At 45.3% G+C, this 72,089-nt stretch overlaps 2 protein-coding genes across 2 annotated transcripts in view; one reads left to right on the forward strand and one right to left on the reverse strand.

Annotated features, from left to right (window-relative positions):
- Window positions 1–4,316, reverse strand: part of TMEM185A (transmembrane protein 185A) — a 13,369-nt gene extending 9,053 nt beyond the window's left edge. The window contains exons 1-3 of the mRNA XM_040442748.1: window positions 4,055–4,316; window positions 1,390–1,566; window positions 804–1,014 (exon numbers count right to left, since the gene is read on the reverse strand). Coding sequence (XP_040298682.1) covers window positions 804–1,014; window positions 1,390–1,566; window positions 4,055–4,092 — 426 coding nt within the window. The 5' untranslated portion in view covers window positions 4,093–4,316. The remainder of the gene's footprint in view (window positions 1–803; window positions 1,015–1,389; window positions 1,567–4,054) is intronic.
- A 13,515-nt stretch (window positions 4,317–17,831) lies between these two features.
- Window positions 17,832–32,724, forward strand: IDS (iduronate 2-sulfatase). Its single transcript, XM_040405832.1, has 9 exons — window positions 17,832–17,953; window positions 21,931–22,076; window positions 23,754–23,931; window positions 26,033–26,121; window positions 26,675–26,875; window positions 27,108–27,278; window positions 31,017–31,143; window positions 31,228–31,398; window positions 32,136–32,724. Exons 1-9 carry the CDS (start codon window positions 17,848–17,850, stop codon window positions 32,594–32,596), a joined length of 1,650 nt encoding a protein of 549 aa, XP_040261766.1. The 5' UTR covers window positions 17,832–17,847; the 3' UTR covers window positions 32,597–32,724.
- Window positions 32,725–72,089: the final 39,365 nt, after the last annotated feature.

Genomic DNA, 72,089 nt, shown 5'->3' on the forward strand with positions numbered 1-72,089 from the left:
AGCAGCCTGTCAGATTAGTAGCGCTAGTATGAAACTAGCCTTAGGAAACCCAAATTTCACACACTGTACTGGGCAGTTATTAGAGGGGATCTTCTGTTCAGGACCCTCCTCTCCAGAGTGGAGAGTGGTTACAAAGAGCGTCTCCCGCGTCTCCCACCTGTCCTGTTACAGATACACCACTGACTGGTGGCATCGCAGAGACTATGAACGCTTATTTTCAGGTTTCTTCACAGCTGATCAGTTTGCTGCCCATACATGATGCTTTCTGGCATCAGGATCCGCATGCGGATCTCCACTGACCGAATGCTATACTTTCAGGGTTTGTGAAGGCAAAAATCAGGAATGGATCTAAAAAGAAAAGCAAACATTACGGACAGATATTACTTCTCATGATCTACTCCTGGTTTTGGCTTCATAAACTGCATCAAAAAAACCTGTACATGTAGCCGTACCCCAACAAGTAGACATCATCCTAAGACCTCTTTCACACGACCGTATGGCTTTTTCAGTGTTTTGCGATCCGTTTTTCACGGATCCGTTATGTTTCCGTTTCAGTAATCCGCATACAGTAATTACAGAGAAAAAAATTGGACTGGGCATAAAATAATACATACATTCAGGTTTTTTTGCGGAACCATTAAAATGAAGGGTACCGTATACGGAACGCAAAAAACGGACCGTAAACGAAAAAAATAAAACGGTCATGTGAAAGAGGCCTAAGTGGAGAACCTCTTGAAAAAACAGGAAATGGGACTCCCATCACTTTCCAGATCTTGTATGAAGCCTAAAAAATCAGGACTTACCTCAAGAGAACGGTCATGTCGGAAGCCCCAGACACAAGCAGCCACCGAAACTGGAGACACAAAGAACAGCGGCATGAAGACCAAGAGCCAGAAGTAGTGGTTTCCTCTCTCGATTCGATCACAGACAAGAACTTCAAACATCAGGAGCAGCAAGTGAATTCCCACAGCGATGAGCATGGCTTTAAACTCCACACAGGTTTCACCTTCTGCCCTACGGTATCAGACAGGGAATGTGGTAATGAGAACACATACCAGTACAGCAGGACATTTACAGGACCCTGGCTACTGGGAGTGGGCATCTCTCTCCTAGGAGTCTATGGTTGTCCTATCAATACCACAAATGTATGTGGTGGGATAAGTCACTTAAAAACAGCAACCAACATTTATACATTTTTGGCTAAACCATAAAATAAAGGCTTCGATACAAGCACCAGATGTGCAGAAACATTTTGGAGGAAATCTGCCACCTTTCAAAAACAGCTAAAAATGTTCTACAACCTACGGGTGCAGGGAAATACCCCCGCCGATGCGTGACCCACAAAGTCTCTTGTGAACAAGGCTCCTCGGAGTCGTATTTGGTGCATACCTGTACTGAGGGTTCCGTGCCCAAACTCCGGTGCCCACCGATGCCCCAATGATGACCATTAGCTTCCAAAGCCATATTGGTGTAAAGACCGCCCAGTAACTCCACTGTATAATACCGTCCAGGCGAAGGGACAGGAGAACGGAGAACAGCAACAAGCAGGCGTAGATCAGAAATTTACTGCAAAACATAAAGCATTCGGGGGATCATTGTGGCTCCCAACACCGGCTCATCACCCAGCTTTCCTAGACTGCTGAACAACAGGTCCGGCCCAGGTATGAAAGAGCTGCAATGTAGGGCTGCAGTAAACTAATATGTTAGTAATAGAGTATTCTATCGAATATTTTTTACAATTAATCAAGTAATCTAATAAGAAAAAATAAATAAATAGACTGTTTTCCTTTATAAAAACTCATCAGACCCCCTGCCATCCGTCCCTAACACCCTTCCCCCCTGTCCGATAAGCCCAAGTGCACCAGCTACCCCCAAGTGCCACCAGCTTGCGTCCCCAACTGCCCCCCAGTGCCACCAACTTCCCCCCAGTGCCACCATCTTCCCCTCCTAGCCATGTCCCCAGCGACAGTACTTACCTTTCCTGTAGGGGCGCTGCTCCACAGCTCCTCCATCTTATTCTCTGCGCTGTCGTCCTGACGTCACACAGCGTCGGGTCATAGTGTGCGCTTATGTGCACTATGACCTGACGATGCGTCAGGAAGAAAGTGCAGCGCGGTGCGGGCCGGCAGGTGACCACGGAGCGGTAAGTAATAGCAAGCGCTTCACTCCCGCTCTGTGGTCACATGACACAAACGAATCCTTGATGCAAAAAATTTGCATTAAGGATTTTTGTGTGTCGAATTACTTGATTAAATCGATTAATCGTTTCAGCCCTACTGCAATGGTAACTTTGTTCCCCCTCCCCTATGGAGTGGCTCCTCTTTGTCCAGCCCAATACAGAGCCCTTTGCCTCTCCTCTCATAGATTAAAGGGGGTATTGATGACCTATCGTCAGGATGGTCAGTTATATCAGAATGGCGGGGGAACGACTCCCGGCACCCCGCTGATCAGCTGTTTGAAGAGAAAGCAGCGCTTGTACAAGCTCTGCCTTCTCAATGTTTACCTGAGCGGTGGGCAGGTGTAATTACAACTAAGCCGTCCCATTGACTTTAATGGGACGACTCCTTCATGTTCAAAAGAATAAGAAGGATCCGTTCCATTGAAGTGAATGGGACGGCTGAGGAGTAATTACACGGTTCATGGTGAGCGGGTAAATAATGAAGAGAAGGCAGCGCTCGTACAAGTGCTGGGGTCTCTTCAAACAGCTCTACTCCTCGCACCCCCACCAATCTGATATTGATGATCTAGCTTTAGTATAGGACAGTGATAGGCAAACTGCGGCTCTCCAGCTGTTGCAAAACTACAACTCCCACCATGCCCTGCTGTAGGCTGAAAGCTGTAGGCAGTCTTTGCATGCTAGGAGTTGTAGTTCTGCAACAGCTGGAGATCCGCAGTTTGCCTATCACTGGCATAGGACATCAATATCAGAGGACAACCACTTTAAGGCCTCATTCACACTTCCATATTTTCAGTATGCATCCGATAAGCAGATTTTGCGGATCCATTCATATCCACGTGCTGTCCGCCTCCATGGGGCCGTGCCACAAATGATAGCACCTGTCCTATTCTTTTCCATTTTGTCAGTGGGGCCTGCGGATAGCGCAGGATGCAACGGCTGATTCCTGTGCCGGTCAGACAGGTGCTGGGGCCTCCTCCTGGGCCGGTATCGTCACATCCACCAGTGGCTAGTCAATGGGACTGAGCTGCAACACCGAGCTCAGGGCCACGACCGAAAACTGCAGCCCCTTCAGTAGGGGCGCCAGGGGTTGGACCCCCACCGATCTGATCATCAATATGAAAGTCCTGGTCCCCCCTCTTCAGATGCCTGACGGGATCAGGTCTGGAGTCTAAACTAGAGATTTGACTGTGAATTCATTTTAAGGTCTGGGTGTCTACAAGTTGGGGCTCTGGATTAATTTGGGGGGTCAGGACTAATTCTGGGGTCTTGTGTTTGGATTACTTTTAGGTGGGATCCTTATATGACTGATGACCGGTGGTGGTCTGACCGAGAAGAATACCCCTTGGCACAATAGGGTCGGACTGAAGGGGGCGGTGAGCCGGTGACAACGCGGGACCCCCATGCTCTTGTGGAGACCTGACCTCGATCAGACTGGTTGTATGGTGGGTGGTAGACTGGAACCAGTGCTGTATGGTGAGCGGGCAGAACCGGACCTTGGGTCATGGCGAGGTTGCTTGGAGAAGTCCTTGAAGGGGTTGTCCCTGAATGACAACTTACCCTCAGGGTCCCTGTCCCGGTGATGGTTGGGGGTCTCCCCGATCAGGCTGTAGACAGGGGAAGTTGTCACTCTGAGAAAACCCCTTAAAATCCATTACAGATTTTTACCCAACAGTCGTCATGGCAACGTCCGACCGGGGACCTTCCAGCACGTCCAGTGCCTGCCCCCACTGGTGCCATCACCCCCGGTCTGGCCGTGGAGGCCTGCTCTCCCGGGTCCTCACTTCCCTCCTCCTCGTCCTCAGCCACTTCCTCCTGTTTAGGCCGCAGGTTCCCCGCAGTTTCCCCACCCCCGTCCCCCGGCACAGGCGCACTCACCTGGGGTTGAAGTCCTGGAAGAGACCCCGGAGATTCATGGTGTAACCCCCGCGCCGGGCTCTAAGGAGCGGACATTGCGATCTCCACTGCAGCAAGCCGCCGTAATCCTCCGACACACCACGCACTCCCTCCTTCTCAGACAGACAGGAGCGCCCCCTGCTGACCCTCTATAGCATTGACTACGGTACAAGAAGCCTAATAAGGAAAGCCAAAGCGTAAACGTTCCCGGTAGTGGCGGAAAGGATCCGGTAGTGATCTGAGAGACCGGCAGATTACACCAGTGCGATATGCCCCGCCCCCAAATACAGACCACGCCCCCTACAGGGTCAAGTTCCTACTACTACAAGAGATCCCCACTAAGGGCACTTTCACACTAGCGTTATTCTTTTCCGGGGCTCTATACCGGGAAAAAACTGATCCGTTTTATCCCAATGCATTCTGAATAGAGAGCAATCCGTTCAGTATGCATCAGGATGTCTTCAGTTCAGTCACTGTACGTTTGCTGCGGTATTTTCTCCGTCCAAAATTTCGGAATGCCGGATCCGGCATTATTTTAAAATTAAATGCATTAATGCTGGATCCGGCCCCAAGTGTTCTGAAAAAAACGAATCCGGTTTTGTGGTCTGCGCATGCGCAGACCTTTAAAAATATGAAAAAGATAAATACCGGATCAGTTTTTCCGGATGACAACCGGGGAGACGGATCCGGTATTGCAATAGATTTGTGAGACGAATTTGCATCCGGATCTGTCTACAAATGATATCCGTTTGCATCCGGAATTGCCTGCCGGAATCCAGCGACGCTAGTGTGAAAGTACCCTAACGGAGGCAGAGTTTCCCCATAACACAGGAGGAGTGCTTCGTATAAGGGGGACAAAGCTTCTTCCTTAAAGGGGTATTCCCATCTTAGACAATGGGGGCATATTGCTAGGATATGCCCCCATTGTCTGATAGGTGCGGGTCCCACTGCTGCTATATCGAGAATTGAGTGGGGAGCGCTGTGGCTGGAGGACCCCAGATTTCCCAGGGTCCGTCCACCACCAAGCGCTAATCCCTGCATCTCCTATAGAAGTGAAGGAGAGCGCACTGCGCATGCGCGGCCCATGCTCAGCTATTTTCGGCGGCCCCATAAAAATGAATGGAGGGCGGCTGCGTATGAGCAGTGCGCTCTCCTTCACTTTCAAGGCTCCGTTCTCGATATAGGTGCGGGTCCCAGCGGTGGTACCCGCACCTATAAGACAATGGGGGCATATCCTAGCGATATGCCCTCATTGTTTGAGATGAGAAAACCCCTTTAACCACCTCCGGACCGCTGTACGCACAGACGCGTCCTGGAGGTGGTTGATTCATTCCTCCTGGACGCGCCGGCGCGTCCTCTCGCGAGACGCGAGATTTCGGTCACAGCCGGCCCGCGCATGCGCATCGCGGGCCGGCAAAAGTTAGAGGAGTATTTCATCAGCAACCTGCCAGCCAATGATCGTCGCTGGCAGGTTGCTGATTTTTAAAAAAACTAATCACAAGCCGTATAACAGATCATATTAGTAAATATGATCTGTTATATGGCTTCTCTGCTCCTCTGCTGGTCCTTTTCGTCGGTTGGATCCAGCAGAGAAGCAGACATCACTGTGAGTACACACCAAACACTGCCCTTAGCCCCTGATCACCATCCATCACCCCCATCATCCAAATTAACCCCTTGATCGCCCCCTGTCAATCACTTAGTGAAAGACAAAAAGTGATCAGTGTAAACTGACACTTTTTTTTTTCACTAGTATTGGCTGTTAGGTTTTAGGGATAGTTTAGGCCCCTTGGTTAGGTAGTTAGCGTCAGTTAGCGCCCACCCCACCGCACCGCAGTCACTTTTATTCGCTGTTTAGCGTATCGCTAATCAGCATTTGTACTTTTATAGTATCTGTAAGTGATCAAAACTGATCACGGTCAGATCTATAATAGTATTAGTGTCACTTTAGTTCGCCCTCCACCCAAAACGCAGTGTTTGCCCGATCAGGCCTGATCGGTCGCCCACACGTGCGTTCACCCACGCCCGCCCCACCGCAGTGACAAAAAAATTTTTTTTTTTGATCACTGCACATTCACTTTACACGCTCTGCGGCGATAAAAAAATCAGTTTTGATATTTTTTATCAACCGCAGCGGCCTCCGGTACTTCGCTAGCCTCCCCTTTGTAAGACAGGCTTGCTTTTTTTCTTGGGTAGTCTCAGGGAATACCCCTAAATTTAGTAGTCCAAATGTCAAACAGGGGGTATTCTTCTGAAGAGGCCTACAGGATTCTGACCCAGTCGGATGAGGAGTGGGAACCCTCATCTGATGAATCTAGCGGGTCAGAATATGAACCTGTAGAAAGCAGTGGCTCTCTGACCCAAAGTTCGGACGAGGAGGTTGAGGTCCCTGGCAGCACCAGGCGTACCCGGCCCCGTGTCGCTAGACCACAGGTTATGCAGGATCCTCTTCAAGAGCAGCAGAGTGGGGCTGTCGCTGTCGGATCACGTGGTGAGGCATACACCAGCAGCGCAGCCCTTCCTGGACCTAGTACCAGCACTGCCGTACAACATGGTGAAGTAGCGAGCACCAGAAGGGCAGTTGAAGCTGGTACGGTGGCACGTGCACTAGTTACCCCGTCGCAGCCACCGCACAGACAGGCCCGTAGAGCCCCTAGAATCCCTGAGGTGCTGGCAAACCCTGATTGGCAGTCACCAACTTCAGCCACACCAGTAGTTCCCCCTTTCACCGCCCAGTCTGGAGTTCGGGTTGAGACGGCTCAAATCGGTTCGGCCCTGGGATTTTTTGAGCTGTTCTTGACTGCGGAGCTCTTGGACTTAGTCGTGGCAGAGACCAACCAATATGCCACACAATTTATAACCGCAAACCCGGGAAGCTTTTATGCCCAGCCTTTCCGGTGGAAACCAGTCCAAGTTTCCGAACTTAAAATTTTTCTGGGCCTTCTCCTCAACATGGGCCTGACAAAAAAGCATGAATTGCGGTCATATTGGTCAACGCACCCAATTCATCACATGCCCATGTTCTCTGCTGCTATGTCCAAGACACGATTTGAGGCCATCCTGCGTTTCCTGCACTTTAGCGACAACACCACCTCCCGTCCCAGAGGCCACCCAGCTTTTGACCGGCTCCACAAAATTCGGCCCCTCATAGACCATTTCAACCAGAAATTTGCAGATTTGTATACCCCTGAGCAAAACATCTGCGTAGACGAGTCCCTAATACATTTTACCGGGCGCCTTGGCTTCAAACAGTACATCCCAAGCAAGCGTGCCCGGTATGGGGTCAAATTGTATAAGCTCTGTGAAAGGGCCACAGGCTATACCCACAAATTTCGGATCTATGAGGGAAAAGATCAGACCCTGGAGCCGGTCGGTTGCCCTGACTACCTGGGGAGCAGTGGGAAGACAGTCTGGGACTTGGTGTCACCCTTATTCGGCAAGGGGTACCATCTTTATGTGGACAATTTTTACACAAGTGTGGCCCTCTTTAGGCATTTGTTTCTAGAACGGATTTGCGCCTGTGGCACCGCGCGAACTAGTCGCGTGGGCTTCCCCCAACGGCTTGTAACCACCCGTCTTGCAAGGGGGGAGAGGGCTGCCTTGTGTAACGAAGAACTGCTCGCGGTGAAATGGAGAGACAAGCGTGACGTTTACATGCTCTCCTCCATTCACGCAGACACGACAATACAAATTCAAAGGGCAACCCGTGTCATTGAAAAGCCCCTCTCAGTCCACGACTATAATGCGCTCATGGGAGGGGTGGACTTCAATGACCAGATGTTGGCTCCCTATTTAGTTTCCCGCAGAACCAGACGCTGGTATAAGAAGGTGTCTGTATATTTAATTCAATTGGCGCTCTACAATAGTTTTGTTCTCTACAGTAAGGCTGGGAGAACACGATCCTTCCTCAAATTCCAGGAAGAGATCATCGAGAACCTCCTTTACCCAGGAGGTTCCGTGGCCCCATCCACCAGTGTAGTTAGCCGTCTACACGAGCGACATTTCCCCAATGTCGTTGCTGGTACCTCAACCCAACCGCCACCCCGAAAAAAATGTTGTGTCTGTAGCAGGAGTGGAATAAGGCGTGACACCCGCTATTTCTGTCCTGACTGTCCGGACCACCCTGCCCTATGCTTAGGAGAGTGTTTCCGGAAGTACCACACACAGGTACACCTAGCATAGGGATCACATCTCACCAGGACAGGCACACAGGGCTATTAGGGCCCTTTCTCTCACAGCTGCTGCAAACCTCTCCTTTCACCTGGGATAAAGTGCATAACGTACTTCGCCACATCTTTGGGCGATTTGCGCTTTGCACATTGTCCCATGGGGAAGGAGAGGTTTGTTCTATAAAGGTAAAAAAAACAAAACAAAAAAAAAATTACCGGTAAGTAAAAAAGTTAAAAAAGTTTAAAAAAGTTAATATGTTCTGTTCTAAAGTTAATAAAGTTATTGCTTTGCGGCCTGGTTTTTTCTTTTTTGTTTTGTTTTTTTTACCTTCCAGGTGGACCAACCGATCGACCAGCTGCAGCACTGATGTGCATTCGGACAGAAGCATTGTGCTGCTGTCAGATTACACGCAAGTCGGTGTATGCGGCACTGCAAGACGAGATTTCTCCTCTGCAGTAAAAGATATGTTTGCCAAGGCATATGAGCTGAGGAGGTGGCGGTGTTCATATACTTTGGCAAACACTTTGTATATATAAAAAAAAAAATCCCGGCAATGATTTATTCATCCACATCGATTGATGTGAATGGAGAAATCTGGTTTGCCAGGGCATACGAGCTAAGTGGGTATGGATGTTGGGCGGAGCTCCTATGTCCTGGCAGACGCCTTTCCCCTCCTTTTTTCTTTTTTTGGCAGAGATTTTTTCATCCACATTGATCGATGTGAATGAAGAAATCTGTGCCGTTCATTTTTTTCTTTCAGCCCAGAGGCTGAACGGAAAAAAAAAATCTCATTACCCGTATGCTCAATATAAGGAGAATAGCAGAAACTCCTAATGCTGGGCATACATGTAATGATTGCGGAGACCCTCAAATGCCAGGGCAGTACAAACACCCCACAAATAACACCATTTTGGAAAGAAGACACCCCAAGGTATTCGCTGAGGGGCATATTGAGTCCATGAAAGATTGAAATTTTTGTCCCAAGTTAGCGGAAAGGGAGACTTTGTGAGAACAAAATCAAAAAAATCAATTTCCGCTAACTTGTGCCAAAATTTTTTTTTTTCAATGAACTCGCCATGCCCCTCATTGAATACCTTGGGGTGTCTTCTTTCCAAAATGGGGTCACATGTGGGGTATTTATACTGCCCTGGCATTTTAGGGGCCCCAAAGCGTGAGAAGAAGTCTGGTATCCAAATGTCTAAAAATGCCCTGCTAAAAGGAATTTGGGCCCCTTTGCCCACCTAGGCTGCAAAAAAGTGTCACACATCTGGTATCTCCGTACTCAGGAGAAGTTGAGGAATGTGTTTTGGGGTGTCTTTTTACATATACCCATGCTGGGTGAGATAAATATCTTGGTCAAATGCAAACTTTGTATAAAAAAAATGGGAAAAGTTGTCTTTGCCAAGATATTTCTCTCACCCAGCATGGGTATATGTAAAATGACACCCCAAAACACATTCCCCACCTTCTCCTGAGTACGGAGATACCAGATGTGTGACACTTTTTTGCAGCCTAGGTGGGCAAAGGGGCCCACATTCCAAAGAGCACCTTTCGGATTTCACAGGTCATTTACCTACTTACCACACATTAGGGCCCCTGTAAAATGCCAGGGCAGTATAACTACCCCACAAGTGACCCCATTTTGGAAAGAAGACACCCCAAGGTATTCCGTGAGGGGCATGGCAAGTTCCTAGAATTTTTAATTTTTAGTCACAAGTTAGTGGAAAATGATGATTTTTTTTTTTTTTTTTTTCATACAAAGTCTCATATTCCACTAACTTGTGACAAAAAATAAAAACTTCCATGAACTCACTATGCCCATCAGCGAATACCTTGGGGTCTCTTATTTCCAAAATGGGGTCACTTGTGGGGTAGTTATACTGCCCTGGCATTCTAGGGGCCCAAATGTGTGGTAAGGAGTTTGAAATCAAATTCAGTAAAAAATGACCTGTGAAATCCGAAAGGTGCTCTTTGGAATGTGGGCCCCTTTGCCCACCTAGGCTGCAAAAAAGTGTCACACATCTGGTATCTCCGTACTCAGGAGAAGTTGAGGAATGTGTTTTGGGGTGTCTTTTTACATATACCCATGCTGGGTGAGATAAATATCTTGGTCAAATGCCAACTTTGTATAAAAAAATGGGAAAAGTTGTCTTTTGCCAAGATATTTCTCTCACCCAGCATGGGTATATATAAAATGACACCCCAAAACACATTCCCCACCTTCTCCTGAGTACGGAGATACCAGATGTGTGACACTTTTTTGCAGCCTAGGTGGGCAAAGGGGCCCATATTCCAAAGAGCACCTTTCGGATTTCACAGGTCAATTTTTACAGAATTTGATTTTAAACTCCTTACCACACATTTGGGCCCCTAGAATGCCAGGGCAGTATAACTACCCCACAAGTGACCCCATTTTGGAAAGAAGACACCCCAAGGTATTCCGTGAGGGGCATGGCGAGTTCCTAGAATTTTTTATTTTTTGTCACAAGTTAGTGGAAAATGATGATTTTTTTTTTTTTTTTTTTTCATACAAAGTCTCATATTCCACTAACTTGTGACAAAAAATAAAAACTTCCATGAACTCACTATGCCCATCAGCGAATACCTTGGGGTCTCTTCTTTCCAAAATGGGGTCACTTGTGGGGTAGTTATACTGCCCTGGCATTCTAGGGGCCCAAATGTGTGGTAAGGAGTTTGAAATCAAATTCTGTAAAAATTGACCTGTGAAATCCGAAAGGTGCTCTTTGGAATATGGGCCCCTTTGCCCACCTAGGCTGCAAAAAAGTGTCACACATCTGGTATCTCCGTACTCAGGAGAAGGTGGGGAATGTGTTTTGGGGTGTCATTTTATATATACCCATGCTGGGTGAGAGAAATATCTTGGCAAAAGACAACTTTTCCCATTTTTTTATACAAAGTTGGCATTTGACCAAGATATTTATCTCACCCAGCATGGGTATATGTAAAAAGACACCCCAAAACACATTCCTCAACTTCTCCTGAGTACGGAGATACCAGATGTGTGACACTTTTTTGCAGCCTAGGTGGGCAAAGGGGCCCACATTCCAAAGAGCACCTTTCGGATTTCACAGGTCATTTTTTACTGAATTTGATTTCAAACTCCTTACCACACATTTGGGCCCCTAGAATGCCAGGGCAGTATAACTACCCCACAAGTGACCCCATTTTGGAAAGAAGACACCCCAAGGTATTCCGTGAGGGGCATGGCGAGTTCCTAGAATTTTTTATTTTTTGTCACAAGTTAGTGGAAAATGATGATTTTTTTTTTTTTTTTTTTTTTCATACAAAGTCTCATATTCCACTAACTTGTGACAAAAAATCAAAACTTCCATGAACTCACTATGCCCCTCACGGAATACCTTGGGGTGTCTTCTTTCCAAAATGGGGTCACTTGTGCGGTAGTTATACTGCCCTGGCATTCTAGGGGCCCAAATGTGTGGTAAGGAGTTTGAAATCAAATTCTGTAAAAATTGACCTGTGAAATCCGAAAGGTGCTCTTTGGAATATGGGCCCCTTTGCCCACCTAGGCTGCAAAAAAGTGTCACACATCTGGTATCTCCGTACTCAGGAGAAGTTGAGGAATGTGTTTTGGGGTGTCTTTTTACATATACTTATGCTGGGTGAGATAAATATCTTGGTCAAATGCCAACTTTGTATAAAAAAATGGGAAAAGTTGTCTTTTGCCAAGATATTTCTCTCACCCAGCATGGGTATATATAAAATGACACCCTAAAACACATTCCCCACCTTCTCCTGAGTACGGAGATACCAGATGTGTGACACTTTTTTGCAGCCTAGGTGGGCAAAGGGGCCCATATTCCAAAGAGCACCTTTCGGATTTCACAGGTCAATTTTTACAGAATTTGATTTCAAACTCCTTACCACACATTTGGGCCCCTAGAATGCCAGGGCAGTATAACTACCCCACAAGTGACCCCATTTTGGAAAGAAGAGACCCCAAGGTATTCGCTGATGGGCATAGTGAGTTCATAGAACTTTTTATTTTTTGTCACAAGTTAGTGGAATATGAGACTTTGTAAGAAAAAAAAAAAAAAAATCATCATTTACCGCTAACTTGTGACAAAAAATAAAAAGTTCTATGAACTCACTATGCCCATCAGTGAATACCTTAGGGTGTCTACTTTCAGAAATGGGGTCATTTGTGGGGTGTTTGTACTGTCTGGGCATTGTAGAACCTCAGGAAACATGACAGGTGCTCAGAAAGTCAGAGCTGCTTCAAAAAGCGGAAATTCACATTTTTGTACCATAGTTTGTAAACGCTATAACTTTTACCCAAACCATTTTTTTTTTTACCCAAACATTTTTTTTTTATCAAAGACATGTAGAACTATAAATTTAGAGCAAAATTTCTATATGGATGTCGTTTTTTTTGCAAAATTTTACACCTGAAAGTGAAAAATGTCATTTTTTTGCAAAAAAATCGTTAAATTTCGATTAATAACAAAAAAAGTAAAAATGTCAGCAGCAAAGAAATACCACCAAATGAAAGCTCTATTAGTGAGAAGAAAAGGAGGTAAAATTCATTTGGGTGGTAAGTTGCATGACCGAGCAATAAACGGTGAAAGTAGTGTAGGTCAGAAGTGTAAAAAGTGGCCTGGTCTTTCAGGGTGTTTAAGCACTGGGGGCTGAGGTGGTTAACAGTCAGAAGTCTTCCATGACAGTGTGAGATGGGGGAAAATAAATGATCTGGACTGACATTCTGCTGTTTGGCCACAAGATGCCGCTGTTTCCTAAACACAGCTACAGACTGCTTATACTTCCATATTCATGAGAGGTGGAGTTACACAGAGACTGGAGAGGAAGGGAGCAGCCATCTTAGAGGGAGCTGAGACTGAGGAACTGTGTCAGCAGAGGATCTGACGGGATCCAGGTGTGAGAGCATCCCTCAGTGACCACAGCTGCAGCTAAGGCTAGTTTCACACTAGCGGCAGGGGAGTCCGGCGGGTGAACAGCCTGTCGGATCCGTACTGTCGCTAGTGCACGCCTGCCCCTGGACTACCGCTCCGGCCCCATTGACTGTAATGGGGGCGGGCCGGAGTTTCGGCGGCAGCGCAAGGCCATAGGCAGCCGGACTAAAAGTACGACATGCAGTACTTTTAGGCTACTTTCACACTGGCGTTTTGGCTTTCCGTTTTTGAGATCCGTTGAGGGCTCTCACAAGCGTCCAAAACGGATCAGCTTTGCCCTAATGTATTCTGAATGGAAAAGGATCCGCTCAGAATGCATCAGTTTCCCTCCGTTCAGTCTCCATTCGTTCTGACACACAATGTAAGTCAATGGGGACGGATCCGTTTTCACTGACACAATCTGGCACAATAGAAAACGGATCCGTCCCCTATTGACTTTCAATGGTGTTCAAGTTGGATCCGTCTTGGCTATGTTACAGATAATACAAACGGATCCGTTCTGAACGGATGCAGACGGTTGTATTATCTGAATGGATCCGTCTGTGCAGATCCTTGACGGATCCGCACCAAATGCGAGTGTAAAAGTAGACTTAGTCCGGCTGCCTCTCGCCGTGCTGCCGCCGGAACTCTGCTCCCGCCCCATTATAGCCAATGTGGACGGAGCTGCAGTCCGGGGGCACACGTGAACTAGTGGCAGGACGGATCCGACAGGCTGTTCACCCACCGGAGTCTCCTGCCGCTAATGTGAAAGTACCCTAAGTGAAACTGATCGTGTCCAAGACCCTGGTCCTGTCCAGAGGAAGGAGGATTGCTGCCAAGAACGCTGAGGAGCAAAGCTACATACACTGCATGCTTGATGGAGAGGCATTTGTTCAGTTCCGAGTCACCAGCGGAGGCAGAGCAGACCCGGGTCGGTAAGATCGTGCACACACCTCATTACAGTGCTGGCACCTAGAGACTGAGACCAGGCCAATAGTTAGTTAGGGTCTCTGTTTGTGTCAGGCCACAAGTGTTGCTATTTTACATTGCAAGGACTCCATACAGGGAGTGCAGAATTATTAGGCAAGTTGTATTTTTGAGGATTAATTTTATTATTGAACAACAACCATGTTCTTAATGAACCCAAAAAACTCATTAATATCAAAGCTGAATATTTTTGGAAGTAGTTTTTAGTTTGTTTTTAGTTTTAGCTATTTTAGGGGGATATCTGTGTGTGCAGGTGACTATTACTGTGCATAATTATTAGGCAACTTAACAAAAAACAAATATATACCCATTTCAATTATTTATTTTTAACAGTGAAACCAATATAACATCTCAACATTCACAAATATACATTTCTGACATTCAAAAACAAAAACAAATCAGTGACCAATATAGCCACCTTTCTTTGCAAGGACACTCAATAGCCTGCCATCCATGGATTCTGTCAGTGTTTTGATCTGTTCACCATCAACATTGCGTGCAGCAGCAACCACAGCCTCCCAGACACTGTTCAGAGAGGTGTACTGTTTTCCCTCACATTTGATGATGGACCACAGGTTCTCAATGGGGTTCAGATCAGGTGAACAAGGAGGCCATGTCATTAGATTTTCTTCTTTTATACCCTTTCTTGCCAGCCACGCTGTGGAGTACTTGGACGCGTGTGATGGAGCATTGTCCTGCATGAAAATCATGTTTTTCTTGAAGGATGCAGACTTCTTCCTGTACCACTGCTTAAAGAAGGTGTCTTCCAGAAACTGGCAGTAGGACTGGGAGTTGAGCTTGACTCCATCCTCAACCCGAAAAGGCCCCACAAGCTCATCTTTAATGATACCAGCCCAAACCAGTACTCCACCTCCACCTTGCTGGCGTCTGAGTCGGACTGGAGCTCTCTGCCCTTTACCAATCCAGCCACGGCCCATCCATCTGGCCCATCAAGACTCACTCTCATTTCATCAGTCCATAAAACCTTAGAAAAATCAGTCTTGAGATATTTCTTGGCCCAGTCTTGACGTTTCAGCTTGTGTGTCTTGTTCAGTGGTGGTCGTCTTTCAGCCTTTTTTACCTTGGCCATGTCTCTGAGTATTGCACACCTTGTGCTTTTGGGCACTCCAGTGATGTTGCAGCTCTGAAATATGGCCAAACTGGTGGCAAGTGGCATCTTGGCAGCTGTACGCTTGACTTTTCTCAGTTCATGGGCAGTTATTTTGCGCCTTGGTTTTTCCACACGCTTCTTGCGACCCTGTTGACTATTTTGAATGAAACGCTTGATTGTTCGATGATCACGCTTCAGAAGCTTTGCAATTTTAAGAGTGCTGCATCCCTCTGCAAGATATCTCACTATTTTTGACTTTTCTGAGCCTGTCAAGTCCTTCTTTTGACCCATTTTGCCAAAGGAAAGGAAGTTGCCTAATAATTATGCACACCTAATATAGGGTGTTGATGTCATTAGACCACACCCCTTCTCATTACAGAAATGCACATCACCTAATATGCTTAATTGGTAGTAGGCTTTCGAGCCTATACAGCTTGGAGTAAGACAACATGCATAAAGAGGATGATGTGGTCAAAATACTCATTTGCCTAATAATTCTGCACGCAGTGTAATTTAAAGGGACATTTCACATTGGAGAGCTGAAAAACTTCCCACAAACTCAGGCCAGGCAGGCGTTTTGCTCAGGAGGAATACTCAGGCACGTGCTACAGGACCAGTTATGGGAGGGGGAATACTGTACAGCTTTGTAAGATTGTAAGCTGTCGTGCTGCACCGCAGGCTAGCCCGTAACACACACCCATACAGTGGTTCTTGTTTTTTTATGGTAATAACAGGTAAGGTGTGGCAGTTTAGTTGTGCCCACCAGTAGGTAATTTACCACGCTTTCCTCCTTCATCCATCGGAGGGCGCTGCGTTGTGCAGCACAAGGGTCTCAGCCTTCGGGCTAGGTGTATGTAAATTTATTGTATGTTCCCCGCATTTGTGGTTGTGTTCGTTACCATGTTTTTAAAATTCTGTTTTGACAAAAGCTGGTGGTGGAGTTGTTTTCCCGGTTCATGACTTCGCTGTATCCTGGGGAGCCCACCCCGGTACACGGCTTACAACATTGGCAGACTACCCCCATAACAGAGTCAATTTTTCCATAGCAGTGGCAGAGTACCCCATTGACAGGCAGACTGCCCCAATAATGGAGACAGAGTACCTCCAATAACAGGCAGAGTGCCTTCATGATATAGGTAGAGTGCCCCCATAAGGTAGGCAGTTTCCCTATAGCAGAGGCAGAATAACCCCATAACAGAGACACTTTCCCCATAGCATGGGCAGAGTACCCCCATAACAGGCAGAGCACCTCCATAACATTGGTATGTTACTGAACCAGCTATATCTGGATTTTTTTCTCTGCCACATTTGTATGACCTTGCCATTCAGTGATATCGGAGGAATGCTACTATCCTTTTTGTCAGGGACTGAAGTTTTAAACCTGTGGCCGACCGGCGACGAAACAGAGACATGTAGGACATGCAGCTGAATAAAGTGTGCCTCCGACTATATAGCACAGGAATAATCGTTTATGTAAATCACCAGCATTGCAGTTTCTGACTGTAAGGCCTCTTTCACACCAGCGAGTTTTCCGTATGGATGTGATATGGATGCATCCGCACTGAATCCTGACCCATTCATTTCACTGGGTCTGTGTACATGAGCGTCATCTATCGCTGATCATCTCTGCGTTCAGGAGAAACTGCAGCCTGTTCTATATTGTGCGTTTTTCAGCCCTGGCCCCATAGAAATTAATGGGTCTTCCGTGAAAAAACGGAAGGCTTCCGGGTGCAATGCATTTTTCGCTGATTGCTAAGAGATGTTGAGTGTTAGGCCTCTTTCTCACGATCGTATGGCTTTTTAAGTGTTTTGCGGTCCGTTTTTCACGGATCCGTTGTTCCGTTTTTTGTTTCCATTATGTTTCTGTTCCGTTTTTCCGTTATGTTTTTCCGTATGGCATATACAGTATACAGTAATTACATTTTCAATAGATGGTTTCGAAAAAACGTAACGGATACGGAAGACATACGGATGCATTTCCGTATATGTTCCTTTTTTTTTTTTTTTGCGGAACCATTGACTTGAATGGAGCCACGGAACGTGATTTGCGGGCAATAATAGGACATGTTCTATCTTTCAAGGAACGGAAATACGGAAACGGAATGCATACGGAGTACAATCCGTTTTTTTTGCGGAACCATTGAAATGAATGGTACCGTAAAGAGGGAAAAAAACAACTGGTTGTTTGAAAAAGTCCTTATTCTTCAGTTTTTCTTCACACACGTGAAAAACGCTCAAAAACTGAAACACTGAAAGAAATCAAACAAAACTTAGGAGCGAAACCATCAGTTATCCCCTGAACAGATCCGGACTCGTTCCCTGTCAGTATGAAATACGACAATATTTACATGTAGATAAAAGCAATATTTGTAAATAGAGTCTGGTGTATTTCAGTCGGCTTCTGTGGGTGACGCTGTCCTTCTCAGCGAGGTCTCCAGGCGTCCTGTATTCAGAGCTGAACTGCAGGGATGCCCAGCCAATCCTCCCGTCCTACACAATGTCCAATCCCCCCCAGCAGCACCTCCCCAATCACACCGCGCCTCTCAGCACACATCTAGGAAGTAGCAACAGAAAGCAGCATGAACTCTCCACATCACCAGGTCCCTGCTCTCCTGTGCCTTCTCCTTGTATCTTCTCAGGTCACTGGTGGACTGGCTACCAGAAGACAACAGAAGCCTGGCACAGGTATGTGATATTACACGGGTATTAGCTAGTGTGGACCGTTCTGACACAGAACGAGACATTAATACTGCTGCTGTCAGCAGTCCTGGGATTATTTCAGTGACATCTGAAACAATTTGCCTAAAAATGTCCTAAAAGTTGTGTCGTTAGACAGTTTTATGGGCTCATGGTAAAGCTGTATGCACTCACCCTGTATAGCGGTACAGTCATTGTATAGATGTGCAGCATTGAAACACCTCCTAGATCTTCCGTCACAGCAGCGGCTGCCAATCACAGCTAAACCGTGACATGTGACAATATCTACATACTTAGGCTTAGGTGACCATGTTTTTGTCTGCATCCGATCCGCATGCCGACCCATATGTCCGTTCCATGGTATCCTCAAAAAAGTAGAACATGTCCTATTTAGGATAGGACTGTTCTATAGAGGCTAGGATGTTCTGCAAAATGTAGAAGGTATATATGGCCGTTGTCCGTGTTTTGCGGACCTCAATGCAGGCTACGGTCGTGTTCATGAGCCGTTATTCTATGTTTACATACAACTGATACAATATGCAAAACCGTTGTGTAACATGCAGACTCGCATTACAATGAGTGAAAACTGTTGCAAATCTGGAAGAAATCTACAGCATGCCCTTTAAGGGGTTGTCCAGGATAAAAATAAAATAAAGCAGGGAATGTTATAAAACTAACCATTAATCTCCTGGTTAAGCATCTGTCGCTCCAGCGGTTCCCTCTAGTCTTTGTTTGCTTTGCTACAGCTGTACATGTACATGACCACTAATACCTGCATGTACATGACCCCTAATACCTGCACGTACATGACCACTAATACCTGCACGTATGACAGGAGACCTGTGGGGCCAATGACGTGCTGTACATCCACGTCACTACTGCAGTCAATCATCTCTACAGCAAAGTAAACAAAGACTACTGGGGACCACCACAGCAACAGTGCTTGGGGGGGGGGGGGGGGTGGCATTCAGCAGGTGAGTACTGGTTATTTTTTGTCTTTTATAACATTCCCTGATTTTCCCATCTTAACAGCGTACAGTATATGTGAATAGTCTATCTATGTAATTTGCTTTTAGGTTACTAATATCAGATTGGCAGGGGTCCGATTCCCAACACCAGCCCCGATCAGCTGTTTGAAGAGAAAGCAGCGCTCGTACGAGCGCTGCCTTCTCCTCACTGTTTACCTAATTACAACCAAAACATCCAATTCATTTCAATACACTTTATACATGGTGGCCTGGAACCTGTCATCATCTTTATGCTGACCTCACTGTTGGCAGCATAAAATAGTGACAGAAATGCTCATTTCAGCGCTGTGTCACTCATGAGCTAAGAGTAAGCGGTTGCTGAGAACCAGCATCATAATCATTGCAGCCCAGGCCTTGAAAAGAGTCAAATCTACCTGAGAAGAGTCCTGGTTATTCATGAGCTCCTCCTCTCCTCGCCCACCTGCTGATGACTGACAGTTCTCTCCTAGAGACAAAGGGAGAACACTAGGTAGAAGGTAGGTAGAAGGTGGGCAGGGAGAGCAGGACTTCATGAATAACCAGGACTTTTCTCAGGCCTAGTCTGCAATGATTGTGATGTTGGTTCTCGGCAACCACTTACTTTTTACTTATATAAATGACAGACCGCTGAAATCAACTCACCTGTCTCTACTTTGTTCTGCCGTTAGTAAGGGCAGCATAAAGTTGATGACAGGTTCCCTTTAATCTTATCCTGTATTTAATGTTTTCTTAAAATAATATAATAATTGACTAAAGAAACCATATTTCAAAATAACAACATTTTATTTATGTGGAATTTTATATGGCCGCGATGTTTCCTGGTACATGCTCGAACTGCCACATTATTTTTATGGGGACTGATATGGGACCTCTGTGCTTGTGATCTGTGGAGGTCTCAGTAGTCTGACCTCCACCTATCATATACCTATCCCCTACCGCTAGCAGATACATTTGTATTTTGGGAAAATATGTAACAAGAATTGCATAGGGGACGATCGCTAGTGGAGGAGACCGCTGCATTTATGCCATCGCTCTTCTGCCGACAGGAGATCGTGTTTATGGAGCACAATCTGCTGCCAGCAAACAGTAAATATTTGCACCGCCCGATCATCGCAAGCGAGCATTATTATGAACACTCGTTAGCGATAATCTGTGCGATTCTCGGCCCGTGTATAGGGCCCTTTGGCCAGAAAAAAACGATGTGATGTTGAATACTTTTGTGTTAATAAATAGATACATATTATGGGAGTGATACTGCAAGATCTTAGAGAGCAAAGGCTTCTTCTTCAGGCCAACTTACTAATGGCCCATAAAGGTATCACTCCCATTATACATTTGTATTTATTCACCATAACATATTTTGGGGGGGGGGGGACTGAAATTTTTTGAAATCCTGGAAACCACTTGAATTCTGCACTGCTTCTTTGCTGCTTGTGCACGAGGTCTTGTGAAGCACCATTCACATTTATTAGGGTGCATTACACAAACCTGTTTTGTGGTCCGCAAACCATAGATACTGGCCGTGTGCATGCCTCATCATGGTGCAGACCCATTGACTTCAATGGGTCCGTGGTCCACATGTTGTGGCGGAGTACAGGACATGTCCTGTGTTTTGTGGAATGGCTTCACGGATGCGGAAGCACGAGGAAACCCTTTCTAAAAAGCACAGGCGGTGTATGGGTGGGCGTTATCTTGTTGGAACACTACGTTTCCGGAGTCAAAAAAGGCAGTGGTACTGGTTCCCCGATGTCCTGGTCAATGTTCCCTCTATGAATACCAGATGGAAACAGGCATGATAACTGATGGCGCTCCACACCGTGACACCCGGTGCTGGTCCTGTGTGTATCTTCAGGATAGGTCATCAAACAAAATGTACCAACTATTATTATTCAAACAATGCAATGCTTTCCCAAGATGGGCTATTCAAAGGCACGCTGTCTGCGGATAACCACCCCCAAGATCATATGGTTAGATTTTCAGAACTCATCATGTATATGTAAGTGTTGGTATTGCAGCTCAGCCCCATTCACTTGAATGGGACTGAGTTGTGCCTAGGCCATGTGACATCACAGAGCGCTGCGGCCTCTTTGTACAGCTGAGGCGTAGGACCCCGCCGATCTTATATTGATGACCTATCCTGAGGATAGATCATCAATATATAAATCCCTGAGAACCCCTTTAATTTGACAAACGTTGCATTCCTTCGTCTATCAGGCTTAGTAAACACTTCACTGACATCAAATCATCAGTCCTTTAAGACCAAAAAAACAAAAAAAAAACAATAACGGTGATGCCCGAATTTTTTTTTGTACAACATCTCAATGTAAAGCAGGCATCCTAAAACTGTGGCCCTCCAGCTGTTGTAAAACTACAACTCCCACAATGCCCTGCTGTAGGCTGATACCTTTAGGTTGTTTGGGCATGCTGGGAGTTGTAGTTTTGCAACAGCTGGAGGGCCGCAGTTTGAGGATGCCTGATGTACTGCCATATACACTGCCATATACAGGCTGGATATGTTACACTATCTGACAAAGGGTGGCCAGACACATTAGATACTTGTTGTCCGGACTAGATGATTTCGATAGAACTGGCCGACCATCTAATGTGTCCTAACCCTCCCCCCAACGATGCTGCGGGTAAGAAGGGTCAGGCATGTTGGATTCAAACATTTCTGATCCTTTTGTTCTCAAGGGAAATAAACTACTCCCAGCATGTTATCCCAGTCTCCCTTTTTGAGAGCGCATGCACAGTTGGCTAAGGAGCATGCATGTCTATGGGGAGTGAGGGGAATAGGTCGAAGACAGCTGTGTACGGTCTATGGCCAGCACAATGTGCTATCAGATTTTCGGCCACTATATCGTGTAGTCTGCTCCAGACAGGGCGGTGCTCAGTTGTACTGTCTCTCTTTTTGTAGCCATTTGCTATGAGTGATGATTAATTGTCTGAGTTCCATTTTAGGTGATGTGAATGGTATGAATGTCCTCCTCATAATTGTCGATGACCTTCGGACAAGCCTTGGCTGTTATGGTGACAATATTATAAAGTCTCCGAACATTGATCAGCTGGCATCTAAAAGTGTTGTGTTTACAAATGCATATGCCCAGGTAAGTGGTCAATTTTCTGCAACCTCTTGTGTCAATCAGAGCTGCTTGTATATAGACTACGGCAGAGATGTGCAGGTATATGGCAGGTGACCGCGGCAGACCATCACTGTCCATCCCCTCGCAGCTCAAACATCACAGACCCAAGTCTGCTTGAAGCCCTGCTGGAAAAACTTCTGCCTACAGGGTAAGGTCCAGGAGAATGAGAAGAGCAGTGGCCTCCGGGGCACGGTCATTGGTGATGTCATGTCGACAGGGCCGACCCTAACAAGCCTTGCCACACCTCATATGTGATGTCATCAGGACAGGGAACCAACATAGTAGAAAATGTCACATGACCCAATGGAGTGCAGGAAAATGGGGGGCATGACAGATAATCACTATTAGTAAGTGAAAATGTGTTGTTTCCTGTCAATTGATGCTAAAAATATCAAAACTAGAATATCCATTAAAGGGGTTGTCCTGCAAAAACTATTATCTTTCCAAAGATAGGTGATAAATAGAGATGAGTGAAGTTTTGTCAAATTGGATTCGGCTGCTTCGCCAAATTTTACAAAAAAATCTGCTTTGTGACGAACTACTTCGTCACAAAGCGCATTTTTTTTTGTAAGTAGTGGGTGCAATGACAGGGAGCGGCGATTGCACCACTCCCCGTAATTGTTCTCCTCAGATGCCGCATTCAAAACTGATCGTGGCATTTGATGGAATAATACAGTGTAAAATTTTAAAAAATAAATAAATAATACTTACCTGATCCATTTGCTCGCGTTAGGACGGCCGCCACCATCTTGCTTGAAGGTTTGGCGTGATGAAATCTCATACTGCCCGAGATGACGTCCTCCTTCTGGCCGGCGTGTTGACGTCATACGTCAACGCGCACGGGATTTCAGCCGAGATCTTTAAGCAAGATGGTGGCGGCCGGTCCATCACGATCAAATGGATCAAATAAGTAATATTTTTTTGTTTTTTGCACTATTTCAGGTTAAATCGATTCGCTACTGCAAAGCAGGAGGAAATTCGGCTTTGTGGTAAATCGAATTTACCCTGAAATACAGATTGAAATCCACTTTGTGGGTTTAGATTCGCTCATCACTAATGATAAAATAACCCCCTGCAACCTGGAGAACAAAGGATCCTTGAGTCCCCTCTGTTGTGGAGTGGTAGTGCGCATGTTGTGGACTCAGGGATGCTTCATCAGGGATAGCGGGGATGTGTGACCACTGGGACCCCTGATATCTAGGGAATGATAAAGAAGAAGATAAATTATTTTTGTGGGAATTAAACAGGAACCATTCAAACCATTGAATTATGACTGTGCATGTTTGGCCAGGTTTTTAAGTATGTCAACAGATCATAGTGATGCGCAGGAGATAATTAACAAGGTCATCACGGGCCACGGGCTACTTTTGCTATGTATGTATTTCTCAAGCTGCTTTTAAAACTGTATTGAAATACTGTACAGTACATTGCAAAAATGTCTTATATTGCATAGACTGTTATTGTAGACAAACCTGTATGGTTGGAATGCCCCTTTAAGTTCTAGTAGAACAGTAGTGGCCGCCAGCTCATTACAGTCTGACTAGCACAACATACAGTATAACGAGTTTGTGATAATATGATTTTACTGTAGCGGTATGGAGCATGCAGTCTGTATAGTTTTTGTCTTGTTTTCTACTACAGCAAGCAGTGTGTGCCCCCAGCAGAGTGTCCTTCTTAACAGGACGAAGACCTGATACCACCAGACTGTTTGACTTTAACTCGTACTGGAGGGAGCATGCCGGGAACTACTCCACCCTACCACAGTATTTTAAAGAACATGGTTATGTGACTATGTCTGTCGGGAAGGTTTTCCACCCAGGTAAAAAAAAAAAGACTAATATGTAAATAATGCAATGCTTCCCCAAGATGGGCTATTCAAAGGCACGCTTTCTGCGAATGGCTTCCAGTAGTTGTCTTGTCTCGTTGCTACTTTTAAAACCACCATACACACTAAATTAATGATGGCCAAGCCTGCTGTTTTCAGAGGGACCAGCCACTAGTCTGTGACTCTTCCCTGACACATGCCGTCAGACGAGAGAAGGATTGGATGCGTTGAATTTCGACTCCCAATCCTTTTGTTCTCCTGGAAGATAAGAAGTTGTCTGGCAGCAGCTGTCTCCTATCTCCCCATTGAAAACACACAGCATCGGACTGGCCCACCATAGTACCAGAGGATCCTCTGGTAGGCCCAGGCTCTGATACCATAGTGGGCCCCAATGGTCCAGGAGAGAAAAAAAACATTTGGAGCTGCCTTTAGAGCCAATAACTTGTCACTAGGGTCTGTTTCTTTGTATCAAAATCTGTTGGTGAACCCAAGGAACCCCAGTCCAACCATGGCAGTCTCATACTGGCCCACCAGAGTACCAAAGTATCCTCTGGGTGGGCCAGCCTCTGATACCATAGAGGTCCCCATAGAAAAAAAATATTTGAAGCTGCCTTTGGAGACAATAAATTACCACTTGAGTCTATTTCTTTGAATCAAAACCAATTAGATTTCATTGATGACATGAGCCCACTGGTGGGCCCAAGGAACCCCAGTCCGACCCTGAAAACACATGCACACTCATCCGAACCAATATGGAGGAATCAGGAGAGCGTGCAGTAAACAGCTACTGTATTGAAGTTCTATTTGGAACTTTGAAGTTTTCAGTTGTGTTTGGTGACTTATAGTGGTCTCTTGTTATGATTAGTCTTGAGCGAAACGAAGCATTTAAAGTTAAATTTGGAAAGCTTGGATTCGCAACGAATTTGAATTTCTTGGTGCTTCATGGTAACAAATCAGTTTTTCCTAAAATGGCGGCTGCACATGTTACAGAGTGAAAGTAAGCTCAGGAACGCAAGATCACCCATAATGCCGTGCAGCCAGCCAATCCACAGATAGCCATCCCCTTATAAAAGCCTCATCCTGCGCAGTCTCCACCATTTCATTGTGAGCTAAGCATAGGGAGAGACTTGGCAAGTGCTCATGCGCTAGGGACAGTGTTGCTGAAATGATTAATAGAAGAATATTGGAGAGGGAGAGTGCAGGGAGAGTGCAGGGAGAGTGCAGGGAGAGTGCAGGGAGAGTGCAGGGAGACTGCAGGGAGACTGCAGGGAGAGTGCAGGGAGACATATGATGCATCAGTTTTATTTATTTATTCCTACATTTACTTATTCCTACATCAGCCGTAAACTAAGATATGTAATTCAATACCAATAAGATGGAAGCCTTTATTATTCTGGTGCCAATGTGCCAACCAATACCATCCAGTCTGCACTCCTTAGGGGGGCCAGGTCTTAATGATGACCATCCTCATCTTCTGCTGGCTTTACTTCTTCTAAATCATCCTTCAAAGTATCCATGTCCTAGAAAAGTCAGCAAGATGAAGAGAGAGGAGGAGCTGGATGTTCCTGATGATATATTCTCATCGATATTAGATTATGTGGAAAAGGAGGAAAAGCAGATGGCAGAAGAAGGGCTCCCACCTGTAGGGCAGGAGAGCGCTGGGGTTGGAGAAGTGGGTATGCCAGAGCTGATTAATATTCTGTGTTTACTGTGAAATAACCTGCAGGAGATTGCAGGCAAGAACAGCAATAATATGTATATTGTCCCCCCACCTAACCAGCCAAACACCATACCAGCAACAGCCCCTGTTTAAAGGTGCCGCGCAGCCATTAGCAATGAAGAAGAAAATTACAGTGCAGTTTATTAAATGAAAGGCAGCTGCTGGCTAATTGGCCGCGCAGTTCTTCACCACAGCATGGCTGCAACCTGCCCACAGCAAAGCCACTCCATGTGGCTGTACCCTAAGGCAGAATGGCCTGGGTATGACGAATTAATTCGGAACAAATGCAAATTTTTCAAAACTTTGCTCATCTCTAGTTATGATCATGTAATACTGTTATGTGATACTATTGTTTTGTCTAATTATATTTATTAGGCATTTCATCTAATCGGAGTGATGACTATCCATACAGTTGGTCTGTTAGGCCTTACCACCCATCTTCAGAGAAGTATGAGAATGAAAAGGTATGCATGTTTATCGTATGTTTAGGGCACACTCTTTGGACCCACAAGTCCATGTTCCTGACAATGTGACTCCCACTCCCCTGATGTCACACTTGCTGAGTCACGAGTTGTTTTTGATCCTTAAAAGGGTCTTTCAAGACTTTTATACTAATGACCTATCCTCTGGATAGGTCATCACTATCTGATCAGTAGGCGTCCAACATCCGAGACCTGCAAATCAGCTATTTGAGAAGGCACCAGTGCTCGCAGTAGCACTTCCGCTTTCCCTGAGCTCACCAAGCGCAGCGCTGAATATTTTACAGTGGGTGTTCTTGCTACAATTCCTGCCAGCCCTAGGCTGTAGAGCACAATATAGAACAACTGATCCCTGTATTGTGTGTTTACTTAATTGAAACTCACCCTGGAATGAATAGATATTGGTAGACACTCAATGTAACCCAAGGTATACCAGAGATCCAGAGCAGGAGCTCCCACAGCACCACCCTGCAGGGAGCTTGTGGAGTCTAGAACTTACATGGAGGTTGTAACTATGTGATTTGTATGCTCTTTTCAGACCTGCAAAGGTAAAGATGGACAGCTTCATGCCAACTTGGTTTGTCCAGTGGATGTTTCGGAAGTTCCAGAGGGAACATTACCAGATATACAAAGCACAGAAGAAGCCATAAGGCTCTTAAAAACTGTCAATCAGCAGAATTCTTCTTTTTTCCTGGCAGTTGGGTATCATAAGCCTCATATTCCATTCAGATTTCCAAAGGTAACGGTGATTCTCACCTTTTGACTCATTTATTACACATTTTAGGAAGTATAACATTTTTACACATTGTTTATATAGCTATAACTGTTTTACTTGTGCACAGGCATGAACTTTAGGTTGTATAAGTATGGGATGCACCATTGTTGTTCTAGGACTTGCCATGTCTTAGGTCAGGTCAGCTGTAAGTATACTTCTTGGCGTGTAACATTTCTGTTTGCATATCTTATTTTAGGAGTTCCTTAAGCTTTACCCCATTGAAAACATTTCCTTGGCACCTGACCCTGACATCCCTAAGAATCTTCCTTCTGTTGCTTATAACCCTTGGACAGACATTCGTAAGCGACAGGACGTTCAGGCATTGAACATCAGCTTTCCATATGGCCCCGTTCCTCTACACTTCCAGGTAGACCTTATGCAAATATTGCACTGCAGAAAACTGGATTGAAGAAGGCAATGTAAATTAACGGCTGCATTAACCATCAAAGGGGTATTTCCATATTGGATTTCATGCTTAGCAAGTGGTTTTCTGAAGTATGGATATAGAAAACAAGCCTTAGGCATCATGCACATGACAATATTTTTGGTCTGCGCCCAATACGCATTTTCTTGCAGATCACACACGGATTCATTCACTTCTAAGAGTCTGCAACAAAAAATATGGACATCACATGGATGTCATCCACGTGCTATCCGCATTCTTGTGGCCATTCCGTAAATTGTAGAACATGTCCTATTCTTGTCCATTTTGCAGACAATAATAGGCATATCCACAAAGAAGTTGTGGCATGCATACAGCCGGTATCTGTATTTCATTGATCTACATACAGTTGTATGCATGCGGCCTAATGGGCTACCTCCCTCAAAAGGGCGACCCAACACTGCAGACCTGACCATCCCTTTCTTATGCTGGTCTTTGTATTATTTTACAAGAAAAGAGGAATAAACTTAAAGGGGTTATCCGAGTTAAATAAATGTATTCTAATTGCTCTTATTGTAGTCCAGTGAAATTTTCTTCAAATCACTTTCATAACCTATCTTTCACTATTTGGCCAGTTCAATTCAGGATCATGTGACCCCCGACGTCAGCCAGCCGGCTCTGGTGATGACGTTTCGTTTACAGCCGTCTCCCTGCTTGAGGGAGTGTCCAGGCTCTGTAAACGAAACGTCAGAGCCTCTGGTGCCCTCCCCCCTCCAGCTCTTCTCACTGCCTCGGTGATGGTATTTGATCGCTCATGCGCAGTACATACCAGAGCCGAGGCGATATCTTCTCCGGCAGCATGGTATGTTTCTCCCTCCTGCACACACTGTGGCTAGAGGTGCCAGTTTGTAAACGTTCCCCTCTGCATCTGGGGATCGTTAGTTCAGCCCTGTCCTCCCCCCCCTCCCCCCCCACTAGTACACATTACACATTGAACACCCCCTGGGAAAAATAAATAAATAATTGGCCATCATTTTATTTGATTCAGCTATATAAAATCCATATCTGCCACCAATATATGGATTTATCTAAGCAATATCAATATTGAATATATATTTGAATAATATAGATATTGTTTAGATACAGATAATGCTAATGGTATTTTCACACTAGCGGCAGGACGTATCCGACAGGCTGTTCAACCTGTCGGATCCGCCCTGCCGCTATTTGGCCGTGCCGCTGGACTGCTGCTCCGTCCCCATTGACTATAATGGGGACGGGGGCGGAGCTCCGGCGCAGCATGGCGAGAGGTCGCAGGACTAAGTCTACTTTCACACTTGCAGCATAGTGATCCGGCGAGCAGTTCAGACAACAGAACTGCCTGCCGGATCCGGCATTGCAAACCGGATCCGTCCTTCCGGTCTGCGCATGCACAAACTGGGAAAACTGTGAAAAAGACTGACAGAGGGATCCGTCCATCCGTATGACAAGCGGATAGACGGATCCGTTATTGCAATGCATTTCTAGACGGATCCGCACCTGGATCCGTCTACAAATGCTGTCAGTTGTCACACTGAGGCTACTTTCACACTACCGTTCAGAGCGGATCTGTCTGGTGTCTGCACAGACGGATCCGCTCCTATAATGCAAACGTTGGGATCCGTTCAGAACGGATCCGTCTGCATTATAACTTAGAAAAAATTCTAAGTGTGAAAGTTAGTCAGACGGATCCGTCCAGACTTTACATTGAAAGTCAACGGGGAACGGATCCGTTTGCAATTGCACCATATTGTGTCAACTTCAAACGGATCCGTCCCTATTGACTTACATTGTACGTCTGGACGGATCCGTTTGCCTCCGCACGGCCAGGCGGACACCCGAACGCTGCAAGCTGCGTTTGGATGTCCGCCTGCTGAGCGGAACGGAGGCCAAACGGTGCCAAACTGATGCATTCTGAGCGGATCCGCATCCACTCAGAATGCATTGGGGCTCTACGAATCCGTTCGGGGCCGCTTGTGAGAGCCTTCAAACGGAACTCACAAGCGGAACCCCGAACGCAAGTGTGAAAGTAGCCTGATCGGCGGATCCAGCAGGCACGCAGCTCCGACGACGGAGCTGCCTTGCGGATCCGGCATTGCAAAACAACTGAAGGACGAATCCGTCCTTCCGGTCTGCGCATGCACAAATCGGGAATACTGTAAAAAAGACTGACAGAGGGATCTGTCCATCCGCATGACAAGCGGATAGACGGATCCATTATTGCAATGCATTTCTAGACGGATCCGCACCTGGATCCGTCTACAAATGCTGTCAGTTGTCACACTTATCGGCGGATCCAGCAGGCACGCAGCTCCGACGATGGAACTGCCTGCCGGATCACACTAACACTAGTGTGAAAGTACCGTAAAAAGTCGAAAATGCAGTACTTTTAGTCAAGCGGCCGCTCGCTGTGCACTGCCGTGCTGCGCCGTAGCTCCACCACCGTCCCCTTTATAGTCAATAGGGACAGAGTGGCAGTCCAGCGGCACGGCCAAATAGCGGCAGGGCGGATCCGACAGGGTGAACAGCCTGTTGGATCGATCCTGCCTCTAGTGTGAAAGTACCCTTAGGCTCCATTCACACATCCGCAAATGGGTCCGCATTCGTTCCGCAATTTAGCGGAACGGGTGCGGACCCATTCATTCTCTATGGGGACGGAATGGATGCGGACAGCACACAGTGTGCTGTCCGCATCCGCATTTGCGGAGCGCGGCCTCGATCTTCCGGTCCGCAGCTCCGCAAAAGATAGAACATGTCCTATTCTTGTCCGCAGCTTGTGGACAAGAATAGGCATTTTTATAGGGGTGCCGGGCGGGTGTGTTGCGGATCCGCAATTTGCGGGTCCGCAACACACCACGGAGATGTGTGAATGGAGCCTTAGTGTGATCCGGCAGGCAGTTCCGTAGTCTGAGCTGCCTGCCGGATCTGCCAATCGGTTTGTCAACTGACAACATTTGTAGACGAATCTGTGTGCGGATTCGGCTAGAAATGCACTGCAATGTGACAGGAAGATCTTCTGCCCTGTGTGTGTATTTTATTTTATTTTTTTGCAAAGTGCAGAGCAGGGGGCGGGGAAGGTCAGGTTGTTCACGCCCAGAAATATTCATGAGGCAGAGCTCAGGCTTTGTTGTTACACGCCCCCTCAGCATGTACTTCAGCATGTAAACAAAGCAATGACAGGACCATGAAAAGGTGCAAATATGGGTTTTAACTTGATGAAATCAAGCTTAACCAAATTATATGTATATCCTGATGGATTTTAAGTGTTTTTTTTTTTTTTGTTTTGTTTTTTATTAACTCGGATAACCCCTTTAAGTTTTAATAACACCGGAGCAATTTGTCCCAATATTTGTGTCTGTTAGACCCGTAGGATGGTCCTTTGAGTCCCTATTTTGTGATGCAGTGTTTCAGAGTAACACATGGCTGTAACCAGGAAGCCTTTCAGGATTTCATGCTGCATGTAGCTCATGTTAATTATATATGACCTTTGAGTAGCTTGACTCAAAGGTCATATATAAGGTCAGTACTAAATCTCAAGCAAACATATACAGTAGATGCAACTTACAAAAGTGGTCATCTTAATGTATATGAATGAACTTCTATTGTACGTTCTGCAGTCATCCCCAGCTCAGACGGATATGAGAACAAGTTTGTCATTTTTAATACATTTTTACTTTATTTCAGCGTTTAATTCGTCAGAGTTATTATGCCTCCGTTTCTTACTTGGACAGTCAAGTTGGCCAGTTGTTAAGTGCAGTGGAGAATCTAGGACTGGCAGATGACACCGTTATAGCTTTTGCCTCTGATCATGGTAATGACAGTGGGGAGATATGAGGTCACTATCAGCTTTTAAATCCTTGCACCTTATTGTAAGTATTTGTCTGTGTTTTTCCAGGGTGGTCTTTAGGAGAGCATGGTGAATGGGCCAAGTACAGCAATTTCGATGTGGCTACTCGTGTGCCATTGATGTTTTATGTACCAGGGATGACGACCACAAAACGGACTCAGCAAAGCATCTTTACCTATCTAGATCCCTTTAATATTGAACCCATGAGGAAACCTCCAGGTATAGACTGTGAGGAATGTATCTTATTCTTTTTTGTTAAAACTTTTTACCTTTTTTCCACCACCCTCGCATCTTTTACACAGAGTGGACGGGAAAAAGGAAGAGTTTGGACCATAGGCAGGAACTTCAGACCTGACACATTTACCAATATGTGTGCCAAAAATCCTGAAATCTACACCAGATACTTACATAGATTTTATTTTCTGGCACGAGCACCTCCCAAGGATGTGCCAAAATTATCAAGAGGCTGGCACCCACCCCAATGTCTGTCCTTATAAAGACTGGCACGAGGAATGTCAGTCTTAATATAGTCGCCTGTGATTTTAGCTGTATTTTATTTTAGGATATGTTTTTCTTTTTTGGACCTACTACCCTCTGAAAAAGGGGTTCAGGACTGGCTTCTTCTTGGGATGGGTGGAGGTCCCAAGTAGGAGATCTGACTTTTATGGAATATCTGAGGGTTGCACCAGGTGACAACTTGAGGCATTGCAAGGTTGTATACAGGGTTCATGTGAGAGCTGTGTACTGTGACAGAGGCGATTTGGACCCAGTTAGACGGAAGTATTGAATATTCCATGCCTCTATTTTACAGGATTTAATCCTGATCTTTACATAACTCTTACATCATGTCAATGAAGCCTAGTATCTCTTAAAAGTTTGTTATCAAAGCTGTGTTAATACTGTTAGGCCATTCTAAAAGATGTCTGCCTCACTGATGTCGTTCTTGGTCTTTTTAGGTAAAATCGAGGAAGAGCCTGTTGAATTAGTTTCTTTGTATTCAACCATTGCTGAACTTGCTCAACTTCCTTTCCTACCAGACTGTCCCGTCCCTTCATTTCATGTTGAGTTATGCACTGAGGGACGAAGTCTTCTTCCATACTTCGATACGGCTAGGAAGGAAAATACAGAAAGTGTAGCTTACAGCTCTTATCCTAGACCTTCTGATACTCCCCAGTGGAACTCAGACTTACCCGATCTGAAGGACATCAGAATTATGGGATATTCCATGAGAACAAGTACCTACAGATTTACCCTATGGGTTGGATACAACCCTGTGACTTTTGAAGCTAACATTACGGACATTCATGCACAAGAATTATATCTTGTCAAAACGGATCCCAATCAAGACAACAACTTGTTCAACAAGTCCTTACATTTTGATTTAGCTCAGAGGGTTTTTGGACACACATTGAAGTGATTGAAAAAAATCCATATTTTGTATAAATAATTCTAGAAAGTTATAACATGTAAATACTTTTTATATATCATTCTCCTAATTTATAGGTTATATTTTTCTATACTATTTAAAAATAAAAATACACAGAAACCCTGATTCTTCACAACCTTTTGTAAATGGTATGGCAGTAGTGCTTTCCCATATGAGTAAATATCAAAGTACATAGGCGTTAAAGGCTTCCTATAAAAAAAATTGACGTGTCATAGTGACTCATCAGAAGTTTTGATATAAAGGGGTCCTGGTGTCAAGACCCCCACCTGTCACTAAAACGAAGGGGCCAAATGCTTAGCTGAGCACTTTGTCTCTTTGTTTCTGATTGGCTGTTCTGAACTACCTTTGGAGAGTGGAGAAAGCAGCGCACGGATCCAGGAGGACGTCTATGAGTCTGTACACTGTCTCAAGGAGAACCTAGCAGAGCCAATTAAAAGCAAAGGGGCACAGGGCTCAGCTGAGTCTTTTCTCCCTTTTGTTTTTGAGATTGTGGAGGTCTTAACACCTAGACCTCCACCAACCAAAATTTTTGATATGTCACTATTTCATGGCAAAAGGTTTTATAATACTTTATAATTTGGCTAAATACATATATGTACAGTTCAGGAAGTAAGCTGGAGAAATATTATTGCTTAAAGGAGTTTTCTGAGTGTTTAATACAGATGGCCTGTCCTCAGAATAGGTCATCAGTATCAGACTGGTGGGGTCCGACTCGAGGCATCTTCACTGATCAGCTGTTTGAAGAGGCCACAGCCAGTGACGTCACGTTCATTAGTCGTATGGCTTGGGTACAGCTCAGTCTTATTCAAGTGAATGGGGCTGAGCTGCAAAACCAAGCACAGCCACTATCCAACGTATGGCGCTGTTCTGGGTGAGCTGCGAGAAGACCATGGCTCTTACTGGCGTGCCACAGCCTCCTCAAGTTGGGGAGGTGGACCTCCACTGATCTCATATTGATGACCTATCCTGAGGATAGGCTATCAATATGAAATTCTTGCAAAACCCCAGTAAGTGACAATACATTACGACTATGAGTGACTTCATGTTTGGAGCATGGTTTTCGCTCAAGAGAAGAGCTTACTGGGGTCAGACACTCCATCCAGCCAATCCTGCACCTTTGATATTGACTGAATATATGACTAAAGCTTATGAGACAAACCAAGATGTTCCAAGTCTCCCAGATCCAGCAGCACAGTCTTGAGTTTTGGAAGCTATCCTGGGAGTCCCCTACCTGTCCTGAGAGGCCAGTTTCTGCATAGTTTTCTGAGAAGCAGAATTAGAAGAGACTGCTATCAGTTTTTCAGTGGCAACTACCGCAGCAAAACTACAAATGAAAACTTAAAGGGGTTATCCAATTTCAAGAACACCCCCCCCCCCCCGCCCCCCCGCCCCACATGTGCCAGGTTCTCACCGGTAATATACTTATCCCGCTCCTGGTCCCTGCATCGCCGCTGATGCTTCTCCCTGCACACGGATGAGAACATCCGGTGTCGGGGGGGAACAGCCAAGGGCAGGTGGGGACGGGGAAGAGCCTCCCTAGCGTCACCCGTGATGCTAGGGAGGCTCATCCCCGTCCCCGCTTGCCATTGGGGACGCTAGGGAGGCTCATTCCCGTCCCCGCCTGCCATTGGCTACTCCCTCCCGGCACTGGATGTTTTCATCCGTGTACAGGGAGAAGCATCAGCAGCGATGCGGGGACCAGGAGCGGTGCCGGAAGTGGGGTAAGTATATTACCGGTGAGGGGTCCGGTATATGTGGGGGGGGGGGGGGGTTCTTGAAATTGGATAACCCCTTTTAATGAACTGTAACAATGTATCAAAAGATTACTTAATGTGAATATTTGTACCTATTAGCCATAAATTAACACTCTATAATAAACATCTAAGTGATCAATACTCATTAAATTCAACTTACTAAATGGATAGAAGATTTTAGTTTTACCCCAATAATAGTGGAATGCATATAGATTCAAACAGTTTTGCAAGAAGAGAACTTTAAAAAAGACCTGCTTTCTTCGCATATGTGTTTTAGTAAATACTTGTACTTGCATTACCCATGAAATCACACATTCAATGCATTTTTTTTATCATTCTCCGTTGTACAGTTCCTCTATTATTCCTAAGGCTACTTTCACACCTGTGTTAGGTGCGGATCCGTCTGGTATCTGCACAGACTGATCCGCAGCTATAATGCAAACGCTTGTATCCGTTCAGAACGGATCCGTTTGCATTACCATGAAGAAAAGAAATATATATATATTTTTTTTTTTTGTTCATGATAATGCAAACAGATCCGTTTTGACTTACACTGAAAGTCAATGGGAGGCGGATCCGTTTTCAATTGCACCATATTGTGTGTTTGGCTCCGCATCGTCAGGCGGACACCAAAACGCTACAAGCAGCGTTTTGGTGTCCGCCTCCAGAGCGTAATGGAGGCAGAACGGAGGCAAACTGATGCATTCTGAGAGGATCCTTATCCATTCAGAATGCATTGGGGCTAAACTGATCCGTTTTGGACCGCTTGTGAGAGCCCTGAACGGATCTGACAAACTGACCCAGAAACGCCAGTGTGAAAGTAGCCTAAGCGTGTGTCCCCGCACAGTCTGCCATTCTCGGCACTGAGTGGACTGACTGACAGTATGTAGACACGTCCCAACCTTTTACTACATTTCTAGTATGTATAATAGAGGAAGAGCACCTCACAGCAATCTAAGAAATGATGCTCCAGGATTGTTATATTAGGGGTAATACAAATTTTTATTTTCGCATATGAGACAGGAGAGCCGACAGGTCCTCTTTAAGGGTTTAAAACCTTGGTACTTTACAGTATGTGGAAGGAACATGTAGTATTGGTTATGATCTATATGATCTTAAAACAGTAGTCACTAGTCTCATGACATCCACAGGGTCAGCATCCCTAAACTTCTGACAACTCTATACATGCCGTATATCAGAGGACATTTACTGCGTTGCAATACTGCTCTTTCTTGTTTATTTTCTATCAGTTTCTTATATTTTCTCTCCTCAGCCTCCCCCTACTACCACCTTCCCTACACAACTGCCCAATATGAAGTAAGATCCCCATCTGGGTTTAGCTAATTTCAGAATGTTCCACTTGAGGGCAGCAGCCTCCTGCTAAATAGTGAGCCAAATCCAGGATTTCTGGAAATGTTTTCTCAACCGTTTCTTCATGTTGCAACTTAAGAAATTCCTTTGACCAGACTTTTATTCAGTTATTACAGAGTAGTTGTAGTATATTTAATTTTTTTTATTCCTAAAGCACCAGTTATTGCAGATACTTAATAAACTCACTTTTAGGGCTCATACACACGACTGTAGCCTGTTTTGCAGTCCGTAATTGCGAGTAGTAAGTAGTAAGAAACGAAGTAGCGGCACTCACCATAATGTTCACGTTGCAGCTTTATTGGAAATAAAAAAGTCAGGCAACAGCCGCTTGGCGCACCTTGCAAAACAATTTGTTGAGGTTTGGGAAAATATTACTAACATTTTGCCATCACATATTTGTAATGTTATGCATGAATACATGAATGCTTCCAATGGACAATGTGCATTTCTGGGAGAAACTCTAGTGCTTGATTTGTGATCTTCAGGGGTTCCATGTTTCAACATGACCTGATGGTTTCCTATCTGATTTCTATTCCACAAGTTAAAGGACAAAGAAGTAATTTTTGCTTCTTCTGTACTTTTACTCATTTAACTCCTTTGCTCAACACCCCGTTTTCCTTTCTACCTTATTACCCCTGGATAATCTGTTAAAAATCTTCTGATAACCTGTCCTCTCACAGATTGTAAGTAGGACAAATCAATAATTAGAACAAGAGGAATGAGGACCCTGCTTGAAAGATAGGACTAGCACATCAGACTTTGAGTGCTTATTTCTTTAGCAAAACAGAAAAATAAGCTAATAAAGTATTTTTGAAAAAAGTTTTTTTTTTAGGCTATTTAGATTTTTTTTTTTTTGGAGTTTCATAAAAGTTTAGTTACTCTCTAAGGAGACTAGACACCACTGCATTTAGAGCAAAAGAAACAGCATGAGTGCTCTTGAAAATAAAATGTTTTAAATTTGTCCGTATTGAGATTATATATAACATTCAATAAGAGCAAAAAATAACAGATAAGAAGAAGAAGAATAAAAATAATCTTAATTTACTGTATATAGCGCCAACACATTCCACAGCACTTTACAGTTCAGGGATTCATGTACAGTCAGAAATAACATAGCAACGGACAAATCAATAATTAGAACAAGAGGAATGAGGACCCTGCTTGCAAGATCTTACAATTAGAGATGAGCGAATTTCATATTTTGAAATTCGTTAGCGATTCGTTTACTGGTAAAAGGTGAATTGCGTTATGGATTCCATTACCGCAGACCATAACGGAAACGGGACGGATCCGTTATGCAGCCCATAGACTTCTATTATGACGGAATGAATAACGGAATGCCTGTAAAGGCATTCCGTCATAGAATTGCATTATGGTCCGCGGTAACGGAATCCATAAAGCAATTCACCTTTTACCAGTAAACAAAGCTTGAACGGATTTCAAAATATAACATTCACTCATCTCTAATTGTAAGATCTTGCAAGCAGGGTCCTCATTCCTCTAAAAACATTTTTCTAAAATACTTTATTAGCTTATATTTCTGTTTAGCTAAAGAAATAAGCACTCAAAGTCCTGTGTGCCTATGTGCGTTAGATTCACTATATTTGCACATCGCTGACTTGCCAGCTGGGTGGGGATTCTACTGCACGCAAACGCCGATCCTGCCTGTGCCCACTCCGCTTTTTAAAGCTTTTTATAAAAAAGTTTCTTAAAAGTTTACTCTTTAAGATGAGTACCCCTACACAAATAAATTATCCCCAAGGCTATAATCATACACTGTACTGAAAGCAATCTGAATACCCCCTAGAGATATAGCTGTTACAATGGCATTTCACTATGTCAGTGCACCATGTCCGCATGCGTTGGCTTCTTGTGGGTTTGAATTTGGGCCATTGTTTCTGTGGCGGTTCATGTTGCCACTGTTCTGTGCGTTCTGGGTGTGGCTGTGAATTAGTGCCCATGTGCTTTGTATCTCTCTTCGGTTCAGTTAATGAGATTCATGTACGAACAGTTTTATGCCTCCTTTTGGCGTAAAATTGTTGCGCAACCCCTTTCTTGCGACCACTGTGAGACACAAAGAAGTGTCGAGGGAATGGCAGGGAACGGTACCCTGGCTTCGGCAAATTTACAAATTTTGCGCCAGGAAAAAGGTGGAAAAATTGCCAAAAAACTAGCGAACTATGGGCAGCCGGACTTTTTAAACATTTGATGCACTTTGATTTTAGCTACCTTTGCGAGTATAATACACCTGTTGGTTTTATACTGATGTCTGCAGTACTTCACTATTTTGCCCCTAAATTTCTGATCAACTACAGGAAATGAGGAGGCATAAAGAGTTTGGAGGATATGCTGCAAAGAATATGAAAAACGGTGACTGACTACGCAAAAAGAAAAAAATGGAAAAGGTCATCTACAGGCTTTACCTGATTCTGTTTGTATATTGAAAAAGAAAGAGCAGCACGGTCCCAATATCTCTTTACATTCTAGTTCTGTATTAGTTCCTTGTCTGTGCCTCTTGCCCTTTTCACTAGTACCTCTGACATATGTGTGTTGGCTGTCAACTACACCAGGACTATCCCAGGAGGTAGCAGTCTGGTTTCCAATCTGCAGCAAAGTACACATCCCTGTATAAGGGTTAAAGTGTGCATGCTGGGTACCTGCCAGAATAGTGCCTTAGGGTTAGCCCTGGGCCAAACCGGTTAGTTGGCACAGTTGTTTCACAACCATTGCCCGTAACAATGGCTTGTACTACCTGGGGTCTTGTACTTGAGCAACAGGTTGTGAACCTACTACTTCACTGTGGAAGTTCTGACCACAGCCGAGCCAGTGTGCATGCTGGGACTTGTAGTTTTACAGCAGCCGGAGTGCTGGAGGATGCTGACTTCTGACTAGAGGCTCTCTAAATTCTCCAAAATGGGACCTGGATTCTGTTATTGTAATAATAAGTTAAATGAGAACATTTTTAAGTGTGTATTCACAAACACTCATTTATAGCGTCACAAAGCACAGTGCATTGGACAAATCATCGTCACTTTGTGTTTTTTCTGATTCTTGCATTCTGTACATGTTTTAGAGTAAGAATCTTGTTATCAGCAGTTCTTTCGTAGGTTCTTCAGTGGAAAAAGTTTATAAAGTATCTGATCAGTCTGGCAGGTTAGGAATTAGGAGGACCTTTCCATACATAGAGATCTATTAGACATTCACAGAAACTCTTCATCTGAATAAAACTATTTTGCTGCCCTTCCGATCTTCATCTCTTTTTTTTTTTTAAAAGACCTCTTACATCTTTAGACAGAAAGAAAGATGTGATGTGCTCCATAAGGACCCATCATTGCGTTTTAAGGGGAGGTTATTCATGCCTTGGAAAACAGAATCAAGGTCAGGGATAGTGGAGACGGATAATCCAGCTGATTGAATTTGATGGTATAATCACTTTCCTCCTGTGCTGCACCTTCTCCTTGTCACTACCTGAAAAGAAATTAACCCTAGCATTATGGCGCCATGTAATCATATCAGTTCTAGAAGAGATGTGCATTGTTCAGCACAAATTCTGAGCCACAACTTAGAGCCATAAGAATGGATGATCCAGAATCTGTGGCAAAGATGCCTTAAAGAATAATACTAGTAATTAAACCCTTAAAAAAGGCTGTCCAACACTTTACAAGTAATGGACCATCACTATCTGATCAGCAGGGGTCCAACACCCCAGACCTCCCCCTGCCAGCCTTCACGGCTCTGTTTATTGAAGGGAATGGAAACAGCATTGCAGTAACCACCTGCATTTGCAGCGTCCCACTAGCTTATGTGGGAACTGCTAAAGCTTTTTGTTGTCTTCTGTAATTTCATGCTGTATTGTGTTATCATGTGAAATCCCTTTTTACCAGGCTGTCAGGTGCACCACATACATCGCACCACTAGATGGGGGTAGCACCACAGTATATATAGGGCAGTTCAGGCCTAGTTAGGGAGTTGAGAGGAGAAGTAAGAGTTGAAGGAGTGAGAATGCAGCTGCTAGCTGTAGTAAATGCAAGGCAATTCAAGGGAAACAGAGAGGAATAAGACACAAAGGACAACAGCCATTTATTCTGGCTTTAAGGAGCTTTGGATTCAAGGTGAAGGACTTACTAGCTTCTGGCAGCCTCACCATCAAAGAGCTGGAGAACCAGAACCATATTAAAGAGCTGAGTATCAGTGAGTACCTAACTACCCTAGCCTGACACATTACTACCAGCAAGGCCTGTTACTGGGATTCATCACATCCAATCTGCATGTGCAATGAGCAGGACACTGGGTCAGTTGGGGCTGCTATGCAGTGGGTCAGATTTAGGTGTAACTAAGTTCGTGACGCCAGTTGCAGCTTGCGCAGGTACTGTAAAAGGGCCCTTTAAGATGGTATAGCTCATGTACTAGGTTAGGAATGCCAGAGGGGGATATTGTCTCTGTATTGTGTCAACGGTGTCTCCTACCTTAGTACGGCTGGACTCCTGTATCCTGGCTCACATGCAACAAAATTGAGTGCTGTAAATAGGAGTAACTGAGGAATGATGGAATTCCACACAGAAAAGAGGGTCCAACTTGTCTTTACTTGATGTTATGAGAGGCAGCTTTAGATCCATACAATATTACAGCAATAGTCTTTAGGTCCCAGCAGGTGTTGGCAATATGTGGCAGGAATTATATCTATATTCTGCATCTGAACATACGCCTTTAAGAATCTGGCAGGTATCTGTCTTCTGCTCTGTCTTTGTTCTGCTTGGTTTGGGCCTGACTAGCTATGGAGGTACTTATCTTCTCCTTGTATTTGGAATCTGTACTTATAGGACTGCTCGCAGGGAATGGTGGTTTCTTCCTGGAGATCTAGAAGTTCTGCAGTGGCTGCTTTCTTTATCATCCAGCTGAGGTAAGGAACTCAGGCTGGGGAGGTTGCTTTAGGCCTCAGGTTAGGCCTGAATCCTTGGTTAAGATCCCTGTTTCTGGGAGCTCCTATTCACACAGCCTACCCCAACAGGGGGGCTGGTGCACACACACTCAAACTTTCTGTCCTCCCTCTGAAGTAAGAGTGGGAACATTCCACTCCTCCTCAGATGGGGGAAGCTAGCCTGGAATGGTCTATTCCAGTCTAGGTATACTAACTGGCTTGGTTCTACTGCATATTGGGCAATATACAACATCTGGATTAGTCAGTGTGCAATTTAAGCTAGAAATACACCCATCAAGAAAATTTTTCTTTTACTTTATAAATTTTTTTAATAAAACTTACATTTACAAGAAATACACCCATCATTTTCTGGGGTTTTAAAAACACACTTTTTTGCCAAAAAACACAATTTTCCTGATCTGCAAGTGTTAAATTCAAGTTTAATATATACAGCTTTCATATTCTGTTACCAAAAAAAAAAAACTTTTTTGGCAATATACAACATCTGGATTAGTCAGTGCGCAATTTAAGCTAGACATACACCCATCATTTTCTGGGGTTTTAAAAATACACTTTTTTTGCCCAAAAACACTATTTTCAGGCCTTGCAGCATCATCACGTGTGAAATTACAGGCTTATATACTGCTGTCAAATTCAGTTATTAAACAAACAAAACAAAAATTTAGTTGGCAGCCTTTGATGCAGATGTCATTGTGAGATACACCCTTAATACATTTGGGTTAGATTCAGATATTTGAAATACCGCCATTTGGTGCACAAATTTTTAATTCAGGCCTACTGTGGGTCCGGCTGTGTGAGATACACCCTGTATATACAGGGCTTATATTCTTTCATTAATAAAACACCCTTTTTGGGGCAAAATACACAATATTTCAGGCCTTGCAGCATCTTGACGTTTGAAATTCCTGGGTTATATACTGCTGCCATATTAAGTTATTAAACAAACACCCGTTTGGGCAAAAAAAGTTTATTTGGCAGCCTTTGCTGCATATGTCATTGTGAGATACACCCTCAATACATTTGGGTTAGATTCCGATATTTGAAATACTGCCATTTGGTGCACAAATCTTTAATTCAGGCCTACTGTGGGTCAGACCGTGTGAGATACACCCTTTAAATACAGGGGTTTGATTCAGGCATTTGAAATACAGCCATTTTTGGCAAACAAATCTTTAATTGAGGCCTACAGTGGGTCAGGCCGTGTGAGATACACCGTTTACATACAGGGATTTGATTCAGGCATCTGAAATACAGCCATTTTGGGCAAATAAATCTGTAATTCAGGCCTACAGTGGGTCAGGCCATGTGAGATACACCCTTTACATACAGGGGTTTGATTCAGGCATTTGAAATGCAGCCATTTTGGGCAAGCAAATCTTTAATTCAGGCCTACTGTGGGTCAGGCCTTGTGAGATACACCCTTTAAATACAGGGGTTTGATTCAGGTATTTGAAATACAGCCATTTTGGGCAAAGAAATCTTTAATTGAGGCCTACAGTGGGTCAGGCCGTGTGAAATACACCCTTTAAATACAGGGGTTTGATTCAGGCAATTGAAATACAGCCATTTTGGGCAAACAAATCTTTAATTCAGGCCTACAGTGGGTCAGGCCGTGTGAGATACACCCTTTACATACAGGTATTTGAAATACAGCCATTTTGGGCAAAGAAATCTTCTATTCAGGCCTACTGTGGGTCAGGCCGTGTGAGATACACCCTGTGTATACAGGGGTTTGAATCAGGTATTTGAAATACAGCCATTTTGGGAAAAGAAATCTTTAATTCAGGCCGTGTGAAATACACCCTTTACATACTGTTGTTCTATTCTACTATTAATTAAACACCCATTTAGGGCAAGATCCTAAATTCGAGAAATATGAGGAGAGCGTCAAATAAGGGACGTGGCCCAGGTCATGGTGCTGCTGGTGGAGCTCCTGTTGCAGAGAGAGGACGAGGTCAATCTGTGCTAGCTACACGCACAAGTGAAAACCCTTCCTCAGGCCCGAGTAGGCGACAGAACCTGCAGCGGTATTTGGTCGGGCCTAATGCTGCTCATTCGTAGAGGCCTGAACAAATACAGGCGATAGTAGATTGGGTTGCCGACAGTGGATCCAGTTCCTTCACATTGTCTCCCACCCAGTCTCCTGCTGAAAGACCACAGTTAGCACCTGCAGCCGATGTCCATCAGTCTTTCACCTCAACCCCTTGCAAATCAGCCAAGCAGTCTGAGCCCCAAGTCATGCAGCAGTCTCTTCTGCTTTTTGATGACTCTGTTAGCAGGGTTTCCCAGGGCCATCCACCTAGCACTGCCCCAGAAGTGGAGGAGATTGAGTGCACCGATGCCCAACCACTTATCTTTCAAGATGAGTACATGGGAGGACCATCGCAGCACGTCTCGGATGATGACGAAACACAGGTGCCAACTGCTGGGGCTTTCGAAAGTGTGCAGACCGACAAGGAAGGCAGGGGTGAAGACTGGGTGGAAGATGATGTGGAGGACGATGAGGTCCTCAACCCCACATAGAATCAAGGTCATGCGAGTGAACTATGTAGTTCGGAGGAAGAGGCAGTGGTCGCACAAAGCCACCAGCACAGCAGAAGAAGGAGCAGGGTGTCCTCTAGACAGTACGCCTGCTACTGCCCACCGCAGCAAGGGACCAAGTACACTAAAGCCAGCTCCAAGGAGTTCCCTGGCATGGCAGTTCTTCAGACAATGTGCTGACGACAAGACACGAGTGGTTTACACGCTGTGCAATCAGAGCCTGAAGCGAGGCATAAACGTTCTCAACCTGAGCACAACCTGCATGACCAGGCATTTAAGTGCAAAGCACGAGCTGCAGTGGAGTAGATACCTCAAAAACCAAGAAAGGTCTCTGGATCCGCCTGCTTCCTCTTCTGCTGCAGTCTTGGCCTCTTCATCCACCTCTGGAGTGACGGTGCCACCTGCCACCCCGCAAACAGAGGATCTGCCAGCAACACCAACACCTGGGTCACCAAGCATCTCCACAATGTTTCAAGGAAGCGTTCAGCTCTCCATCTCCCAAAGGCTGGAGAGGAAGAGGATGTACCCCCCTACCCACCTGCGATCCCTAGCCCTGATTGCCAGCATTTTTAAATTACTGGCCTTTGAAATGCTGTCATTCCATCTGGTGGAGACGGATAGTTTTAAAGGCCTTATGGCGGTGGCTGTCCCACAGTACGTCGTGCCCAGCCGCCACTACTTTTCCAGGAGAGCCATCCCTTCCCTGCACAACCAAGTAGGGGACAAAATCAGGTGTGTACTGTGCAACGCCATCTGTGGCAAGGTGCACCTCACTACGGATACGTGGACCAGTAAGCACGGTCAGGGACGTTATATCTCCATAACCGCACACTGGGTAAATGCAGTGGCGGCTGGGCCTAAGGCGGATAGCAGTTTGGCGCATGTCCTTTCATCACCGAGGATTGCAGGGCTCTTCAGTTTGCCTCCTGTTGCTTCCTCCTCCTACTCTGCTTCCTCATCCTCTACCAGCTCCTCATCCGGTCAGCGTAACACCTTCACCACCAACTTCAGCACAGCTAGGGGTAAACGACAGCAGGCAGTTTTAAAACTTATCTGTTTGGGGGACAAACCCCACACCGTGCAGGAGCTGTGGACGGGCCTTGAACAACAGACCGATGAGTGGTTTGTGCCAGTCAGCCTCAAGCCCGGCCTGGTGGTGTGCGATAATGGGCGAAATCTCGTAGCAGCTCTGGGACTAGCCGGTTTGACGCACATCCCTTGCCTGGCGCATGTGCTAATTTTGGTGGTGCAGAGATTCCTTAAAAATTACCCCGATATGTCAGAGCTGCTGCGTAAAGTGCGCGCCCTCTGTGCACGCTCACCCTGCTGCTGTTCGCCTGTCAGCGTTGCAGCGTAACTTCGACCTTCCCGCTCACCGCCTCATATGCAACGTGCCCACAAGGTGGAACTCCACCTTGCACATGCTGGCCAGACTGTGCGAGCAGCAGGCGATAGTGGAGTTTCAGCTTCAGCACGCACGGGTGAGTCGCTCGGCGGAACAGCACCACTTCACCACCAATGACTGGGCCTCCCTGCGAGACCTGTGTTCCTTGTTGCGCTGTTTCGAGTACTCCAACAACATGCCTCCTTGAAAAAACGCTGCTGGCGATGATGGAAGAGGATGTGGCACAGGAGGAGGAGGAAGAGGGATCATTTCGTAGGGTTTCCGGCCAGTCATTACCAAGTGGCTCTGAGGGTGGGTTCCTGCACCCACAAACCCAAGGTACACAATTGTCCAGCCAGGGCACAGTTCTGAAGGATGACGAGGTGGAGGATAAGGAGGAGGAGATTGAGGAGGAGGAGGAGGAACCATGTTCACAGCAGGATGGCACCCAGGCCAGCTAATGGCCATCACGGGTGCGTGGCTGGGGGGATCCAGAGGAAACAGACGATATACCTCCCACAGAGGAAAGATTTTCTTTGCCTCTGGGCAGCTTGGCACACATGAGCGATTACATGCTGCAGTGTCTCTGCAACGACCGCCGAGTTGCCCACATTCTAACTTGTGCTGATTACTGGGTGGCCACGCTGCTGGATCCCCGCTACAAGTACAATGTACCGTCCTTAATTCCCTCACTGGAGCGTGATCGTAAGATGCACGAGTACAAGCGCACGCTGGTAGACGCGCTGCTGGTGGCATTCCCACCTGACAGCGGGGGCACTGTGGAAGCACAAGGTGAAGGCAGAGGAAGAGGTCGCCAACGCAGCTGGGGCACTGCCAGCACCCCAGAAGGCAGGGTTAGCATGGCCGAAATGTGGAAAAGCTTTGTCAACACACCACAACAACCAGCACCACCAGCTGATATGGAGCGTCTTAGCAGGAGGCAGCATTTCAGCAACATGGTGGAGCAGTATATGTGCACACGCCTACACGTACTGAATGACGGGTCTGCCCCCTTCAACTTCTGGGTCTCCAAATTGGACACATGGCCTGAGCTTGTCCTTTACGCCTTGGAGGTGCTGGCCTGCCCTGCAGCCAGTGTATTATCTGAACGTGTGTTTAGCACGGCAGGGGGTGTCATCACAGACAAGAGCAGTCGCCTGTCCACAGTCAATGTGGACAAGCTCACGTTCATTAAAATGAACCAGGCATGGATCCCTCAGGCCTTGTGCAGAATAGACATGTATACCGGCACTAACCAGCCATTGTTTTACTGCAGCACAATTGCTCATTCTTGTATTTTGGATATTTCACACTCTTTTAGAGTGTACTCTAATTTAAAAGAATAAACTTAAAACCAAAAACCTGTGTTGGCTACCTCATCCTCCTCCACTGCCGCTTCCACCTACACCGCTACGTCCACCGCCTCCTCAAACTCCTACTCCATATGGAACTCCACCTCCTAAATCAAATTATTTTTTTATTTGTACGTATTTTATTTTATATCATTTCACTACTTTGTCAGTTACATTTTCTGGTGAAATTCAACCAATTCAACCAATTTTTGGGTGTATAGTACCACTGCTATACCTAGTAGACAGGTTTAAAAAAAAAAAATTGTCATTTACATTTTCGGGTGAAATTCACCAATTTTTGGGTGTGATGTACCACTGCTATACCTAGTAGGCCAGTAAAAAAAATAAAAAATTGTCATTTACATTTTCGGGTAAAATTCACCAATTTCTGGTTGTGATGTACCACTGCTATACCTACAGTAGTAGGCCGGTAAAAAAAAAATAAAAAAAATTGTCATTTACATTTCCGGGTGTATATCACCAATTTTTGGGTGTGATGTACCACTGTTATACCTAGTAGACAGGTTAAAAAAAATTAAAATAGTCACTTACATTTTCAGTTAAAATTCAACAATTTTTGGGTGTGAAGTACCACTGCTATACATAGTAGACAGGTTAAAAAAATAAATAAATAGTCAGTTACATTTTCCGGTGAAATTCACCAATTTTTGGGTGTGATGTACTACTGCTATACCTAGTAGACAGGTTAAAAAAATAGTCAGTTACATTTTCAGTTGAAATTCAAAATTTCTGGGTGTGATGTACAGGTAAAAAAAAACTAAATATTTGTATGTTAAATTTTTTGGTCAAATTCACCAATTTTTGGGTGTAATATACCCCTCCTCTACCTAGTTGACAGCTTAATAAATTTCAATAATTTTTCTGTTACATTTTCGGGTGACAATAAACAATTTTTTTCTGTCATAGACCCCTGCTCTACCAAGTAGACAGGTTAATAAATTTCACTAATTTTTCTGTTACATTCTTGGGTTGACATTATACAATTTTAGACGTGAATAAACCCCTGCTCTGCATAGGTGACAGGGAATAACATTTCCGAAATTCTTCTTTAATTGATGCGCGCCACCTCCTTTGATTCAATGCTTAAACTTTAACAAGTTGTACCACATTTGCGGTTCAATAATTTGTCCCACATTTCCGCTTTACTCTTTTGGCCAACATTTGTGCTTCTGTAATTTGTACCACATTTGCACTTTAACAGCTTTTCCCACATTTCCGCTTTACTCTTTTGGCCCACATTTGGGCTTCTGTAATTTGTACCACATTTGCACTTTAACAGCTTTTCCCACATTTCTGCTTTACTCTTTTGGCCCACATTTGTGCTTCTGTAATTTGTCCAAAATTTTCGCCACAATAATTTTTCCCATAATTCTGCTTTACTCTTCTGGTCCACATTTGGGCTTCTGTAATTTGTCCAAAATTTTAACCTCAATAATTTTTCCCATAATTCCGCTTTACTCTTCTGGCCACCATTTGGGCTTCTGTAATTTGTCCAAAATTTTTGCCCCAAAATTTTTCCCGATAATTCCGCTTTACTCTTCTGGCCCACAATTGGGCTTCTGTAATTTGTCCCACATTTGCAATTTAACAGCTTTTACCACATTTCCGCTCGATCCCAAAAATAATTTATAAATTTATCTCCCTTAAATTTTATCTCCCTTAAATTTTATCTCCCTTCATCAACATGGTAGGCTCAGAAGAGAACATCGAAAGTTGATAGAGAAGATATCCAAATGGATGGTGGATGTCACTGGGGCACCTCTACATAGGTGACAGGAACATAAATGTAAAAAAATTGTCAATTACATTGTCAGGTGACATTTTTCAAATTTTGCCGGATAGAAACCCCTGCTCTGCATAGTTGACAGGGAATAAAATTTTATAAATTCTTCAGTAATTAATGCGCGCCACATCCTTTCATTCAATGCTTAAACTTTAAAAAGTTGTCACACTTTTATGCTTTAATTATTTGTCCCATAAATCAACTCTATAATTTTAAATTTGAAAAAATGAATCCTCCTTTGGATGTGGTCTCTCTTTCTCAGGCTCCCTCTCCGGTGTGGAACCCTGATTCCCCGCCACCCGTGATCACCATGGTAGGCGCAGAAAAAAACATCGAAAGTTGATAGAGCAGATATTAAATTGGATCGTGAACATCACGGGAACGTGCGACATGGTGGGGCAGTAAATTTGCACACGCCTACACGAACTGACTGACAGGGGTCAGCCCCTGCAACTTCTGGGTCTCCAAATTAGGCACATGGCCTGAGCTTGCCCTTTACCCCTTGGAGGTGCTGGCCTGCCCTGCAGCCAGTGTATTGTCTGAACGTGTGTTTAGCACGACTGCAGGGGGTTATCACAGGTTATATTTCCCAATGTTTTGGGGTGTACCCTAATTTAAAAAAATTAAAATAAATTTTAAACCAAAAAGCAGTGTAGGCTACCTCCTCCTCCTCCACCGCCACTTCCACCTACACCGCCACATCCACCGCCTCCTCAACCTCCTACTCCATATGGATCTCGTCCTCCTAGATCAAGATTATTATTTTTTATTTTTACGTATTTTATGTTATTTAAATTTCCCTATCCAAATTTGTTTGCAGAGCACTTGCCATGCTCTTAACCACATTTTGATGCCATTTGCAGCCCTCTAGCCCTTTCCATTACATTTTTACAGCCATTTTAGTGCTCAAAAGTTCGTGTCCCCATTGACTTCAATGGGGTTCGGGTTCGGGCTCAAGTTCGGGTCCCGAACTCGAACTTTTTTGTGAAGTTCAGCCGAACCCGAACATCCAGGTGTCCGCTCAACTCTAGTTATAAGTGATAAAATCTTTAGTAAAGTATTTTGGTCAAAAAACTAAATTTATTCAGCGTTCACCGCTGTCATTATGTGCGGTAAAATCTTTAGTGACGTATTTCGGTCGAAAAACCAAATGTATTTAGCGTTCAGCTAATAGATAATAGATCTGCGGCGTGGGGGCCCCATGTGACTTCTACACACTTTCAAAATAATCCTTCAGCGCGGCGAATAGATGCCGGATAACCGGGGCGCTTAATGACCTTCCCAGGAGCTGCTGTCGGGAGCAGCGGTTCATTTCTGAGACGTCCGTATAGTGTGGGGGGAATCAGAAGACCCTCTCCATCTCCGTACACCAAAGGATGTCCTCCTTCCCATCCATGATGACTGGAAACTCATGAGGTTTTCCCTGATGAAGAGACCAGGGGCTGGTAGTTATGATTTCAATCTTGATGAACTTCGCGACTCTTCCGGGCTCCAAGCAATCTTTAAACTTTGTCTTCTCATTGCCTAGCCTGTTCATGCCAGGCAGGTTCCCCCAGATGAGCAGCCGATACCGCACTTGCATCAATCTTGACAGGATTCGTCTCCAGGTAGAGAGAAATTGTTTTTTGGAATGCTTTCTCCATTGCAACCACGTCGTCGAATTGTAATGGCCGGCGTCACGCACAGGGAGGGAAAAGGGAAAGCCCTGCCCAAGGGAGAGGGAAAGGTGGTGACCCCTGACTCACCTTGCGGCTGGCACCTGACTGCCCTGACGTCCCTAGACGGGTTCCTCACCCGTGCGGCGATCACGTGCCTAAACCCTGGCTTTCCCTAAAATGAGCCCTAGATAGTGAACAGGCCGGTGGGATCGCTAGTCCGCACCACTGACACTAAGAGGGAAACACCAGGGAGAGGACAGACAATACAGACAAACACATACACCCAGGTGGGCGACCACAGCAGACCACAAAGGTCCAACAGGGATCCGGAGGGTAGCGTTCTGGACCAACAACCAGAGAACGCAGCAACACAGCTCCAGAGGGTCAGAATAGATGTCCAGGCAGGAAGCTCTATATCTGGCAACCAGAGAAGTGTGAGAGGGGAATATAAGGAGGTTGGGAGTGCTGGACAAGGAACAGCTGAGGAGAAGGAGCTACGGATCCCTGAGTGAGCCAAAAGGGTTTGCAAAGCAAACCCAGAAAGCTACCATAAGGAAACAGCCCTATCTTACATAGAGCGCGCAGCCAACTGCTGCGACTTCCTGACCCCGGGTATAACGGAGTCAGGCGTGGTTCTTGACACCCTCGTGACAGTACCCCCCTCTCTACAAGGGGCCTCCCGACACTCAGGACCAGGTCTCTCAGGATGAGAGGCATGAAAAACCCGAACTAGCCTGTCGGCGTTTACCTCAGACGCAGGAACCCACATTCTTTCCTCGGGACCGTAACCTCTCCAATGCACCAGATATTGAAGAGAGCGGCGGACCCGATGAGAATTAACAATTTTGATTATCTTAAATTCTAGATTACCATCCACAACAACAGGAGGGGGTGGCAGCGGTGACGGTTCTAGAGGTGGTACATATTTTTGAGCAACGACTTATGAAAGACATTATGGATTTTAAAAGTCTGAGGTAACTCCAGGCGAAAAGCCACGGGGTTGATGATGGCTACAATTTTGTAAGGACCAATAAACCTAGGACCCAGTTTCCAAGAGGGAACCTTCAATTTAATATTCCTAGTAGACAACCACACATAGTCATTCACTCCTAGGTCCGGACCTGGCGACCGTCTCTTATCAGCCATGCATTTGTATTTACCTCCCATATTTTTCAAGTTAGCTTGCACCTTCTGCCATACCGATGAAAGAGATGACAAAAACCGTTCCTCTTCGGGAACCCCAGAAGACCCCCCCTCTTTGAAAGTACAGAATTGGGGATGAAAACCATATGCACCAAGAAATGGTGACTTGCCAGTGGATTCCTGACGACGATTATTTATGGCAAACTCAGCTAACGGTAAATATGATGACCACAACTCTTGGTTTTCAGACACAAAACATCTTAGATATGTCTCCAGGTTTTGGTTGGTACGCTCAGTCTGTCCATTCGACTGAGGATGGAAAGCTGAGGAAAAGGATAAGTGTACCCCCAAACGGGAACAAAAAGCTTTCCAAAATTTAGAAATAAACTGGGTACCCCGATCCGAAACAACATCGGAGGGGACCCCGTGAAGCTTCACGATTTCACTGACGAATACCTGAGCAAGAGTCTTAGCATTAGGTAGTGCGGGTAACGCTACCATTTTGCTAAACCTGTCCACTACTACCAAAATAACTGTTTTACCCCCAGACAAAGGTAAGTCAGTGATAAAATCCATTTACAGATGTGTCCATGGTCTATTGGGAATGACGAGTGGTAATAGAGACCCTGCAGGACGTGTATGTGAAACTTTTGCGTGCGCACAGGTAGAACAAGAAGACACAAAATCCAATACATCCTGACGCAACCTTGGCCACCAAAAACGACGAGACAATAGCTCCAAGGTTGCTTTACTACCCAGGTGCCCAGCAAGTGCCGAATTATGATGTTCCTTTAATAATTTGAAATGCAGGTTCAACGGTACAAACTATTTCTCTGAGGGGCAAGAGACCGGGGCGTCCCCCTGGGCCTCTAACACCTTCCCCTCCAGAACAGAGTGTACCGCAGAAACAACCACTCCTCTTTGAAGAATGGGCACCGGATCACTCACATTACCCCCTCCAGGGAAACAACGAGATAGTGCATCAGCCTTGGTATTCTTTGCCCCAGGACGATAGGTAATCACAAAGTTAAACCTGGTAAAAAATAGCGACCACCTAGCTTGTCTAGGGGTGAGACGCTTAGCTGATTCGAGGTACAGAAGATTTTTGTGGTCCGTAATCACAGTGACGGGGTGGATTGCCCCCTCTAAAAAGTGACGCCATTCTTCAAACGCTAGTTTAATAGCTAATAGTTCCCTATTGCCAATATCGTAGTTCTTTTCTGCTGCAGATAGTTTTTTAGAAAAGAAAGCACAAGGACGCCATTTGCCAGGAGACGGACCCTGAGACAGCACCGCCCCCACTCCCACCTCTGACGCATCGACTTCAACAATAAAAGGCTGAGAGACATCAGGTTGGACTAGTACAGGTGCTGAGGTAAACCTCTCTTTTAGAGAGGAAAAAGCAACTTTAGCGGCGTCAGACCATTTAGAAAAATCAGTCCCCTTCTTAGTCATGTCAGTAAGGGGTTTTACAATAAGTGAATAATTTTTAATGAATTTCCTATAGAAATTTGCGAAGCCCAAGAACCGTTGCAGTGCTTTGAGGTTCTCAGGAAGATCCCAATCTAAAATTGCCTGGACCTTCCTAGGATCCATACGGAAACCTGAAGCAGATAAAAAATAACCTAGGAATTGTATCTCCTGAACGGCGAAGACACATTTTTCAATTTTAGCATATAATTTATTTGTCCGTAGGACCTGCAGTACTTGTCTGACATGCACCTCATGTGTTCTCAGATCAGACAAATAAATTAAAATATCATCTAAGTATATTACCACAAACCTGCCGATTAGATGACTAAAAATGTCATTAACGAAATGTTGAAAGACGGCAGGAGCATTGGTCAGACCGAAAGGCATAACTAGATTTTCATAATGCCCCTCAGGGGTGCTAAAAGCTGTCTTCCACTCATCCCCCTCCTTAATACGAATCAGATTGTAGGCCCCCCTAAGATCAAGTTTGGAGAACCACCTAGCACCCGCAATCTGGTTAAGCAGGTCAGGAATGAGAGGAAGAGGGTATGGGTCTCGGATGGTTATCCGATTTAATTCGCGAAAATCTAGGCAAGGACGCAGGCCCCCCATCTTTCTTTTTAACGAAGAAAAACCCTGCAGCCACGGGTGAAGAAGAGGGTCTGATGTGTCCCTTAGCCAAGCTCTCGGAGATATAATCTTTCATGGCTTGTCTCTCTGGACCTGAAAGATTATATAACCTGGTCTTGGGTAATTTTGCGCTGGGAATAAGGTTAACCGGGGAATCATAAGGACGATGAGGTGGTAACTTCTGACAACCTTTTTCAGAAAAAACGTCCTTAAAATCCGAAATAAATGTAGGTAGGGTAGTTATGGAGGCGACTAAGCAATTGCTATTTAAGCAATTTTCTCTGCACTGCTCACTCCACTTCAATATCTCCCTGGCCTGCCAATCCACCACTGGATTGTGCGCTACCAACCAGGGAAGACCCAGCACTACCGGAGTGGGAAGCCCCTCCAGAACATAACATGAAAGCATCTCGTTATGGTGGTCCCCTACCCGAAGGTGTAAATTATGAACAATGTGGGTGAGGTTTCTCTGAGACAGAGGAGCAGAATCAATAGCGAATATGGGAATAGGTTTCTGTAGCGTACAGAGAGACAAACCCATAGTGCGGGCAAAATGGGCATCTATCAAATTTACCCCTGCTCCACTGTCTAGAAAGAAAGAAATAGTCTCCGTCTTATTACCAAAAACAATAACCGCTGGCAACACAAATTGCGATGTACGTATGGAGGAAACGTATACCCCCCGGCTGACATCCTCCACACAGCCTGGGGTTAGAAGGACAGACATTAATGAAATGACCCCTCTCCCCACAAAAAAAACAAACCCCACGCCTACGGCGAGCCTCAGGAGGACAGACCTGACGAGTAGTTCCTCCTAGCTGCATAGGCTCGTCTAAGTCCGTACAGACTAACCACTGCTTGGGAGGGGTTACCAATGGCTCCGTTTTTTTCAACCTGTCCCTAAGGCGTCTATCTATTCGGATAGAAAGGGACATAACCGCATCAAGGGAAAAGGGGGTCTCATATAATGCAAGCGCATCCTTAACCCTTTCGGATAACCCAGAGCAGAACTGACTCCTGAGAGCCGGGTCGTTCCATTGGGTATCCGTAGCCCACCTACGGAAGTCAGAGCAATACTCCTCTACTGGTCGCTCTCCTTGTAGGAGTCTCCGTAATCTTGATTCAGCCAGTGCGACTCGGTCAGGGTCGTCATATATGAGACCCAAGGCCCTGAAAAACTCATCCACTGACCGAAGAGCCTGGGAATCAGTAGGTAAAGAGAACGCCCAGGACTGTGGGTCCCCCTGCAGCAGGGAAATAACAACCCCCACCCGCTGTTCTTCATTACCAGAGGAGTAAGGGCGCAGTTTAAAATATAATTTACAGGCCTCACGGAATGTCAAAAACTTGTCCCTTCCCCCAGAAAATCTGTCAGGGAGAGGGACCTTGGGTTCCGCAACAAGCTGGTTACCAGTAGCAACCGCTGGGCTTGCGGTCAGTTGTAATTGTTGCTGTTGCTGGAGGACCGACGCCTTCAATCCTGCCACCTCCAAAGACAGGCCATGAAATTGTTTGGACAGAGCAGCAATTTGATCCATACTGGATTCTAAGTAGGTAAAAAGAAAAAAAAAAGTTTATTTTTATTTTTTTTGTCCTACACAAAATAAGGGCCAGATATAATGTAATGACCGGCGTCACGCACAGGGAGGGAAAAGGGAAAGCCCTGCCCAAGGGAGAGGGAAAGGTGGTGACCCCTGACTCACCTTGCGGCTGGCACCTGACTGCCCTGACATCCCTAGACGGGTTCCTCACCCGTGCGGCGATCACGTGCCTAAACCCTGGCTTTCCCTAAAATGAGCCCTAGATAGTGAGCGGGCCGGTGGGATCACTAGTCCGCACCACTGACACTAAGAGGGAAACACCAGGGAGAGGACAGACAATACAGACAAACACATACACCCAGGTGGGCGACCACAGCAGACCACAAAGGTCCAACAGGGATCCGGAGGGTAGTGTTCTGCTGCTGTGCTCCAGAGGGTCAGAATAGATGTCCAGGCAGGAAGCTCTATATCTGGCAACCAGAGAAGTGTGAGAGGGGAATATAAGGAGGTTGGGAGTGCTGGACAAGGAACAGCTGAGGAGAAGGAGCCAAAAGCTGAGTGAGCCAAAAGGGTTTGCAAAGCAAACCCAGAAAGCTACCATAAGGAAACAGCCCTATCTTACATAGAGCGCGCAGCCAACCGCTGCGACTTCCTGACCCCGGGTATAACGGAGTCAGGCGTGGTTCTTGACACCCTCGTGACACGAATAAACAGAAGACTGGCGGATTCTCTCCTGTCTTAGGCAACACTTAATTTTTATTATTAAATTAAACCAAAACGTGAATAAAATTATAAGAAAGTAAACTTAAATTCACCAATATATTATCCAAATCTTCGAGGGAAATTCACGGACAATCAACTTGCCAAACTTTTTATGCCAGAGAACGTGTATTATTAAATTGTCTTTTAAGCAACACTTTATAAAGTTGAGAAATTTTAACCTTCTGTTCTGTCCCATATTCACTATAAATGAATAGACGAAGCGGACACTCTGTGGCTTTCTCATGCTGCTGCTACCTCTGCAATCTCTCGTCCTTGTGCCACTATGTGGCCTCCTCATGCTGCCGCCACCTCCAGACTCATTGTTATTGTGCCATTTGGTGGCCTTCTCCTGATGCTGCTACTGCTGCTGCCGCCACCTCCAGATTCTGTCATTGTGCCACTCGGTGGCCTCCTCATACTGCTGCCACCTCCACACTCAGTCATTGTGCCACTCGGTGGCCTTCTCATACTGCTGCCACCTCTACACTCTGTCATTGTGCCACTCTGTGGTCTCCTCCTGCTGCTGCCACCTCCAGACTCTGTAATTGTGCCACTCTGTGGCCTCCTTATGCTGCCGCCACCTCCAGACTCTGTCATTGAAGGCCACTCGGTGGCCTTCTCCTAAATGCTGCTACTGCTGCTGCCGCCACCTTAAGAATCTATCATTGTGCCACTTGGTGGCCTCCTCATACTGCTGCCACCTCCACACTCGGTCATTGTGCCATACGGTGGCCTCCTCATTCTGCTGCCACCTCCACACTCTGTCATTATGCCACTCTGTGACTTCCTCATGCTGCTGCCACCTCCGCACTCGGTCATTGTGCCATGCGGTGGCCTCCTAATACTGCTGCCAACTCCAGACTCTGTCATTGTGCCACTTGGTGGCCTTTTCCTGATGCTGCTACTGCTGCCACCTCCAGACTCTGTTATTGTGCCACTCTTTGGTCTCCTCATGCTGCCGCCACCTCCAGACCCTGTCATTGGGCCATTCCTCATGCTGTTCCCACCCTCCCCACTTCATGACTGGGCCTCTCTTTTGCCTTTCAGCCTGGCTGACATCATCATTTGTTTGACCCTTCTTCTGATCTGTCAGAAGGAAGGAAAAATGAGATGCACAACGTTTTTGGCTCTATACACCACCACAATGGATTTGAAATGAAACAAACAAGATGTGCTTTAACTGCAGACTGTCAGCTTTAATTTGAGGGTATTTACATCCAAATCAGGTGAACGGTGTAGGAATTACAACAGTTTGCATATGTGTCTCCCACTTGTTAAGGGACCAAAAGTAATGGGACAATTGGCTTCTCAGCTGTTCCATGGCCAGGTGTGTGTTATTCCCTCATTATCCCAATTACAATGAGCAGATAAAAGGTCCAGAGTTCATTTCAAATGTGCTATTTGCATTTGGAATCTGTTGCTTTCAACTTTCAAGATGAGATCCAAAGAGCTGTCACTATCAGTGAAGAAGCCATTATTAGGCTGAAAAAACAAAACAAACCCATCAGAGAGATAGCAAAAATATTAGGCATGGCCAAAACAGATATTTGTAACATCCTTAAAAAGAAGGAATGCACCGGTGAGCTCAGCAACACCAAAAGACCCGGAAGACCAGGGAAAACAACTGTGGTGGATGACCGAATAATTATTTCCCTGGTGAAGAAAACACCCTTCACAACAGTTGGCCAAATCAAGAACACTTTCCAGGAGGTAGGTGTATGTGTGTCAAAGTCAACAATCAAGAGAAGACTTCACCAGAGTGAATACAGAGGGTTCACCACAAGATGTAAACCATTGGTGAGCCTCAAAACCAGGAAGGCCAGATTAGAGTTTGCCAAACGACATCTAAAAAAGTCTTCACAGTTCTGGAACAACATCCTATGGACAGATGAGACCAAGATCAACTTGTACCAGAGTGATGGGAAGAGAAGAGTATAGAGAAGGAAAGGAACTGCTCATGATCCTAAGAATACCATCTCATCAGTGAAGCATGGTGGTGGTAGTGCCATGGCGTGGGCATGTATGGCTGCTAATGGAACTGGTTTTCTTGTATTTATTGATGATGTGACTGCTGACAAAATCAGCAGGATGAATTCTGAAGTGTTTCGAGACATATTATCTGCTCATATTCAGCCAAATGCTTCAGAACTCATTGGACGGCGCTTCACAGTGCAGATGGACAATGACCCAAAGCATACCGCAAAAGCAGCCAAAGAGTTTTTTAAGGGAAAGAAGTGGAATGTTATGCAATGGCCAAGTCAATCACCTGACCTGAATCTGATTGAGCATGCATTTCACTTGCTGAAGACAAAACTGAAGGGAAAATGCCCCAAGAACAAGCAGGAACTGAAGACAGTTGCAGTAGAGGCCTGACAGAGCATCACCAGGGATTAAACCTAGGGTCTGGTGATGTCTATGCATTCCAGACTTCAGGCTGTAATTGACTGCAAAGGATTTGCAACCAAGTATTAAAAAGCGAAAGTTTGATTTATGATTATTATACTGTCCCATAACTTTTGGTCCCTGAACAAGTGGGAGGCACATATGCAAACTGTTGTAATTCCTAAACCGTTCACTGATTTGGTTGTAAATACCCTCAAATTAAAGCTGACAGTCTGCAGTTAAAGCACATCTTGTTCGTTTCATTTCAAATCTAAAGGGTGGGCCATTTATATGGATACACCTTAATAAAATGGGAATGGTTGGTGATATTAACTTCCTGTTTGTGGCACATTAGTATATGTAAGGGGGGAAACTTTTCAAGATGGGTGTTGACCATGGCGGCCATTTTGAAGTCGGCCATTTTGAATCCAACTTTTGTTTTTTCAATAGGAAGAGGGTCATGTGACACATCAAACTTATTGGGAATTTCGCAAGAAAAACAATGGTGTGCTTAGTTTTAATGTAACTTTATTCTTTCATGAGTTATTTACAAGTTTCTGACCACTTATAAAATGTGTTCAATGTGCTGCCCATTGTGTTGGATTGTCAATGCAACCCTCTTCTCCCACTCTTCACACACTGATAGCAACACCACAGGAGAAATGCTAGCACAGGCTTCCAGTATCCGTAGTTTCAGGTGCTGCACATCTCGTATCTTCACAGTATAGACGATTGCCTTCAAATGATACGAGATGTGCAGCACCTGAAACTACGGATACTGGAAGCCTGTGCTAGCATTTCTCCTGCGGTGTTGCTATCAGTGTGTGAAGAGTGGGAGAAGAGGGTTGCATTGACAATCCAACACAATGGGCATAAGTTTGATGTGTCACATGACCCTCTTCATTTTGGATTCAAAATGGCCGACTTCAAAATGGCCGCCATGGTCACCACCCATCTTGAAAAGTTTCCCCCCTCACATTTACTAATGTGCCACAAACAGGAAGTTAATATCACCAACCATTCCCATTTTATTAAGGTGTATCCATATAAATGGCCCACCCTGTATTGTGGTGTTGTAGAGAGCCAAAAATGTTAGAATCGTGTCGATGTCCTAATATTTATGGACCTGACTGTAGTTGTAAGGCCTATATGTTCATATCAGAATTACCTTATGATTTGGTAGCCAAAAGCAGGAGTGGGTACAAAACACAGAAGACATTCAAACATTCCATTCACATGTCATCTCTGTTTTAGATCCACTCCTGTGTTTGTTTTGGCATTAGCAATACTGATGGATTACTGACCAAATGCTGACCGAGTGAAGGCGTATGCGACACAGACAGGATCCGTTTTTTGTAGGTTATTGTTCTGACGGATCAGAGGAAGGGCAAAATAATCAGTGACGTCAACATAAACTTACTGCTGACACCCTCTCCACTCTGTCCGGGGGGCTCTACTTGTATAATCGTTTAATAGAACAGGTTTTGTTTACATCTATGTGGAATCAGCTGACGACAGTGTAAAAGGAGTGCGCTTCTTCTTGACGCTAACATCGACCTGTAAGGCTGAGTTCATACTTGAGTTATTTTGACGGTTTTGGCCCTGTGACTGCCCAAATAAGTGAGGTGTGCAGTGATTCTAATAGCGGCGCCTGTAATTGACTGCATGTCATACTGACTCACAGTATTATTTCCCTACCAAAGCAGACTCCCTATGCGTGTTACTGCAAGACACAGTGTTCTACACCACTATAAAGGCTCTCAGCAGCCAGGAAATAGCCATTTTTTTATGCGATTCACAGCAAATAAATTCAGATCGAAGCAAATCTTTTCAGAAGATTCGGCGAACCGGCGAAATCGAATTTTTTAGAAATACGCTCATCTCTAAACACAACCATATTCCCAATTATAAGAAGGTGTATGCAACCATATTATTTTAGTTTTGTTTGTATTCCCTCTCCCCTCCCCCCTTCTAAATGACTTCAGTTTGTTTTTCATTTGAATTGTACAAATTATGGGTCCCATTGAATGAGGAAATAAATCAGAAATACCTTTTCTTGGTCTGATTTTTTTACATGACAAAAACTGTCCATTTTAACAGTGGTTTGTAGACTATTTATATCGACTACACTCTACTTTTCCACCAGTTTTGATGAATGACCTCAAGTTTTTGATTTGCCTCCCTGCATTCTGATGGGTAAACTATCTTTATACTTAGGTTGATGCAGACGTGTGACTTTATTTTTGTTAAAAATGTTGCTCATTCTGAGCAGGTGAACCCAGAATATACATACAGTAAGTTAGCAAATAATTTTTTTTTACATTTTATTTTTTTAACTTTTTTTTAAGCCCATAACAGGACTTTATTTATCTTTTAGTAAACCGTATTGGTAAAAATTAGTTTGTAAAAGTCTACTGTATTCACATGGTATGGGCCAGTCACTTTTTTTTTTGCCAAATCAAGGCCCAAATTGCGATTTGACTGTAAATTTACCCTATAGGGACCATTGCAGTAAGCATTTTTTTTTTTTATAATAGAAATGATAGCAAATGCATTGATTTGATTTCTATACATGTTTAGGATATAGTATTAGTGGTGTACTATTGTGTATAATCGACCTGCAGTCTGCTTTCAAGTTTCTTGTCCAAATACCCTGGAATACCCTCTTTACACATCTTTATTGAAGCTTTGCTTTTCTACAGAGCTTCAAATTCATTAATAGACAGGTTAAAACAGGACATGTAGGCTACTTGCAGTTCATATATACAGTACTGTTATGCCTAGAGGTCAATCGTAAGACAATAAGACGTAAGCTCCTATTGTCCCTCTAGAGGTGGTTCATGTAGCCAGCATGCTATGCTATAATAGGTCACAGCCTAATACACACATTTCCTGGACCAGCTGCAGCTCCTCTGACCCAAACTCACTGCATCATAGGGATTTACGATGCAGTGAGTTCTTCTCTGACTGTGAGTCTATTGTACTGCGTTCACATCATCAGAAGTTCTGCTGGGACAATATATTGTACTGCACTGTGGTATTTAGTCCTGCTGGTATAGTATTTTGTTCTGCGCTGTACTGTTTGGTTCTGCTGGGGCAGTATATTGTGCTGCACTTTGGTATTTGTTTCTGCAGCAGAACCAAATACCTAAATGCAGCACAAATCACTGCCCCAGCAGAACCAAATACCACAGTGCAGCAGAAGTAATAAAAATGGCCCCTATAGTGCCACAGAATTAAAAATTTCCTCACAGTGCCCTAGTATTAAAATGCCCCTAGTGCCTCCAGTAATGTCCCTTTAGTGCCCCAGTAAGTAATGCTCCCTGTAGTGTTCCCAGTAACTAATGCCCCCCCTGCCAGTAATGCCCCTATAGTGCCCTATTAATGCCAACTATAGAGCCCTCAGTGAGCATTGCCCCCATGGTGCTGCCAGTGATTCCTCTATAGTGCTCCCAGTGACTTTTTCCCCCTTTAGTTCTGACAGCAATGTCCCCAGGCCCATATCGTGCCCCAGTAATGTAATCTACTCTGCCCACAGTGACTTATGCCCCTTTTAGTACCGCCAGCAATGCGTCTGGACCCCTATAGTGCACTCAGTAAGCAATGCACCCTATAGTGCCCTTAGTTACTAATGCCCCTATAGATTCCCTCAGTGACTAATAGTGGCCTGAAGCCTATAAGCGTGGACGGCAGGGCAGGGAGCCATTGGCTTCCAATCCTCGCTGCACTATTCAACTGTATTGTCATCCTTAGACAGTTTAATACAGCAGGGCACCAGCTGTCGTCAGCTGGGTATGTAGGTACCTGACACTACCAGCATTAGTTAAAGCTGAGAGCATGAGAGCATTTAATACCCAGCTGGCAGCTGTTCAGGGGCGGTCCACTGGGCATCAGCCCACCAGGAGTCTTCCCAGTGGTGTCTATGGCCGGTCTGCCCCTTATCTGACACTAGAATAACTATTGTATAAAATGATGGTCTTCATAAATTCCTCCCCAAATTTTGCTCCAAGCAAGACCATAGAAATCAAGTCATATAAGGGGGAAGTAGCTAGTGAGAAACAGAGAGAGAATGTTCAAAGTGCTACTGTCCATAGCTAACTTAGAAAGCAGTAAGAGGCGATGGTGGGAGTTTGGCCACCTGCATTTGATGAAGACCCTGAGATTTGATGGGGGAAAGGATTTTGTTGCATATCATACCTACTCTGGACTGCCTGATCAAGCATGCTGCACTGTCCTTGAGTGGCCCTAGTGACTAGTTATGTACCAAGTACTAGCTCAAGTAATTTCAGGTGAGCCAATCCTAAAAAAGGAAGCTGCGAGTTGTTATGGACCCCTACCTAGTTGTTTCCTGTAGTGGGTGTTCAGTCCTGAAACACTAAATTGTGACCTGATCAGTTCTTTTCCGGTATAGAGCCCCTGTGACGGAACTCTATGCCGGAAAAGAACAACGCAAGTGTGAAAGTAGCCTAAGCCTGTACAGTCTGTCAGAGAGATACTGTAGCTGCCATGCTAGCTTCTTCTTTCTTGTTGAACATGCTTAGTCTGTGTCCATCCGTGTGTCATCCTTGTGTGCCGTCCTAACACCACAAGGGCCAACACAACTCATAGTGACTGACCCTCAAACAAAATGTTATATTTTTGTTTACATAAAAAGCATTTATCATATACAGTATAATTGGTATCAGCAATATCTTAAAAATGCAGAAACGTAACATGTTATTCACATATTTATAATAAAAGTAAACAATGCAAAAAAAATCACCCTTAGGCCTCATGCACACGACCGTATTTTTTTGCGGTCCGCAAAACGGGGTTCCGTTTTTCCGTGATCCGTGACCGTTTTTTCATCCGTGGGTTTTCCTTGATTTTTGGAGGATCCACGGACATGAAAAAAAAGTCGTTTTGGTGTCCGCCTGGCCGTGCGGAGCCAAACGGATCCGTCCTGACTTACAATGCAAGTCAATGGGGACGGATCCGTTTGACGTTGACACAATATGGTGCAATTGCAAACGGATCCGTCCCCCATTGACTTTCAATGTAAAGTCAGGAGTTAATATACCATAGGATCAGAGTTTTCTCCAATCCGATGGTATATTTTAACTTAAAGCGTCCCCATTACCATGGGAACCCTCTATGTTAGAATATACCATCGGATTTGAGTTACATCGTGAAACTCAAATCCGACAGTATATTCTAACACAGAGGTGTTCCCATGGTGATGGGGACGCTTCAGGTTACAATATACTAAAAGAACTGTGTACATGACTGCCCCCTGCTGCCAGGCATCAGGGGGCAACCCCCCCCCGTAGTTAACACATTGGTAGCCAGTGCGGCCGGCCCCCCCTCCCCTGTAGTTAACTCATTGGTAGCCAGTGGGCCCCCCTCCCTCCCCTGTAGTTAACTCGTTGGTGGCCAGTGCGGCCGGCCCCCCCCCCTCCCCTGTAGTTAACTCATTGGTGGCCAGTGGGCCCCCCCCTCCCTCCCCTGTAGTTAACTCATTGGTGGCCAGTGCGGCCGCCCCCCCCCCTCCCCTGTAGTTAACTCGTTGGTGGCCAGTGGGCCTTCTCCCCTTCCTCCCCCTCCTAATTAAAATCTCCCCCCTATCATTGGTGGCAGCGGAGAGTACCGATCGGAGTCCCAGTTTAATCGCTGGGGCTCCGATCGGTAACCATGGCAACCAGGACGCTACTGCAGTCCCGGTTGCCATGGTTACTTAGCAATTTGTAGAACCATTATACTTACCTGCGAGCTGCGATGTCTGCGTCCGGCCGGGAGCTCCTCCTACTGGTAAGTGACATGACCTGTCACGGACACGGATGCCAATCTTGTGTGCATCCGTGTTCTTTCACGGACCCATTGACTTGAATGGGTCCGTGAACCGTTTTCCGTCAAAAAAATAGGACAGGTCATATTTTTTTGACGGACAGGATACACGGATCACGGTCTCGGCTGCAAAACGGTGCATTTTCCCATTTTTCCACGGACCCATTAAAAGTCAATGGGTCCGCGAAAAAAAACGGAAAATGGCACAACGGCCACGGATGCACACAACGGTCGTGTGCATGAGGCCTTAGGAATGTTGAAACCTCTGTTTTTTCCACCCCCCCCCCAAAAAAAATAAAAAAAATAAAAGATAGTCAATACAATACACCTTAAAAATGGGGCAATTGAAAAATACTACTCATCCTACAAAAGCTAGCCCCTATACACCTACAGGATAGTAAAAATATTATGAACTCGTTTAGGGGTTAAACGCACTGTGGATATTTATTCCCTGTCTGAGCAACAGGATTCCTTGGTTCCTGTAGAAGTATGTTGTGTGTCCATGTTCCCATATTGCATAGACTTTTCAATATATACTTGTAATGCCACGCACATCACTATTTGGCAAATTATCAAAGGATTTTTTTTACATAAGCTGCAGCAAAAAATACTTAGCTGAAACTCAACCATATTTTTGCTGCTGATTAGCCAGTGGATCCACATGTAGACTACCCCTATGGTAGTTTAATGGAACTAATCCATGGTCTTTATGCAACCTGTACAGCAATAGTGAACATGCTGTGGATTTTAAAATCTGAAGTACATTATATACTGTACGAGCAGAAGGACCCAGCTTTGCATGGGTATATTTGATCTATTTCATTTAATGTTTCTGTGTGTCGTTAAAATATATCAACAGTATCCCCCATAAAAATGACCTCTACAGCACCCCGCCCCCTTAACAGTGACCTCCACAGCCCCCACCCACGTACCCCCCCCACAGTACACCAACTCCTTAAAATGGGACCTCCACATTAGCTCACCCCCTTAACTTTGACCTTCACAGCAGCCTGCCACTTTAACAGTGAGTTTTAGTATAAAGCACCCCACCCCCTTAACACTGACTTCCATAGCAGACCGTCCCCTTAACTGTGACTTCCACCATTCCCTTTCCGCTTACCAGAGACCTCCACAGTGCCCGCCCCTTAAAGAGTGACTGCCACAGTACTCCGCTCCCTTAACAGTGACCTCCACAATACTCCGCTGCCTTAAAAGTGACTCCTACAGTGGCTGCCTCTTTAATAGCGACCTCCACAGTCCCCTGCCCCCTTAACAGTAAGCTCCATAGTGCTTACCCCTTTAACAGTGACCTCCACAACACCCCACCTGCCCCCCTAACAAAGACCTCCACAGTGGGGCATTATTGTCTTTAATTGTACAGTAAGTAAAACCCCTCAGAATTAGTATACACTTAAGGTTGTGTGACTTACATCAGCCTCTAGAACAACGTTGTCTAAGCGTCGCAATCAAAATCCTATTACCTCACACATAATCCAGAAATAAAGAGAAGAAATGGGGCGCCACTAACCACTGTAGTGTTGCTAAAAGCAGTCCTTTAATCTTGCATAAACAATGCTTAGGGTTACAGGCGGGGGTGAAACTCGCAATGTTTACGTGTTACGCCCCAGCCTGTAACCTTAAGCATTGTTTATGCAATATTAAAGGACTGCTTTTAGCAACACTACAGTGGTTAGTGGCGCCCCATTTCTTCTCTTTATTTCTGGATTATGTCGTCTCTTTAAGGGCTGTGCGCTGCTATACTGTACTTTGAGACGTGGACGTGCAGTGGATTGATTTTTGAAATGTGTGGTTGCCGTTTTGTATACCCGTGTTTTCTACTGTGGACTGTATTTGTAGTGTACGGGAGTTGTAATACCCGTCACTACCAAAGTGTCATTTGGTGTGCTGTCGTCCCTCCTAATTATGGGGAAGTTGTTGTATGCCAGTTTTATATAATGTAATGTAATGTGTGTATTTCCCTGTCACTGAAACTTGCACTTACAGGCCTGCTAGGGGTGTCATTCCTACTTCTAGTCCATAGAGGGAGCTAGGGAGCCCTAGTTTATATAAAGCCCAGTCAGGGAAGTGCAAGGGAGACGGAGTCTAGTGTCTGTAATCTACAGTTGGAGATTAGACAATGTCTGAGACAAGTCCAGGCCTGAAGCCTGCCGTTCAGGAGAAGATTCCCTCCTGAATACCCATATGCAGAAGCAGGAACATCTTAGCCTAAGAGCCTGAGGAACCATTCAGAAGCTAGGAGAGACTGAGGCAAAGATCAGAGGAGCCAGAGGTACTCAGAGAAACAGAGGAGGTACTTATTTAAGCCATAATCAAGGATATAAAGCCAGACTTAGGTTAATGGGCCTTGGTGAAGAATTGCTACATTCCAGGATCAGACAGAGTTAGAGTGCAAGCTCCTTTGCTGCAAGTCCTGTGTTCCACACTCTGTAATTACCCTGCTGTACTGAATTGCCTGCATCGACCGAATTGCAAAATCGACTGTATGCTGAGGAACTGCGTTTCCAATATTGTCTCTGCCTGCAAACTACTAAAGTTGAAGTTCTGTTTTAACACCACGTTTCCTCAAATTATTCCTGCATCCGCAAACGGCGTGCCACCGTTTACTTGGCACTGGCGTCACGAACTATTTCTACCTATACCTGCCCTTGCAGAGAGTCAGCTGTACCAGTTTAGTGTATATTGCACTACATCACCCAGAAACACCTACTACACACAACTTGAGTACGCTGCACATCTCTTTTGGCGTCACGAACAGGATACGCACGCTTTCTAGTGCAAGAAGCGTGAACTTTGTGCCTTATACAGTTGCCCTGTGACCAAAGTGACAATTTTCCTGTTTTATTCAAGTGGACTTTGTGGACTAAAAATCATACCCAAAGTGTGTCAAAAACTTCTAAAAAGCGCTGTGCAGTATTGCGCTGCACAGAGGAAGAAAATCGCCGCATTGGAGTGTGGTTTTGTGGACTTTAAACATTCCTGCTTGCCGTCAGTGAATAGACAGCGTTTGTACCTAAAGATGGCCGCTGAGCTTGCTGAATTTACTGCTGCGTCACCTTCATCCCGAAAAGGCGGGAAAAGTTGGCGCCTTTCTGAGGAAAAAGCGGGAAGAAGGTCAAGGGCAGGCGCCACGGCTTATCTGGACATTTGCATGTCTGCCAGCATGGACACCGCCCTCCATATACTGGAATACCTGGGGGGCGGCTCCCCAGTGCAGTGGGAGGAGCTGGCTACTCTAATTGACGCGACCCTATCGCTCTCCTCAGAAGGATCGAGCATGTTGGAGTGTGAGCAGAGTTGCTGCAGCGTCCGCACCTGTAATTGAAAAGATGACCGACACCGGTGTAGAGCCAGAAGAGGCTCCACCGGCCTACGCTCCGGGACTGGAGCAACCCGCCTGCCGCACCAGGGAGAAAGAACCCGAGCCCTACTATGGCTCGTGGAGGGACTTTTTCCAGCCATCGTTCAAATGGTCTTCCCTGATGGCGGAGATTCGAGAGGCCGCTATCAAGCGGAATACCAAGACTAAGATCGTGTATGAGGAATTGACCAAGACCATACATGAGAAGCATACACACACCCAACCCCGCCTGGAAAGGAGAAAGGGAGTGGTGCTATCGTTTGACAAGCCCCGTGGCTACGGGTTTATTCAGGACTATCTAACTGGCAGAGACCTCTATGTTAATCGAAGGTCTGTCAAAAGAGACTACCTCCCTTCGTACCAGCACAGCCTCCGTGAGGGAGAGGAAGTGGAGTACACCCCTGCCGAGAGCCTGCGAGGCCCTTATGCGACTGCTGTGACCCGTCCCAAGCGAAACCCTGAGGACTGGGAGGCAGAAGAAGGAGAAGACTACTCTGGCTGCGAGCTAGAACCGGAACGCTCTCCAGAGCCGGCCCATCACGCCTTTCAGGAGCGGAGCTCCTTCATTGGGCCAAACGTCTTCTGGCAGCCAACCGTGTTGGAGAAATGGGTGAGTCCCTATCCTTCCCCCGAGCTGCCTCGTCGGGAGAGGACCATATCAGAGATGGAACAGTTAAAAGGACTTAGTGCTACCTTTGAAAACATCCGGAGGGGTCGGAGACCCGATGCATCAACAGAACCTGCAAAGGCCGAGTCCGCACCATCGCTTCCTGTACCTGCGCCGGCGGCGCCAGCAGATGACAGCGACTCCGACACAGAGAGCATCGGTGAGCAGATTGTCCGGCTGAAGGAGAAGTTGCGGGAGCTGCGCAAGATCGCGACCGCCAGGATCCAGACGCCGCCAAAGAAGGACGAGGTAAGGGTGCCTGTCACCACCCGTAGGCCACCTTCTGCTGCCACCGCTCCGTCAGTGCCCCAAAGGAGACCCCCGGTTGCTGTGAATAGCCGCGCAGAGCTCACCGGGATACTTGAGGCGGCGGTAACCACTCCGTTCCATCCCACAATTCTTATGCCGGGACCGGTACGGTCCACCCAAGGGTTTACCCCTAGGCCCATGGGGCCAATACCTATTAGGGGCCCCTTTACCCTACAGCTGCCCCCCAATACAGTTATGTGGGCACATCCCCCTGTAGAGGACTACTACAGGCCGTACTTGCCAGCAGAGCCAAGTGGTTATGACATGCCACTGTGAATCAGCCTGCTAGGCCTTTGATTTATTTCACTGCAGAAGTTTGATGTTAACCCTTCCAGGACAGGAGTCCTATGTTTCCTGGTCCTTTGTTGCGGCTGCCAGTTTGTCCACGGCTCAGTGGTAGGTGTTGACCACTGAAACAACAAAGCTAACAAGGCCAAGTTTGTTTCCAGGACCTCCTGCCTGCTTTTGCTACCCCACGCCAAGTTGTGCCTGTTCCTTTGTTGCACCTTTTACCCTTCACCCCCTTTTCAGGTTGATCAGGGGCATTACAGCACTTTTCTTTGCTGTCCTTTTATTGTGCAACTTGATACTAAGGAACTGTGCCCGGAGACAGACTCAAAAGGACCTGAGCCTCTGAGATTTTTGCTCTTTTAAAAGAAATGTGCCCAGAGATGGACTCCACCGCATGAGAGCCTCTGTGATTTATAGGAAAATAACCTGGGTACGGACTCATGTTTGTTCTTTGAGCCTCCAAGAACTTTTATACTGTTATTATACTGTTTTATCATGGACTTATTCATTGTCATGGACTATCCTGGTTCTAATGTTACGCTGTGCCAGGTCAGCGCCCCCGTTCCATTCACTATCCGGAGAGAAGAGAACGACGCCCCTTGTCACTACCCTTCACCTTTGCCAATTGGACCTGATGTAAATGCAGATGAATTACATATATGTATGCCTGCATGTCTCTATTTTCTGTTTCAGGTAGAGATTCCGGTTGGGCGACCCATGATGGAGTACGAGGTCGTACTCAGCTTAAAGCAGTGGGGTATGTAGTGTACGGGGACTGTAATACCCGTCACTACCAAAGTGTCACTTGGTGTGCTGTCGTCCCTCCTTAATTATGGGGAAGTTGGTGTATGTCAGTTTTATAAGATGTCATTTAATGTAATGCATGTATTTCCCTGTTACTGTGAAACTTGCATGTACAGGCCTGCTAGGGGTGTCATTCCAGCTTTTAGTCCTTAGAGGGAGCTAGGGAGCCCTAGTTTATATAAGGCCCAGACGGGGAAGTAGAAAGACAGACGGTGTCTAGTGTCTGTAATCTACAGTGGGAGATTAGACAATGTCTGAGACAAGTCCAGGCCTGAAGCCTGCTGTCCAGGAGAAGATTCCCTCCTGAATTCCCATATGCAGAAACAGGAATATCTTAGCTAAAGAGCCTGAGGAAGTTTCCAGAAGCTGAGAGAGAGACAGAGGCAAAGCGCAGAGAAGCAAGAGGTACTCAGAAAGACAGAGGAGGTACTTATTCTATAGCCAAGGATATAAAGCCAGAATTAGGTTAATGGGCCTTGGAGAAGATTTGCTATATTCCAGGATCAGACAGAAATAGAGTGCAAGCTCCTGTGCTGCAAGTCCTGTGTTTAACACTCTGTGATAACCTTGCTCAAGCTGTAATTGCCTGCATCGACCGTATTACAAAATCGACTGTATGCCAAGGAACTGCGATTCCAATATTGTCTCTGCATGAAAACTACTAAAGTTGGAGTTCTGTTTTAATACCACGTCTTCCTCAATTTATTCCTGCATCCGCAAACGGCGTGCCACCGTTTACTTGGCACTGGCGTCACGAACTATTTCTATCATTACCTGCCCTTGCAGAGAGTCAGCCGTACCAGGTTAGTGTCTATTGCACTACATCACCCAGAAACATCTATTGCACACAACTTGAGTACGCTGCATATTAACTCACACATAAGCTGTCTTATACTAAGAATGTCCTTCATTGCCTATAGAAACCAATCAGAGCTCATATTAATGACCTGTAGCAAAATGAAGATGAGCTGTGATTGGTTGCTATATGCAACCTGATCAATATCCAGGCTAACTGCCACAACAGCTGTAAGGCTACTTTCACACTTGCGTTCAGAGCGGATCCGTCTGGTGTATGCACAGACGGATCCGCTCCTATAATGCAAACGTTGGGATCCGTTCAGAACGGATCCGTCTGCATTATAGTTCAGAAAAAATTCTAAGTGTGAAAGTTAATCAGACGGATCCGTCCAGACTTTACATTGAAAGTCAATGGGGGACGGATCCGTTTGAAATTGCACCATATTGTGTCAACGTCAAATGGATCCGTCCCCATTGACTTACATTGTACGTCTGGACGGATCCGTTTGCCTCCGCACGGCCAGGCGGACACCCGAACGCTGCAAGCTGCGTTCGGATGTCCGCCTGCTGAGCGGGATGGAGGCCAAGCGGAGCCATCCTGATGCATTCTGAGCGGATCCGCATCCACTCAGAATCCATTGGGGCTCTACGGATCCGTTCGGGGCCGCATGTGAGAGCCTTCAAACGGAACTCACAAGCGGAACCCCGAACGCTAGTGTGAAAGTAGCCTAAGGGATCGCTCTCTCTCAGGTGGTTGCAATCGCAGACTTCTCGTCAGACAACGGATTAAAAGTCCAAATTATGCTTTATTTTGGCACCAGCACACACATAAACAGAATGAAATAAACTCCTGCCCGTCTGGCCTCTAACTAGCACAAAGTTCTTTTCCCTGACTCACCTCTAAGCACAGCTTAGCAGGTCCGCTCATTAAACACAAGTCCAGACAGGGAAGAGATCCGGCTTCACACAGCCTCATGGCCCCTCAGCCCTCCTGGCTGAGACCACACAGAGCCTCTGCATTCCTCTGTTTCCAAGTCCGTTCTCTTCCCAGACTGACTCACAGAGGGTTGGTTTTATTCCTCCTTGATTATAGCAGGCCTCACCTGTGATCACCTCAGGTTAGGTTAAAACATGCCCTGGAATGGGGGTGGACTGGGAAGGTCCCACTACTAAACCTATCTTCCCAGTCCAAATAAAATCCAACTATGTTTGCTGAAGCCAGCACCATTTACCTGGATTTTACTTATCTCACCCAGTTGAGGAACCTGGGTGAGATATGTACCCATTCCAGGACTTTACCGTCCATATTACCACACAGCCAACAGACAATGGTTCCTGTAGTCTGGCAGTTAGGTTACTAAGCGTATTTTTTAGTAAATAATTGGAAAGCGCAGGGTGAAAATTTCCACTCAAAACATAGTCTATGATGTTCCCCGAGTCACAGGAGACGGCTGTGCAAAATTTTGTTATTTTTAAATGCGACGGTGCGGATTCCTTTAGCGGACATACATACATACACTCAGCTTTATATATTAGATTCCATGCAGGTATTTTTCTGAGCCTGAGGATCACATGCAGTGTCGACAGAATGGTAGCAGATTCCTCAATGTGAGAACATGGCCTTAGAATACTCTTCTGGTACCACACTGCAGAAATATCTATTGCCTGTTGCTATCAGAGAATATTCTCCGGACCTGACCTGGAAATTTCCCCCCAGGAAAGTCTATACCTCAAGAGGAGGTTTTAACGTGAAGAATGGACAATCCCTTATACATCACTACAGTTTAGTCATGAAGTCTATTCTACCAATGGTCCACTATCTGTCCGTTAGCCTTAAAAGAACTTGTAGACCAGCAGAGCATATGGAAAAGGTTCACTTGTAAGGTATGGATTTCATTGCTGATTAGGGTATTATAGCCCTTAATTTCATAAAAAATGTATGCCCTTTTCACTCTTGGAGGAAGCCCAATCATGAGTCACATGCGTTTTATTTCATGAGATTCAGCCAACCATATTTGAACAAAATTATGAGGTGCAATTAAGTTAGAAAATGGCCGCCTCTGGAGTGTAGCTGCATGTTTTGCCACCTATAAAACAGGTAATGTCATTCATCTGTCACCTATGATATTTCATGTTGGGAACATATTTTTCATGGGTTGGATACTTTATTTGGTAGTTCTTCAATTATCCATTTTATGTATTTTATTGTCCAATCAAGTCCAAGCCTTATGGTAGGAAGTTGTCCGTATTTTGTCACAAATTGACATTTTTAAGAGTTGCTTTTTGGTCCCTGAAGTAGTAATTATTCAGTTTAGCTGTTATAATGTGACTGAGCCGCAACCTCACAAAGAACACACTTTGTGGGTCGGCAATCATTTGCCAAGTATAGCATTTAAACGTTTGGGTTGGGGTCTGTCCAGGTTTTTGGCAATGTTTCATACACATGCAATATACTGTTTCCTCACACACTGCAAATGTTATTGTAATAAAAGAAACCGCTTGGACCTGAGCAGTCCATTTATTACTCTGTATTTTAATGAAATCCCCATATACCCCTTTTTCATGTTTAAAATTTTAAGTTTAATGTTCCCTTTCTAGTTGCCATCTGGTTCACTGCTAACAGTTTCATATAGTGAGAGCCCATCTGCTAATACTTCT

This window comes from Bufo bufo, chromosome 8 (assembly GCF_905171765.1).
Source record: "Bufo bufo chromosome 8, aBufBuf1.1, whole genome shotgun sequence".
NCBI classification, from domain to species: domain Eukaryota; kingdom Metazoa; phylum Chordata; class Amphibia; order Anura; family Bufonidae; genus Bufo; species Bufo bufo.

Coding starts and splice junctions, on each gene's coding strand:
- IDS (XM_040405832.1), top strand. CDS start 17,848: ATGAACTCTCCACATCACCAGGTCCCTGCTCTCCTGTGCCTTCTCCTT. Junction 23,932..26,032: donor CGGGAAGGTTTTCCACCCAG/GTAAAAAAAAAA, acceptor TATATTTATTAG/GCATTTCATCTAATCGGAGT. Junction 26,876..27,107: donor TTCCATTCAGATTTCCAAAG/GTAACGGTGATT, acceptor ATCTTATTTTAG/GAGTTCCTTAAGCTTTACCC.